Source organism: Chionomys nivalis, chromosome 21 (assembly GCF_950005125.1).
Source record: "Chionomys nivalis chromosome 21, mChiNiv1.1, whole genome shotgun sequence".
In the NCBI taxonomy this organism is placed as follows: Eukaryota; Metazoa; Chordata; class Mammalia; order Rodentia; family Cricetidae; genus Chionomys; species Chionomys nivalis.
This window is the reverse complement of record NC_080106.1, coordinates 22,713,539-22,784,859: the sequence shown is the minus strand read 5'-3', so window position 1 is coordinate 22,784,859 and position 71,321 is coordinate 22,713,539. Positions and strand designations below refer to the sequence as shown.

General features: G+C 47.6%; 1 protein-coding gene across 2 annotated transcripts; it reads right to left on the bottom strand.

The window, feature by feature from the left end:
• Nucleotides 1–11,196: 11,196 nt before the first annotated feature.
• On the bottom strand, nucleotides 11,197–56,166 carry Cdh3 (cadherin 3). Of its 2 annotated transcripts, none has more exons than XM_057753705.1 (16): nucleotides 56,108–56,166; nucleotides 55,765–55,885; nucleotides 30,655–30,737; nucleotides 29,565–29,690; nucleotides 29,245–29,400; nucleotides 29,000–29,144; nucleotides 27,167–27,342; nucleotides 26,337–26,465; nucleotides 24,656–24,841; nucleotides 23,942–24,183; nucleotides 23,574–23,719; nucleotides 22,595–22,819; nucleotides 20,117–20,323; nucleotides 16,456–16,586; nucleotides 15,956–16,102; nucleotides 11,197–12,010 (listed from the first exon to the last, which is right to left on the bottom strand). In XM_057753705.1, the coding sequence occupies exons 1-16, from the start codon at nucleotides 56,153–56,155 to the stop codon at nucleotides 11,801–11,803; spliced, it is 2,478 nt and encodes an 825-aa protein (XP_057609688.1). In that variant the 5' UTR covers nucleotides 56,156–56,166; the 3' UTR covers nucleotides 11,197–11,800. The 2 variants fall into 2 exon arrangements, with proteins under 2 accessions (XP_057609688.1, XP_057609689.1); XM_057753706.1 differs by having other exon boundaries at nucleotides 30,655–30,734.
• Nucleotides 56,167–71,321: the final 15,155 nt, after the last annotated feature.

Below are 71,321 nucleotides of genomic sequence, written 5' to 3'. Positions count from 1 at the left end.
CAGATCCAGTGAGGCCTCAGGACAAGGCCCAGCCTCTACCTCCCCCCTAAACAAGCAAAGCCCTAAGTGCAAAGCAGAGCTTTCTCCTCAAGGCAAGTAGGTCCGAGAGAAGGGCTAGAGAGAAGACAACTCTAGGTGTTGTTTAGTGACAGCTAATAGTTTAATGCCTTTGCTCATCTATCTTCTTTTCTTTCTCTCTCTCCTCTTTCTTTCTCCTTCCTTCCTTCCTTCCTTCCTTCCTTCCTTCCTTCCTTCCTTCCTTCTTTTCTTTCTAAGAATTGGTCTCTGCATAGCCCTGACTATCTTAGAAAGCACAGCAATTAAAGCCATGAGCAACCATGCTGTGCTTTTACCCATCATTTAAAGTCACCTCACAGGCTTGGTAGTGGTGGCACACGCCTGTAGTTCCAGCACTGGGGAGGTAGAGGCAGACAGACCTCTGTGAGTTCAAGGTCATCCTGTCTACATAATGAGCTCCAAGACAGTCAGAGTTACATAGTGAGACCCTGACTTGAAAAGAGAGAGAGAGAGAGAGAGAGAGAGAGAGAGAGAGGGAGAGAGAGAGAACGCAGGACTAGAGAGTTGGCTTAGCAGTTAGGAGCACTTGTTGCTATTGCAAAGGAGCTGAGTTCAGTTTCTAGCACCCTCATGGCAGCTCACAACTGTCTGTGATGCCAGTTCCAGGGGGTCTGACACCTTCTGGCCTCCATGGTGTACACACATACATGAAGGCAAAACACTCATATACATAAAAAACAAAGAAAAACAAAACAAAAAACAAATAAATCTTAAAAAATAAGGAAAGAAAGAAAAAAATGCCTCACAGAACTGGTCACTGGCCTGTCTGAGGGAGGTAACACCTCAATTGATGTTCCCTCTTTCCAGATGATATTAAATTAACAAAAAACTCACCAGCACACTAGATGTGGTGGCACGTGTCTGTAATCCCAGCCCTTGGGAACAGAGGCAGACAAGCTCTGTGAATTCAAGGCCAGCCTGGGCTATATAGCAGGTTCTAGGTCACAGGGCCACAAGGTCTAAAAGAAAAGAAATCGTAATAATAATGACGATGCAACTGAGGTAGAGAGCAATTGAGGAAGATCCGCGACAGCGACCTCTGACCTCCACATTCCCCGGCACACGTGGACACACACTCCACATCCTGGGAACACATGGACACACACTCCACATCCCCGGCACACACCACACACACACACACTAAAAGAAAGAAAAACAAAGAGGGCTATCCAAAGATGGCCTTCCTAACAAGCTGGAGGGTGCCTAAAGAAGGGAGGGGCTGGCATGCCAGGCGAAAGGCAAATACAGAGGCCTTGAGTTAAGGTGGGCTTGATTTGGAGGGAGGGAATCTTAATTGGTGTCCTGCGATGAAAGGTGTTTCGGTCATGAACCCCAAGTACCAATAGATCCCATGAGTCAGCATTGTCTTTCAGGAGTGCTGTGGTAGTCAGGTCCAGGGCTGAGACACAAGCTTTTCCTGTCCTGCCCTGATAGTCACTGAGCCTGGCTTACTAAGACAGCAGGGGGAACAGGAATGACAGGACCAAATTCCAGCATTCCTGACCCACCCATTCCCTTTCAGATGCCCACCCCATCCTGCAGGTTGCTGGGCAGAGAACTTGGTGACATTGAAGGAATGGGCAGGGCTCCTGGACCACCTTGAATTCGGAGAGAGCCTAAGAACAGATAAGAGCAGCAGGTCAGGCTCTGACACTGGGCATTCCTCAAACATCGCTTCACAGGGCTCCTTTGGGTCCTTTTGGGGAAGTCAGGCTGCAACACACACACACAGACACACACAGACACACACATGCACACACACAGACACAAAACACACACACACACACACAAGGCTGCACTTCTAACTAGGCCAGGGCTCTACTTCCCGACAGGTTCCCAGTCTGCCCTGGAGCCCTGAGAGAAGAATCTCGCTGTTCCTGTCTGCCAGGTTTGCAACTGACACAGGCCCAGGCAGGCCCTGGCTCCCCCTTGGTGACTGGGAATGGCTCCGTGAAAGGATCAGGTTTTGCTTGCTCCAGAGCCACGCTGAATCAGGACTTTTCCCAGGGTTTCCAGGTCTGGGCCTGGAGTCAGCCTCTAGCCTAGCTTTGGAGGAGGAAGATGCCCAGCACTGGACACCCTGAATCCTTCTGCTCCACCAGCCCCCCTGCATAGAGCTGGCTTTTCACTGTCTGGTCCTCATACTGAGACATGACTGTGAACTCGCCTTCTGAAGTCTTTGCTTACGTCTCAGCCAGGCCTTCTCCGGCTGCTGGACCTGAGTCCTCACGCCAGCCCTTTGCCCTTTGCCCTATCCCAGCCCTCTCTTCTCCTTAGGTTTGCCTTTTAATGCACCATAAGACCTGCACATTTTATTTTGATGACATGTGTTTTTGTAGCCACAAATTCTCTATACAGTATATAGTCAAGGCTAGCCTTGAACACTAATCCTCCTTCCACATCCAAGTGATGGGATTACAGGTACGTTGCCCTGCACCAAACCTCTCTACACATATTTTTGCCCAGAGCTCCTAACATGACAGAGTTCAAAATTTCAGCTGCTTACTGACTTCCTTTTTCTCCAGCACCAGCAATGGTACCTGGTATAGAACAAGCTGGGGTTTTGGCTTGGTTGGTTTTTGTTTTTTAAGACAGGGTTTCTTTGTGTAATAGTCCTGACTGTCCTGGAACTCACTTTGTAGATCAGGCTGGCCTCGCCTCAAACCCACTGAGATCCACCTGCCTCCCAAGTGCTGGAATTAAAGGTGTGCACCACCACTGCCTGGCCAAGTTTTTTGTTTGTTTTTGTGGTTTTTCGAGACAGGGTTTCTCTGTAGCTTTGGATCCTGTCCTGGAACTAGCTCTGTAGACCAGGCTGGTCTCGAACTCACAGAGATCAGCCTGTTTCTCTGTCTCTCAAGTGCTGGGATTAAAGCCATGCACCACCACCAACCAGCAAGTTTATTAATAAATAGTTGTTACATGAATGAATACAAAAGCCTGGGATAATGCCCACAAAACTACAAAGGCAGGGGCTGGAAGGGCTGATGTATGCATGGACTTCCACGGCTAGGCAGGCAGTTCTGCCTTAACACAGGACCAGCATACCATCTGAAGGGCATTTTGTCATGCATGTCGGCAGCTTAGTCCCAGCTGTAATATCTGGCAGAGTGGGTGTGACTTTTATATAATCTTGTGTATATTGGGCAAGAGTTCTACTTTTGAGGTATTTCCCCAGTCTTTACAGGGTTTTACTTTTTCTTTTCTTTTCTTTTTTTCTCCTTCTTTCTTTCATGTGTATGTGTGTGTGTGGGGGGGGCAGGAGGTACCTCAGTTGGATGTTGTTCTTTGGGAGATATCAATCTTGTTTGTTTGTTTGGTTTTTGAGACAGAGTCTCTCTACGTAGTCTTGGCTGTCCTGAAACTTGCTATGTAGACCAGGTTGATCTAGAACTCACAGAGATCTGCTTGCCTCTATCTTCTGGGTGCTGAGATTACATGCGTTTGCCATCATGCCCTTGTAGGATAATGCTTTCGTATACTGTAAAGATTTGTCACTCATATACTACTTTAATAAAACACTGATGGGGCCTGGTGGTGGTGGCACACGCCTTTAATACCAGCACTCAGGAGGCAGAGGCTGGAAGACCTCTGTGAGTTCGAGGCCAGCCTGGTCTAAAGAGAGAGCTTCAGGACAGGCTCTAAAACTACAGCGAGACCTGTCTCGAAAAACAAAACAAAACAAAAAAACAAAAAACAAAACAAAAAAAAGCCCAACAAGCCAAAAACCACTGATCAGCTAGTAGGCAGGTAGGACAACCAGATGAGGAGAATTCTGGGAAGAAGAAAGGCAGAGAGCCAGACACCAGTCAGATGCAGAGGAAGCAAGAATGTCTCACTGAGTAAGGTCCCAAGTCACGTGGCTAAACACAGGTAAGAATTATGGGTTAATTTAAATTGTAAGAGCTAGATAATAATAAGCCTGAGCTAATAGGCCAACCAGTTGTTTTTTTTTTTTAATTTTTAAAAATTATTTTTCCTGGGGCTGGAGAGATGGCTCAGTGGTAAAGAGCAGTGGCTGCTCTTTCAGAGGTTCTGAGTTCAATTCCCAGGAACCGCATGGTGGCTCACAGCCATCTGTAATAAGATCTGGTGCCCTCTTCTGGCCTGAGGCATACATGGAGGCAGAATATTGCATACATAATAAATAAATAAATCTAAAAAAAATTATTTTTCCTGTCTTGAAAAAAAAATTTTTTACTAGCATATATTAGTTATGCATGATACATTAGGTCCAGAAGAAACTCAGGATAAATGGCTAAGATATAAAATGGGTGCTGGACGTCCTGAGTACCTGTTCCAGAGTTCTGGTTCCACTCAGCTCTTCTCACCCCTGCCGCCTACCCTCTTCAGTTTCTGAACTTTGCTTCTCTTCTCCCGGTTCCTCTTTCCTATAAAATCCAGGCTTTCGGCATTGCAGTCTCTCCGTTCTAGTCTTATTTCTTCTCTCTCGGTCCTTGGCTCCTCTCTTCATATTTCCTCTTCCCTCTCTGTTTCCTTCCTCTCTTACTCTCCCCATCTCTCTCTCTCTCTCTCTCTCATGGCCCGGTCTAGTCTGCTTAGGCCAACCAGTTTATAATTTATATAAGCTTCTGTGTGTTTCTTTAGGACTGAACGGCTGCAGGACCAGGCGGGACAGAAACTTCTGTCTACAGTGACTGGCAGAAGTTTTATTCTTAACAATAAAAAGAGGGCTGGAGGGTACCTTAGTTAGAATGCCTGCGGGGCACTCATAAAGCCTTACATTCGGTTTATAGCACTCTATCAACAAGGCATGCACTCCTGCTATCTTGGCATTTGAGAGGCAGAGACTGAACACTCAGGGGTTGAAGGCTACATAATGAGTTCAAATTTGAGTCCAGGCCAACCTGGGATATATGAGACACCACCCTTAAAGAAAGCATAAAGTTAACTGTCTCCATCATGGTCCTTCCTCTTCCTGTCAGTCGGCTGGTCTGGAACTCTCAATTTCCCTGTCTTAGTTTTCCTTTCAAGTGCCACCACGCCCAGCACTCTTAACTTTCAATTTCCTTTTTTATTTTAGATTTATTTATTTTGCTATTTTATGTGTACACATGTTTTGCTTGCATGTATGTCTGTGCACCATGTGAACGCTGGTACCCATGTAGGTCAAAAGAAGGCTTTGAATCCCCGGAACTGCATTTATGCATGGTTTTTTTTCCCAGCACTTTATTAACCTTTAATTGCTCATGCATTCTTCACTAAATCATGTAAGTAAGGTACGTATCTTTAGTGTCACAAAGCAGACTACAAGGACAACAGAATTTGTCATTTTTTATATCTTTCTTGCATTTACTGGTCCTGTTTTACTACTGGAATCTTTCACATGTTTAAGGAAAGCTCTGTTGTGATGCTATTTGATTTTCCTCTAGGCCTCAAAGCTGAGAATGTTCTCAACACGCTTTTCACAACAGCAAATGTGGGAGCGACAGTTAAGAATAAAGACTCTGGCCGGGCGGTGGTGGCGCACGCCTTTAATCCCAGCACTTGGGAGGCAGAGGCAGGCGGATCTCTGTGAGTTCGAGACCAGCCTGGTCTACAGAGCTAGTTCCAGGACAGGCTCCAAAGCCACAGAGAAACCCTGTCTCAAAAAACCAAAAAAAAGAAAAAAAAAAAAAAAAGAATAAAGACTCTGAAGCTAATAAACCCTTTAAAAAGGAACATCTGAAACAATACAAAAGAAAAGGAACCTAAACTCTCTTCTACTTGAATATCTGACTGCTATCTTTAAATAGTGTGAAGAAGCAGCCTAAATTTACTCAGGAGAAGGTGCTGGGCTTGTCCCCGGAACAGGATTGGCCATGGAGGCAAGTGCAGCCTGGGCTCTCTCCTCTTCATCCTTCAGGGCTTCCTTATACAGAGCTGTGAAGGAGGTGGGGCTGCTCGGACCACCTTGGAGAAAAACTGCAGGACTTTCATCTTGCTGGTTTCAGCACGGGCCCTCGGGCCCCACAGGAATTCATAACATGGAGGATCACTGCCAGATACCAGCTGGTATTCCAGGTACTTTTCTGAATCCTAATCTATAGAGATGAACTTTCTGGGATTCCCACAGATGAAATCATGCTGGTCAGGTTATATACCAACCGTATTCAGCATGCCCCAGATCTTCTCAGGGGCACGGTTGTCCTCCCTGAAGATCACACCAGGGATGAGCACCAGGAGGCCTATCTTGGGGATGCCCTTATTCAGGGTTGCTGGGAATTGAACCCAGGTTCTCTGCAAGAGCAATATTTGCTCTTAACCACTGAGCCATCTCTCTGGCCCTCAATTTTCCTTTCTTTTTTAAAAGATGTGTTATTTGGAAATTTATTTATATATGTTTATTTTTATAATTTATTTAACTTTATTTTATGTGCATTGGTGTGAAGGTGTCAGATCCCCTGGAATTGGAGTTATAGACAGTTGCGAGCTGCCATGTGCTTGCTGGGCATTGAACCTCTGGGCCCTCTGGAAGAGCAGCCAGTGCTCTTAACCACTGAGCCATCTCACCAGCCCCCCCCCCCTCCATTCCTTTAAAAAAAAATCATAAACCGGGCAGAGGGGGCACATGTCTTTAATCCAAGCACTTGGGAGGCAGATGCAGGTGAATCTCAGTAAGTTCAAGGCCAGCCTGGTCTACAAAGTGAGTTTCAGGAGAGCCAGTGCTTTTAACACTGAGAAACCCTGTCTCGAACAACCAACAAATAAATAAAACGGAAGCCATAAAAAGTTCTCCAGGTGGCTGACAGGTTTGAGCGAATGTAACTGGTTCTTTGGTAAAGGTCATGGCCAATCATGGACTGCTGCGGCCCACACAGCCGCCAGCCCCAATCGAGGACTGTGGGTCTTCCACCACAGCGCTTTTTCATTCACTGACTCAAGTACTTACTGAGTACCTGTTGCGTGCAGGCAGAGCTGGCTTCACAAGCGGACTTCCATATAAGGTGCCACAGCCAGTGGCCCTGTGACGTGTGCCTCCCCACCTCCCCCCTTGTTGGCCTTACCCTGGCAAACCAGACTGGGAATGCAAGCTACAGATGTGGTTTGGTTTGGAGAATGGTGCCCTCTGCTGGGAGGTAAGGGAAGTTCCTTTGGGATAACCGCAGCAACTGATCGCTGAAGTTGTACCCAGGCTCTGGGCGGTTCCAGGAATTCTTCCAAGAGAAGGGTTTTTTGTCAATAGTCCTAGCAATCTCCCTTACACAGCCCTCCCAGGCCAGGCACCCTGCTGAGCACTTAACGGATGAAAGCTTGTTTGCTCACCCCATTTGCAAATGGGGAAAAAGGAGGCACGGAGAACCAAAGGGTTTGCCCAAGGCCTTCTCCAGAAGTGCAGGATCTGAATTTGGCCTCTGAACCAAATGCCTGCTTAGAAAAGTTGTATGTGGTGGCGCACGCCTTTAATCCCAGGACTCAGGAGGCAGAGGCAGGCGGATCTCTGTGAGTTCGAGGTCAGCCTGGTCTATAAGAGGACAGAACAGGCTCGAAAGATAGAGAAACCCTGTCTCGGGGGTGAGGATGGAGTGGTGATGGTGGTGAGGGAGTGTGTGTGAAAAATTTTCGTACCCTAATAAATCTCTCCTCCGGACGCAATAATCCAAATCAGATCAAATCAAACCAAATTAGAAAAAGCCCAGGTTTAAAGGATACTAACACTCACGGGCAGCCTTCCAGGCCCTCAGAGCGGAGATGGGGAAGGAAGACCTGGAAACCACGTCTTTCTTCTCTGGGGGGCAGTTTAAATACCCTGTAGGAGTGGTCTCGTGCATCTCTGAGGAGGGCTCTTCTTTAGGCAGGCTTTCTCAGAGGTGGAGTTCAGACTGAGGCAACTCTCAGGGGAGAGGGCTTGGATGGAACTTTCCACCCAAACATTCCAGACTTTTTGGATATATGGATGCCAGGGGCTGAGGTGAAGCCTTAACCCAAACATTCCAGACTCTTTGGGTATAAGGATGCCGAGGGCTGGGGTGATGCTTCCAACCAAACGGGGGACCCATAAAAGATTAACCAAATGTCCAGGCAGCCCTCATTAGCACGACTGACTATGAGGGGTGCGCGGGATTATTGCTCTGAGGAATAGTCAGGGATGTTGGCTCACTCTCTGGAAGTACCTGGTTTTTGTTTTTAAATATTGCATTAATTTTTTTAGTTTGTGTTCACGTGTGTGTGTGTGTATGCGTGTCTGGGGACAGCTTTAGGAAGATAGTTCTCTCCTTCCACTTGTTGGATTAATGAATTCAGGTCATCACGTTTGGCAGCATGGACCGTACCTGCTGTGCCATCCCACCCCTGGTTCTTGGCATAGAACCCCATGATCACAGGCCTAAGTCCTCCTTTTGTAGAGGGGAAGCATGTCCAAAGCAAGAGAACTGTGTGGCACACACCTCAACCACACGCCTTAACCACCTGTTCCAGGCCTGTTCTTCACCAGGTCAGTGATTCGCATTGTCAAAGGAGCCTAGATTCATTCACAGAGGCCAGGTCTGGCTGTGAAAAGCCATTTCTCCTCTGACACCCTCGGCAAGTCCCAGGGGAGACGTCGGGCCCAACAGTGGCTGTTGGGTTTTGTGACTCGCTGCAGCTGCAGATAGGATTTCCCTGCTTCATTCAGCCTCTGAGAGGAGAGCCAAAGATAAGGGGCAGCAGGTGTGACTGGCTGGGACATCCTATCCTCCCGCACCTGCTTATCAACAAGAGCAGCAGGGGGACTAGAGGCAAAGGGGCCCAAGAGCAGAGGCAGGAGCTGCCAAGGGCAGGTGAGAAACCTACAAATCCCCTGAGATACTTACTATATTAGTGTGTAAGTGCATGAATATGCAGGCCGTGGTACACGTGTGGCGGTCACAGGACAACTTGGGAAGTCTACCTCATGGGTTCCAGCAATCACACTCTTGTCAGAGCTGGTGGCAGGTACCTTTACGTGCTGCAGAGTCATCTCAATGGCCCCATAATTCCCTTCTGATTTCTTCATCAGATGACAGTTACCAGTCTCCACAGCAAACCTATGCACGCACCCAAATCAGCTGGGGTCTGTGTAGTAATGGCACCACTGGCTCCACCCCCAGCACGCCACTCATCAGGTGGCAGCTGCGGCTTCTAAGTCCAGGACTGGATTTGTTAAACTATCTGCTTGTATAAAACCTCCCCCTGCAGCTGCCAAACAAGAGACCAGGACGTGGTTTTTGCCTTTAAAAGCCCCTTGCTCTAAATGCTTGGGGCTCCATTTGGGTCCCCAATATCTGAGTGTAGTACCAGTCAGCTAGAATCAAAGGCTTTCAGTTGGCTGTAGACTACATCTGAGTGATCTTCTCTAGTGGGCTCCCCATTACATCAGCACCCACGTGGCAGCTCACTACAGGCTGTAACTCCAGTTCCAGAGGATCTAACGCCTTCTTGTGGCCTCCCTTGGTTACACACACACACACACACACACACACAAACACAAACTAAAAAAATTAACGGTGTACATACATGCAAGCAAAACATTCATATACATAAAAATAAACCTTAGAAAAGAATTAACCACTCTTAGTCAGGTATGGGGTCCCAAACCTGTAATCCCAGCATTTAGGAGGCCAGGGCAAGATGACTGTGTGAGGCCAGTGGGTTCCAGAGAGCTCGCTCCAAAAAGAAACAAAGCAAACAAAAGCCACTCTCAGGGGAAGAAATATCCATCGCGCGACACCTACAATTTCCTCAGTTTTATTCTTTTCACTCATTGAAAAGAACAATTCTGTTGATGGCCATACTTGACACACTCAGACTCTTCTGAAACTTATTTCGTGATGGCTCAGTGGAAAAGATGCTGACTTTTTTTCCTGAGGACATGGGTTCAATTCCCAGCACCCACAGGGCATCTCACAGTCCCAGGGCATCCAACACCCTCTTCTGGTGCCTCCTCGGGCAAAGGGGTTACTTAGGCACACATGGTAGAGTCATACATACAGGGAAAACACCCAGGTACATAAAATAAAACAACAACCAAAGGCCAATTTTGGACTTCACTCTGAAGTCATTCTGACTCCCCAGCAGTATCAGGAACATTGTAATTTATTATAATTTGACCAACACTCTGAGTGAATTCTCCAATTCCCCATTTTGCTTGCCTTTGGCATATCATTTAAAAACAAAACAAAGTTAAAAAAAAAAAAAACCAAAAAACCCAACTACGTTCTTCTGAAGGAGTCACTCTTTAGCGCAGGAAAGTGCCCTTGGAGGAGGACTGTGAAGCCAAGTTTAAGGAAATTAGGTGTTATGGGGCTTGGGAAGTCCTGAGTAAGTGGCAGCCTGGTTACCATGCAGCAGGTTATCAATCCATCCAACTGTTTTTTGTTTGAGACGGGGTCTTACCACAAAGCTCTGGCTGGCCTGGGAAACATTTTTGTTTTCTTTTTCTTTTCTTTCTTTTCTTTTTTTTTTTTTCTCGAGACAGGGTTTCTCTGTGGTTTTGGAGCCTGTCCTGGAACTAGCTCTTGTAGACCAGGCTGGTCTCGAACTCCCAGAGATCCACCTGCCTCTGCCTCCCGAGTGCTGGGATTAAAGGCGTGCGCCACCACAGCCCGGCTAACATTTTTGTTTTCTAAGAGCCTACCTCCAATATAAGAACTCCTGCCTCAGCCTCTGTGTGCTGGGATTACAGATACACATCACCCAAGATTCTTCTTCCCTTCTCCCTCTCCATAGCCAACAACCTCAAACTTGCTGTGTAGTTTGCAATGACCTTGAATTCCTTCCTAATGTTTTAATTACCGGCTCGGGCCACTCAGTTCCAGGGGAAGGATGCTAACTCGGGTTCTCTCTGAGCTCTGAAGCTCCAGTGGAGGGGAGGTCGGTGACTCAGGCTGTCCACAGCATTACGTCCACCTTCCTGCCCTGAGATCAGTGGGGCCCACAGGACACATAAGTGAATCTTAAGAAATCTATACCGCAAGGAGGAAATTGAGAAGTGAGGGGGCTTGCAAGAGCTTCTTTTTAAAAAGTCTAAAACCACCAAACTGAACCTTTCTCATAAACGTCCAGTTAAAGGAGAGAATTAGAATTAGATAAGGGTTTTTTGTTTTAAATTCATTCCCTTAGCACCTCTGGGAAAATTTTGTTTAATAAAAAAATCCTAGAACATATACATGATTGTCATCACTGTCCATCCACAGGACACAACAGAGAAAATAAAAAAATGCAAGACAACTTAGACATACTCAGTCAAAAAAATAATAATAAAGCAGTAATCCAGCCCAGCGTGAGGCCTCAAGGCCCAGAGATCAGACAAACCAGGACCAGTGAGCCCTGGAGGCTTCTCTTCCGGAGGGCCTGAGGGGACACTGACCCTGCCCTTCCAGCCTCTAACTTTTTAAAAACCGCATAAGAAAAAAAAGGGGGAGGGCTGCAGAAAGAGGCCTCTTTCTAAAGAGAGGGAACCGTGGGAAAGTCATGAAGAACGTCAGAGCGAGGAGGCCCTGAGAGGGCGGGCGGAGCACGGAGTGGCAGGTGGGAGACCTCTGCAAGTTCAGCCTCAGAAGCAGCCCTGCCCTGGCTGAGAGGGGATCAGTGCTGAAGTCCGTGCCACACCCTTTCATCTCAGAGGCTACAGTCCGGCCTTCATGTCAGATGCAGTGTGCCTCTCAGGTCACTTCCTGGCAAGCTCCAGAGTCCTTGCAAAGTGGAAGCTAGGTTCCCCTTGTGACGGATCTTCAGTTCTTGCTGGACAGCTTGGCAGGGCAGCCTAGTCATCCTCACCACCCCCATACATGTCAGCCAGTTTCTTGAATCGACTTCCCCATTCAGTAAGGTAGTTGTAGTCCTGGTCCTGGTCTGAGGCCGAGGAGGTGAGCGAGCTCAGGGAGCCGGCATCTGAGCCACTGCCCTCGTAGTCAAACACTAGCAGGGAGTCGTAGGGTGGGGCGGTAGGGTCTGTGTTAGCAGCCTTCAGGTTCTAGGGAAACAGAGATCAGCAGTTAGGAATGGCAGGATGGCAACCCTTGCATAGCAGCTCAGGGCAACCCAAGCTGGTGGGCAAACACCATGACTCTGAAGTCCGACAGATCAAGCCAGAGGACTATACACAGCAGTTTTGAGACTGGGCAAACCTCTCAGCTGCTCTAGGCCTGTTTCCTATCTGTAACATGGTGATGCCCCTGTGGCTTTGGAGGAATTGAGTACACACACAAGTATTGGTAGGCTACTAGCTGACACATTAGTTGGGCATCGTCTTTATATTTACAAATGTGGGGATTAAGACAGAATTTGCAAACTGTCTAGAAACCATCTAGAAACTGTCCTCTAACAAGAAGCTCAAAGCATCCTCTCTGAAACGGCTGCCCGAGCAATGTTTCCAGGTGTGAGCACCCGAGTGTCTGATGCAGTATTCTTCTAAACAAAGCTCAAGAGAGGTTTGCTGCCAGGCAGTGGTGGCACACACCTTTAATCCCAATACTTGGAGGCAGAGGCAGTTAGATCTCTATGAGCTGGAGGCCAGCCTTCTCTACAGAGCAAGTTCCAGGACAGCTAGGGCTGTTACATAAAGAAACGCTGTTTCTAAAACCCCAAAAGAGGCTTGCTGCTGGACTACTTCCAACAGGCAAGAGGGGCAATCAGGTTTGTTTCCATCTCTGCAGAAGACAGAACAGAGTGGAAGTTGGGGCTGAAGACCGTGTGTGTGTGTGTGTGTGTGTGTGTGTGTGTGTGTGTGCAGATCGGAAGACAACTCTAGGCAGTCTATAGTAGGATCACACAGACCTCCCACCTTCCTAACTTACGGTTCTACAAATAGCTTATTTGGAGAGTTAAAGCTAGATTTGGGTCACATCCAGATCAGTGGAGGCCCAGTCCTGGGAGTGTGTGTGTGTGGGGGGGTGTCAGAGGCTCCAGCAGTCTTGAAAATTCCCTGGGGGATTCCAGTGCCAGGCAAGTTTGGGGGCCTCTGTCAGTATCAATCTATCCAGTCCTTAAAGTAATCTACAATAGCTTCCACAATTCTCTCTCCATTAGAATCTTATTTATTGCCAGGTGGTAGTGGCAAGTGCCTTTAATCCCAGCATTTGGGAGGCAGAGGCAAGGGGATCTCTGAGTTCGAGGCAAGGGGATCTCTGAGTTCGAGGCCAGCCTGGTCTCCAGAGCGAGCTCCAGGACAGCCAGGGATACACAGAGAAACCCTGTCTGGAAACAAAACAAGACAAAGCAAACAAACAAGAATCTTATTTATCTATTTTGAGGCAGGGTTTCACAACCTGGCTGGGAACTCATAGCAGTCCTCCTGCCTCAGCCTTCCAAGGGATATGTATGTATATATTCCAAGGGATATATATGTATGGGCCACATCTGGCTTCATATTTTAATCTCTAGAATCCAAACCTGTTGGGAGGCAGAGGCAGTTGGATCTCTGTTAACATCTGGTGCACACTGTTAATCTCGAGGGGTGGGGGCAACAGAAAAGAAAATAAAGAGACACAAAAATCAAACTACAACAAAACAGAAAAAGGAATAAAATAGAGGAACCAGCGAGACGGCTCAGCAGGTGAAGGCACTTGCTGCCCTGAGCTGGACCCCCACACCCATGTGGTGGAAGGCAAGAACCAACTTCCAGAAGCTGTCTCTGGGGGCGGCAGGAATGGTCAGGATTACCTGCTGCCTTAGTTTGCCTTTTTTTTTTTTTTTTTTGGAGACAGGGCTTCTCTGTAGCTTTGGTGCCTGTCCTGGAACTAGTTCTTGTAGACCAGGCTGGCCTCGAACTCACAGAGATCCACCTGCCTCTGCCTCTGCCTCCCAAGTGTTGAGATTAAAGACCAAAAAAAAAAAAAAAAGGCGATCTCTGTGAGTTTGAGACCAGCCTGGTCTACAAGAGCTAGTTCCAGGACAGGCTCCAAAATCACAGAGAAACCCTGTCTCGAAAAACCAAAAAAAGCCGGGCAGGTGGTGGCGCACGCCTTTAATCCCAGCACTTGGGAGGCAGAGGCAGGTGGATCTCTGTGAGTTCGAGACCAGCCTGGTCTACAAGAGCTAGTTCCAGGACAGGCTCCAAAACCACAGAGAAACCCTGTATCAAAAACAAAACAAACAAAACAAAAAACAAAAAAAATCAAAAAAAAAAAAAATAAAGAGATTTAAGGCCTGCACCACCATGTCGGGCTCACTTTCTGCTCTTTTTGAGGACTCAAGTTCAGTGCCCAGCACTCACAACTGCCCATATGTAACTCCAGTTTCAGGGATGCTGATACCCTTTTCTGACTCCATAAACACACATATGTGGTGCACATGCATACACTTAGGCAGGCAGGCAAGCACGCACGCACGCACGCGCGCGCGCGCACACACACAAACCTAAAAAAAATAAAATGTGTTCTGCCTGCATGTATGCCTGTTAGCCAGAAGAGGGCACCAGACCTCATTACAGATGGTTGTGAGCCACCATGTGGTTGAATTGAACTCAGTTTCTCTGGAAGGGCAGCCAGTGCTCTTAACCTCTGAGCCACTCTACAGCTCCTCTAAAAAAAACTTTTTAAGCAGGCTGGAGTGATGGCTCAGACGTTAGGAGCACATATTGCCATTGCTCTTCCAGAGAAGCCAAGCTCAGATGCCAGCACCCATAATCAGTGGGTTACAACTGTCACTGGCTGTCACTCCAGCTCCTCATGTACATTTTGCTCCCTACACAGATAAACATAATTATTCTTTTAAAATTATTATTATTATTACTTTTTAAAAAAAGATAGATTCTCATTATGTACCTCTGGCTGTCCTGGAACTCTCTGTAGACCACGCTGGTCTTGAACTCAGACATCTACCTTCATCTGGGATTAAAGGTTTGCACTATTCCCAGCTTTTAGAAATTATTTTTGTTTCTAAAACATTTATTTTACGTGTGTTGGTGTTGCCTGCATGTACGTCTGTATACTATGAGTATATGGAGCCTGCAAAGGTCACAAGAGGGCATTAGATCCCCCCAGAACTGGAGTTACAGAGAGTTGTCAGCCCCCGTGTGAGTGCTGGGACTCAAACCCCAGTCCTCTAGAAGAGCAGCCAGTGGTCTTCACTGTTAAAGCCTCTCCAGCTACATACACAATCTCAAAATAAAAATTTTATTAAAAAGTTGTCCTCTGATCCTCATATATGTACCATGGCAGACAGTGCAGAAACACATAAATATATAAATAAAATGTAAAAATGCAAAATAAAACTAGAAAACCAACAGGCCAGGAATAGTATCACACTGCCTTTAATTGAAGCACTTGGGAAGCAGAGGCAGGAGACTCTCTGTGAGTTGGAGGCCAGCCTGGTCTACACCAAGAACTCCAGGACGAAACAGCGAAACACTCAAAAAACCAAATAGAAGATGAAGCAATGGCTCAGCAGCCAAGAACACTGGCTGCTCTTCCAGAGGAAAGGATTTCAATCCCCAGCACCCACATGGGGGCTCAGTTCACAAGCCTCTGCAACTCCAGGCCCAGAGGACCCAACACCCTCTTCTGGCCTCTGGGAACACTGTACAATGTGGTCTACAGCCGTGAATGTAGGCAGAACACCCATGCACACAAAATAATAAAACAAAATAGTTTAAAAACAAGCAGCAAAAATTAACACACACAGAGAGAGAGAGAGAGAGAGAGAGAGCCTTATACTCTAAAACTCCAACTCAAACCTGAGTAGTCTGGCTCCAGAATACTTTCCTAATAAAGTGTTTGAATAGTGAAACTATTCCTATAAATTTGGAGTTTATGGAGGAGGAAAGAGAAGCCACAGATACTTGAGTATCCAGAGCTCACACAGCTGGTGGGTAGAGCCAGGATTTGAACTCAGAGTCAACACAGGAAGTCCTTGTTTGTTCTCCCACGCTATTTGCACGTGACTCAGGGGTAGCGTGGGTTAGTCTGCCAGGCCTCACCTCGATGATGAAGTTGCCGATCTCATCTGGGTTGGCTGGCCGGGGACGGTACATGGGTGTGGGGATGAAGGTTGGGGCCACATCGTTGCGGAGAACCACCTCAGGCCTGGCCTCCAGCCCCCGGTGGAGCTGGGTGATGTCATAGTCCTTCATGAAAACAAATGGGGGCATTGGGTTGAGAATGTGCCCCATTTCCCACCAGCTACATCTCACCCCTCTGATGCTCGGGAAGAGGCCAGAGATCCCAGAATCCCTCATTTCTACTGCCCTCCCCCTTCTTCCAAATTAAGGGTAGACTTGGGAGTCACTCAGCTGGGGCAAAGAGAATATAGTACTAGACACCCTCCCAGGAGAGGAGCTGGTGGCCAATTCTGCATGAAGACCAATGCCTCAGCCAGGGCTGGTCAACAGAGCTAACAGAGGTTGTAGGGTAGCCCAACCATTCCATTGCGAGCCTTGGGAACACCCACATCTGCCTCCTAACCACTCCAGTGACCCACCTGGTCCTCTTCGCCACCCCCTTCTTCACCGTAATAGAAGACATTGTCACGGGTGTCGTCCTCTGGGAGCAGGAGGGGCTCTTTGACCTTTCTCTTCCTTCTCACCAACAAGAGGAGCGCCAGGAGGAGGGCTGGAAGAGTGGGGAAATATGAGAACTCCCCGAGCCATGAGGCCAGCCAGGACCGCAGTCCCTGAGAGTACAGTGCATTTATTTATTTACTTATTTATGGGTTTTTCAGAGAGGATCTCATGTAGCCTGGATTGGTCTCACTGTCTAGCTGAGACTAGTCTTGAACTTCTGATCCGTGATGGCTAGTCTTGGTTGTCAATTTGACTACATCTGGAATTAATAAAACCCAAGCAGCTGGGCACACCTGTGAGGGATTTTTGTCTTAATTAAAGCATTTGAAGTGGGAAGACCACTTTTAATCCAGACCTTTTGAGCTGGGAAGATCCACCTTTAATGTGGGCCACGCCTTCTCTGGAAGCCCATGTGAGGACGTGGAAGAAGGAAGCTTTTGCTCACTGTCTGCTTGCTCTCATTCTTGCTGAAAAGTCCATACCGTGACTGGCCTTAGAGCCCACTTCTTCAGGATTCCAGAATACTGGAGATCAGCTGAGACATCCAGCCTTGCGGGCTGAACAACACTAGATTCTTTACTTTTTTTTTATTTATCATATTTTATTTTTCTACTGGATTCTTGAACCTTCCATTAGTAGACAGCCAGTGTTGGACCACAGCCTGTAAACCACTCTAATAAATATTTTATATATATTCATTCTCTAAGTTCTATTCCTCTAGAGAACCTTGACACTCTGCCTCTAAGACCTCTCAAACGCTGGGATCACAGGAACGCACTACCATATCCAGTTCCACTTAGGTTTAGAGCCCTCCCGTCTCTGTCCTTTAGGTCTTCACTTGATGTCACCTCCTCCTGGAAGCAGCATGACTCCAATCCTCCGACCGTAGTCCTACAGCATTTACCAGATCAGACTTTCCACTCTGGTGGTATTGAGGGGGAGCCCCCGGTCGTGTTCGCCTTCCACCAGACTTAGTCACTCGATATCCGCTAAGTTATTTTATGGGCCTTGGTGTTTTGCCTACATGTATGTCTGTATGAAGGTGTCAGATCCCCTGTAACTGGGGTTACAGATGGTTGTGAGCTGCCGTGTGTGTGCTGGGATTTGAACCCAGGTCCTGGGGAAGAGCAGCGGTGCTTTTAACCACTGAGCTGTCTCTCCAGCCCCACCCATGCCCGGTTTTCTATGTGGTTCTGGGGATACAGTCAAAGGATGCATGCCTGCTAGGCAAGCATTGTCTTTTTAAAATCCATTCCACAGACTGGTACTCAATAAAGGAAACCTTGTTCAGCTAAGGCAAAGAGCTATCTTCTGCACTTCTAGGTGGCTGTCTACAATCAAACATCAATACTCATAAATTCTTGTGATGTCCGCCAGAGTTGACACTTTGTCAAGGTCCAGTTCTCTTAAAGCAGAGAGTCCTGGCTAATTTTAACTTAGTCTGAGTACCTGAACGAAGTGGGGGTGGATTGTCTTATGAAGTCTTGCTTGTCCTTACCTCTTTCTAAGATGTGACCAGCACTGGCATGATGGTTAGTCTGCATATTCAATGCAACACAATCTAGAATGCTCTAGGAAGAGAAACTCATGAAGGACTGTCTAGATCAAGTTTGCCTGCGGGCAGGACCATGGGGGATGACATCGAGGTAGAGAGAGCTGCCCCTGTGAGTTGCACCATTTGTTAGGCAGGCGATCCTGAGCTGTACATGAGTGAAGAGAATGAATGTAAGTTTGCATGCATCCAGTCTCTCTGTTCCTTTATTTTATGTGTGTGGGTGCTTGTATTATGTACACATCTGTATCGTGTATGTCTGGTGCCCACAGAGGCCAGAAGAGGGTGCTGGTTCTCTTGGAACTGGCGTTCAGATGGTTAGGAGCCACCATGTGGGTCCCCTGGAGGAGCAGCCAATGCTCTTAATTGCCGAGCCATGTTTCCAGCCCCTTTCACCCCCTTTTTGAGACAGTCTCAGTATGAAGCTCTGGCTGGCCAAGAATTTGTTATGTAGATAGACTAGGCTGGCCTCAAACTCCCAGAAGTCTACCTGTCTCTGCTTCTGGAGAGCTGGATTAAAGGAATGTGCCACCATACCTGGTTGCTTCTCCCTGTTCTTGACTGTGGGTGTGACTAGATGCTTCAGGTTCTGAACTGAAAACAAACCTTTCTCCCTTACGTTGCTTCCGTCTGGTTTTTGTTTCTGTAGCCCAGTGAGAAAACACCTTACCTGGCTTATATGACATATTTGAACATCAGGGGAATAACTGGATGGTTGTGGGGAATCTAAGGACTGAGGCCTGTCCTCAAACTCAAGAGATCCACCTGCCCCAGAGAGCTGGGATTAAAGGGGTACGCCATCACTGCCCAGTCTAGAAATATTTATTTATTATTACTATTTTTTTTTTGAGACAAGTTTTCTCTGTGTAACAGTTCTGTCTAGTCTAGAGCTCGATATTTAGACCAGGCTGGCTTTGAACTCAAAGATCCGCCTGCCTCTGCCTCCAAAGTGCTGAGATTAAAGGCTAGGTTACCACACCCAGCCATTTATTATTTACATGAGCACACAAAGTAAGGGTTTATCACATCATCTTCATACATGTGTTACGTACTTTGTTCTCATTTGTTCCTGCTCCCCTCTGCCCACCTGTGCTCTCTCTTCTCCCCACGCGCTGCCCCTCCTGCTCCCCTCCACTCTAGTTTCATGACCTGCGAATACATACTTATGATCACACACATATATGCACATGCACACACATAAACATATTTACATATAAAACCCTAAATCTGGGTACCACATGCAAGCAGAAGCATGTGGCAGTGTCTTCTTGAGTCTAGTTTACTTCATTTAGCATAATGACTTCCAGTTGTGTCATGAAAGATTTGTTTTTAACGAAATACTTCTGCTTTCTGGCCCATGATGCTTACACTGTGGCATGTTTAAAAGCACTTCATGGCTTGTTAAAACACAGGTAACTTAGGTCTCACCTCTAAGTTTCTGGATCATCAGGTCTGCAGGAGGGCAGACAAGAGAATCTGCCTGTTCTTTTAAAAGCAGGTTTATTGAGCATACTGCAAGGGACAGCCAGATGGAGTAATGAAAGGTGGCCTGAAACTGAGAGTCTGCCTTTCTAACGAATTCCTAGACTACCCAGAACCACTGCTTAGGCCTCAAAGTGATTTGACAGGAAAACATTAGCCTGGCATAATCTTCAAGCTCCAGAAACATCTAGCAATTAAATGATATTTGTAGAATTGAGAGTTTAAGAAACGAATGAGTTGGGGAGGAGACAGACAGTTCAGCAGTTTAAGAGCACTGGCTACTCTTGAAGGGGACTGGGTTTGACTCCCAGCACCCACATGGCAGCTCAGAGCTGTCTATAGCTACAGTTCTAGGCTATCTAACCCCATTACGGCTTGTATAGGTACACATGCGATACACATACATTCAGGCAAAAACACTCATAAGCATAAAACAAAAGAACCAAATGAACGAGAAATATTGGATGTACTCTTAGTTTCAGAAATTCTGAGAAAAATTAGATCTCTTGACTACCTAGTTGCACATGGAGGCTTATGGTACTCACTCAGCAGAGCCAGGACAGCACCCAGGATGGGGAGAACGAAACCACCCTTCCAGGGCTCGGGGCAGGTCACCACGTGGCCATAGCAGTCACACACTTTGGCCCTGATCATGGTTAGCTGTTCCCTGTTGCCTTGATCAGACAGAGAAAGGTGCAAATCATATGTGTCTTGCTTCAGGAACTTCTTCAGCGACAAGGCCACGGTGTCTCCTAGAGAGACAGATAATTTCTTAGTCTAGGGATGTCTAGTGGTGAGCACTGAGTACAAGATAAGGGGTGGTAAGAGCCTCAGCACCCGATGAACACGAGGCAGTCTTTGTCTGAGTGTAGCCCCATGATGGAATACCTGCTTAGCATCCGTGAGGCTCTGGGCTCAAGACCCAAACACAAAAGCAAAACAAACAAAATGTTCCCAAAACCCTGGCTAAAGTAAAATTTAACACTGCGAGAAGGAGTATTGGGTTACAAAATTTACTACATTTTTTTAGTATCTTTTTTTTTTTTTTGGTTTGTTTGTTTGATTTTTTGAGACAGGGTTTCTCTATAGCTTTGGAGCCTGTCCTGAAACTCACTTTGTAGACCAGGCTGACCTCGAACTCACAGAGATCCGCCTCTACCTCTCGAGTGCTGGGATTAAAGGTGTGTGCCTCCACTGCCCAGCTGTTGTGTTATTTTTGTTGCTGGTGTGTGTGCACACAGGCAAGCGTGTGTTATGAGGCACATGTGAAGATCAGAAGTGAGGCCTTCTGGGAGTCAGTCTCCTCCGTCCACTTCTGGGTTCTGGGAGTCAAACTCTGGTCCACCAAGTTTGTGCAACCCTTTGAGAAACCTTGCTAGCCCACAAAACCTATTTATTTATTTATTTATTTATTTATTTATTTATTTATTTATTATGTATATGGTGTTCTGTCTGCATGTATGCCTGCAAACCAGAAGAGGACACCAGATCTCATTAAAGATGGTTGTGAACCACCATGTGGGTTGCTGGGAACTGAACTCAGGGTCTCTGGAAGACAGCCATCTCTCCAGCCCTAGCCCCAAAATTAATTATTTTGCCTCTCAGCATGTCTGTACATCTGTGTACCACGTATGTGCCTGATGCTCTGGGGGTTAGAAGAGGGTGGGGCTGGATTCCCTGGAACTGTGGTTACAGACAGTTGTGAGCTGCCATGTGGGTGCTGAGAATTGAACCTGGTCCACTGGAAGAGCAGCCAGTGCTCTTAGCTGCCGAGCCACATCTCCAGCCCCAATTAATTCACTAGTTTTAAATTGATTTAATTGATTAGTTATTTTACAAGACAGAGTCTTGTATGTAGTCTGGGTTGGTGTCAAACTCATGGCAGTGCTGGGATTACAGGTGTGAGCTGCCATGCTTAGCTGTCATTTTATCAAAAACAAACAAGAACGCAGTTATAGTATTAGCAAAATGGGAGGCTCTGGAAGTCATGTGATATTGGATTAATATTCTTGCTATAATCAGCTGCTAGAGTATTCTTTGTCTCAAAAGAATACATTATATAAGCCAGGGAATGATATCATATGCCTTTAATCCCAGAACTCAGGAGGTAGAGGCAGGAGAATCTCTTTGAGTTTGAGGTGAGGCCAGACTGGTTTACTAAGTGAGTTTCAGGACAGCCAGGGTTACACAGAGAAACCCTGTCTCAAACATTATTCTAAGAAGTAACTAACTTAATTGGTTAATGTTCACATTAACTGGTTACCTATCTTTTCTGAGACAGTTCTAGAACTCACTCTGTAGACTTAGGCTAGCCTCAGACTCACAGAGTCTTCCTGAGTGCCGAGATTAGGGACATATGTCACCACTGCCCTGCCTGGTTACCCTTCTTTAAACAAATATTTATTTTATTGTATGTGTATGAGTGTTTTGCCTGCATGTATGTGCACAAGTGTGTGCTTGGTGCCCAAGGAGGTCAGAGGAGGATGCCCAACCCCTTGACACTGAAGTTACAGATGGATTGTGGGCTACCATGTGGGTGCTGAGAACTGAACCAGTGTCCTCTGGAAGGACAGCCAGTGTTCTGAACCACTGAGCCATCTCTCCAGCCCCTGAAACAGATGCTTTTAATCACTGAGAAATCTCTCCAGCTCCGGTTATCTACTTCTGTTTGTGCTTTTATTGTGGATGCTGCTGTTTGCTTGTTCTTTTGAGACAGGGTCTCATACAGCCCTAGAACTCACCAAGTAGATCAGGTTGGCCTTGAACCCACAGAAATCTGCTTGCTTTTGCCTCCTGAGTACTGGGATTAAGTGTAATCATGCCTAGTTCTATGTGTTTTGGTTCTGAAGACATCTTTTAGGGCTCCTGATATAAAGCTAAGGAAGAGCACTTGATGCCCATTTTTGAGACCATTAATTCTGTGACCCACAGGTGTGATAACAGGAATGCAGGTGTGGTAACTACTGTGGGACCGACACCCACCCAGCGGAACTGGCAGCCTCTTGCTACCACAACTGAGTTACCTTTCTCGCTGACTTCTGCTGCCCAGTAGATGTCTGAATCATGTGTTAGCTGGGCCTGGAAAGGGGAGGAGTTGGGAGACAAGTCCTTGTCCGTGATGTTCAGCACTTGAGGCACAGGGCTTTGGTTACAGATGGTGATCTGGCGGGGTTCTGGGAGTGGGCCATGGTCGTTGATGTCGGTGAGTGTTATCAGGAGGGTCCCAGTGCCAGTGGTGGGAGGGCTCCCTGTTCACAATTACACACATGATGTCTTCAGCTTCTGCTCTTACTCTTTTTTTTTTTCTTTTGCTCTTACTCTTGATGGTGAATGAACCAATGTTAAGTTCCCCTAACACCTACTTAATCCACCTACAAGTGGTTCCTTGTTACCACCCAGCTCTCCCCTCTTAAGCCCCTCCACACATTAACTTCATTATAAACTAAATTGGCAATGGAAAATCATGGCAATCACAGCATCGTTCTAATCTGTGTCCACAGCAGACAATACTAACAAATCACAGTGCAGCCGCAGCTACTGCATTCAGACAGCCATTATAATCGATCACAGAGTAAAACCCGCATGCTACCTCATGCTTGTATAATTGTCTGCTGATCAGCTTCAGGAAACCTGAAGCTTCAGAGAAACCAGCCTCAAGGCCTTGATTCACTAGTTGTTAAGCAGAGACGGTATAATACCATAGTCTCCCTGAGAATGGTGCAACACCACTAATCATTTGTGGGATGCCCAGCGGTCCCTGTCAGTCAACCATCAGTAGAAACTGACAGGTCAATTCAGAGTTCAGTGAACTAAAAACAAGCAGAAAAGTGAGTCCTTGGTACCTTGTCTATCTCTTGGGATTCAGAAAAATTAGGATCATAGCAGTCAGGACTTTAAATCCAGCCTGGTTTGTCGGTCTCCTCCCTACCAACATCTCCTACTAAGGAGGGAACAGACTGTGTCCTAGGCCTGCCCATGGAAGGACTGGCTGAAAGCTCTCACCATTGTCTGTGGCCAAAACCATGGCTTCATAGATGTTGTTCCTCACAAACCGTTCATCCTCACGATCTAAGATGCCTGCAGCCGTGACTTGACCGCTGTCTGGGTCCATGGCGAGCCAGCCAGCTGGGTCTCTCAAGATGTGGTAGCTGGACAGAAAGTTGAGAAGGGTCACAGTTAGCACATGAAGAATCCTACTGTAATCATTCAGAGCCTCCCAGACCAAGTGCGGAGCCTTCAGCCTTGAGCATGGCAGGAAGAGTTTGGTGCAAGGATGATGGCACTGGTATTGAACAAACTTGATGATGAAGGAACAAGCCACCCAAGCGTACCTATGTACTTGGCTGACCTGGTGCCCAGTCCCCAGGTACCTGATTTTCTGGTCTTCCTTGTCTGGGTCCTGGGCAGTATAGAAGCAGACCAGTTCCCCAAAAGAGATACCCTCCTGGACCTCAACGACTTTGGAAGGTGGGACAAACACAGGGGCCTCATTGACATCTTCCACGTGGACCACTACGGTGGCAGTGGCCGTCGGGAGATTCAGCACAAAGTCAGCCTCATTGGTCACTGCTATGTATAGGGTGTGTTGGTTCTGAGCCTCAAAATCCAAGCCCTAGAAGAGAAGAGGAAGCTGAGGCAGCAGTTTGTGAAGTGGCTGTGGACATCAGCAGGGTCACAGTACAGGGACCAAGACTCTGGTCAACAACCATCCTGCCCCCCTACTCCCTGTTCCCCCCATGTTTCCTAAGGGGAAATCTACTGGGGTCTCTTAGACCACCCCAAAGGCTTAGCAAGCCCTAGAAGGTTCGTTCCCAATGGGACAGTGCCGTCCTCTAGGATGGCTGAGAAGCTGTGGGCATGTTAGTCATGACTGAGTTGCCTCTGGTGACTAGCCTGGGTAGGATGCTGCATCCTACCAATGATACAAAGAACCACCTCTGTGTCTCTTGTGACTTGCAGTGTCCCCATGGTCACTCATATACTGGAGTGAGAAACCTGTTTATAATTAGAGCCAAGAACATGATGGCCCAAGGGAAGCAGCCAGGCAGGAAGTCCCTTTGTCCTAGAAGCCCAAACGGACCTACCTTCTTGGTTGTCAGGATGCCTTGGTTGGTCTCTGGGTGAGTGGTGACTGTGAAATGGTCCCCATTATCACCTCCCACGATTCGGTAGGTGGCACGCCATGCTGGTGAGCCGGGGTCATCCAGATCAGTCACGGTTAGGCTCTGTACCTCATGGCCCACTGCGTTCTCTGGCACCGAGGCCTCATACTGTGCGGGGAGAGGGACGGGATGCAGTGCAGTCAGAGCAGAGATCGGCGTCACCCGACAGGCTGTCCATCCTGCTGCCGGGAAGCCCCGCAGCCTTCTCACACGTCTGGACCACCAGCCCATAGAGATTTCAGGACACACAGACACAGAGAGACAATCCCAAGCGACAGCACAGATGTGGAGACAAGGTCACATACCCCAGACCCACCTCCCTTCTCCATGAGGGCCTGAAGCTCCGGACTCTCCCAGTCTGGGTGCCCAAGCCCCTACTGTGCACAGCCACCCACCTTAGCGCAGAGAACAGAGGCCCCAGAGAGATGGTCACAAGGACAGGCGCCTCACTGTGTCGGAGGCCTAGCCACAGTTTGGGGGAAGGTAACAAAGACTAGGAAGTCAGCTTTCTGTTAAGTTTTAGGTTTTTGTTTGTTTTCTGAGACAGGGTTTCTCTGTGCAGACCTGGCTGTCCTGGAACTCACTTTGTAGACCAGGCTGGCCTCGAACCTAGAGACCTGCCTGCCTCTGCCTTTAGAGTGCTGGGATTACAAGTGTTACAGAGTTGAAGATGACCCTGAACTACTGATTCTCCTGCTTTACCTCCCTAATATTGTAATTACAGGCATGTGACACCCTACTTAAGTCTTCAGGACAATTTGTGTGCGCACACGTGTGTGTGTTCACGCGTGCATATGTATGTGCGTGTGTGTGTGTGCACATATGCATGTGCCTGCAGGGGTGAGAGGCCAACTTCAGGTGCTGCTCCGCAGAGCTGACCACCTCATTTCCTGAGACAAGCCAGGGAGCCCCAGGAATCTTATTTCAGACCCCCCCAACAATGGTGTTACAAGTGTGGGCCACCACACCTGGCTTTTTACTCAGGTCTCCATGCTTGAACAGTAAACACTTTACAAACTGAGCCATCTCCCAAGGGCAAATTTTTAACGAGGCCTAACTAGCGTTCCGAGGCTAGAGATTTGTGTACATACAGAGGGGCATGTGTCACTTCAACTGATGTTGAGGGTTTTTTCCCTTTTAATTTTTGTATTACATTTATGTATTAGGGGTGGGGCGCAGGTGGCGTGGTGAGCTTGTGGAAATCAAAGGACAAGGCCAGTTCTCTCCTTCCTCCATGTGGGTCCTGGGCTCAAACCGGTCATTTGGGTTAGCGGAAAATATTCTTGCCCACTAAGCTACTTCTCCAGCATGGAGTTTTCTATCCTGGCAACTATGTAAGTTTATGGGGTTAGATTCGAGGTCGTAAGTTTCAAATGACATCAAGACTGGACACGATCAGATCACAACATCGAAAATTCAGAACAATTTATCAGGCACTTATCATTAACTCCACTTCACAGATTAAGAAACTGGGCACAGAGAGACCTGGTGGTTTGCCTAAGGTTACACAGCCAGTAAGTGACAGACTTGGGACTTGGTTTCGGAGAAGCAGCCAACCTCGGTCCTTTACATGACGAGGAACGTAGGAAGGAAAGGGAGTTACCTTCTGTGGCTCAAACTCGGGGGCATTGTCGTTGACATCAAGGATCTCCACTATGGCCACCGCTGTGGTCGTAGAGCCCTCTCCATCCATGTCTGTGGCCTGGATGGTCAGTGTGTACTCGGGGACTTTCTGGGGGAGAAAGAGCACAGAAGGAGCCCACTGTGAGTCCAATGTGAGGGTGCAGGGCTGGAGCCTCATCTCCCGGCAGCTCTCCTGTGGAAGCCCCAGCACTGGCCAACCCTCGCCTGCTCCACATAGGCGAAGATATTCATTAGGAAACAGAAGGTAATTCCAATATCCACGGAGCTAGTTCTCCTTTGTGGCACACAGGGGACAAATCTGGGCAACATGTAAACTAAATGAGCCGAATGGACAGGAAATGAGAATTGCTCAAAAGCCTGCACTTTACAGCTGCCTCCTCACCCCCAGGGGATCTAGCCAGCAGGTTAGGCAGCAGGTCACTGGCCCAAAGGGCTGTGGGACAGCAAAAGTAAGTGCAGGAGCAGCCAAGTCAATGCAGCCGACCTGGCTTTCCACGGCTGCCCATGCAGACGACCTGGGTCTCTGCGGCTGCCGCCCTGGTCTCCACGGCTGCCCACACAGTCGACCTGGGTCTCCATGCCTGCCCATGCACATGACCTGGGTCTCCACTGCCTGCCTATACAGATGAGCTGGGTCTCCACGGCTGCCCATGCAGCCGACCTGGGTCTCCACGGCTGCCCATGCACATGACTTGGGTCTCCACTGCCTTGCCTGGACCTTGGGGTAGCTACAGAAGCTTCCACTCTAACCAGGCTTTGGCACATAGCACCCTCCCAAAGGTCACTTACCTCCCGGTCCAGGCCACTGGAGATGACACTAATGGCCCCAGTGCTTTTGTGGATGGTGAACATGAGGTCATGTGGCTCCTTTGGTTCTTGGCTTTGGATGAAGTAAGCTATCACCCCATTGTAAGTGTGGATGGCATCGTCCTCATCTGTGGCTGTCACCTGCATCACAGACGTGCCTGCAGGGGAAGGGGCCGCTTAGCACCTTTCTCTCTCCAGTACCAGCCTTGCCTACTCTGGAGCCCTGTGATGTCTGCCAACACCAAAGGATCTCTCTCCAGCTCAGTGGCAGCCAGCTTCCTGGAACCCACTTGCCCTCATGCCCTTCTTTCCTGGGAAGTGGATTCTCAGTTTATGCTGGTCACAGTCACTGGGGACATTTTTCATATCCTTGAGCCTTCCAGCCACAGCTGTGACCATGGTACTGATTCCTGATCAATTTGGAGAAAGGTTGACTCAAGCTTATAATCTCAGAACTTTGGAGGCTGAGGCAGGAGGACTGCCCTAAAGTCTGGCCTTGACTACAAACAAATAATAAGTATGAATGCTGTTCTTCAGCCTTCTGCTAAATGTAATGGCTATGGCTCCAGCAGCCACAAGAGCTAGCCTGGGAACAGCAGAATAACAAGACAGGAAACCCCGACCTTTAACTGAAGCCCTATTGCTACCTGGATCAATTGCCTCAGAGCTTTCTCAAGATCAGAAGGGAAAAGCAAAATTTTCATCTTGTTAAGACTGTTTAGGCCAGCCTGATCTACACAACAGGCTCCAGGCAACAAAGGCTAGACAGTGAGACCATGTTCCAAACAAACCCACACTATAATAGAAGACCTTTAGAAGCTGGGCATGGTGGCACACGCCTGTAATTCCAGCACTCCGGAGGCAGAGGCAGGTGGCTTTCTGTGAGTCCAAGGCCAGCCTGGTCTACATGATGAGTTGCAGGCCAGCCAGAGCTGCACAGTGAGACCAACGTTTTTACCAGTGTTGGTGCAAGCTTGTACTCAGGAGGCTAAGGCAGGAGGGTCACAAGTTTGAGGCTAGCCTGAGCTACACGGGGAGATCTTGTCTAAAAAAAAAAAATCAAAACAAGCAAATAAAAACAACCAATTATTTTAATGGTGGGAATTTATTGGACATCTCTGATCAACTCATCTCTGAAACGCTCAGCCAGACAGCCAAGAGGTGGTCAGTCCAGACTACTCCAAAATGGGGAGATAGCTCAGCGGTAGAGCATTTGACTGCAGACTGCTTCAAAAGAAGAGGACCCTGACCTTGTCCTTGTCCCCAGTGCCTGTCACTGAGTTTAGGAGCACACATCCACTCCCTCATCTTCTATTCCTCTTCCCTAGGGATAGCAGCCTATTTTTGCTTTCCCACTGGGCCTGGCTGCTTGCCCTGCGGCTGCAGAACTTTGGCTGGGTCCTCCACAGTAAAAGCCCTTTCTGTGCGGTGCTGGTGCCCAAGGCCTCTCGTACAGTCAGCACGTGTTCCCCTGAGCTGCACCCTCAGCGGCATGGGTTGTTCCTGACCTTCACAGTATTTCAAGGCTGACACTCCCATTTGGGCTGAAAAGCAGAGATAGGTCATGAATGTACCCAAGGACACAGGCAGTAAAGAGGCAAAGTCCAGTTTAACTCTGAGCTTCTAAGTTTGGCTGAGCCCAAGCTTCTGGGAAGTCCTCAAATGGGAGTGTCTGAGCTCTGCCACACGTCAGGCTCAATCAGGGCTTCCGGGGTGGGCGGGCGGGGCGGTGTGATGAGGAAATCTGACATATAGTGACCTCCAGAAGCTGATCCCCGACTAGATCTGGACCCCGCAGCCCCTCCCCAATCTTACCCGGTGTTGCTCCCTCAATGACCCTCCCTCTGAAGGTCTCTTGAGTGAACTTGGGCTTGTTGTCATTTTGGTCTGTCACGATGATGGAGATGTTCATGGGCTCTTCCACAGAAGCACCGTTCTCAGACACTGCATGGCCATAAAGCTGTAGGCACAGAGGTCCGGGGTCAGCTGGTGCTCCCCCCTCACCAGGCCTTGGCCTACCTCAGGAAAGATATCTACACTGGATACTAAAGGCTACTCACCTCATACTTGACAATCTTCTCCCTGTCCAGTGGCATATTCAACAGCAACCAGCCTGTCTCCTTCTCTATGGTGAAGACGCCCTCAGGCGGACTGTCTGCTCCAGGCCCAGTGATGCTGTAGAAAATCTTGGTGCCTCTGTCCTTATTAGATTTGAGCTGGAAACAAAATAAAATGACAGCTGACAAAGTGACAGGTGCCTCACCTGGTGGCAAGGACCCTTCTGCAGCCCCCACCCGGCAGCAAGGAACCTTGCTCTTAGGTCTTCAGACAATAAACCCTGCAGACATCAGTGCTGCCCAAGCAGAAGGCACAGTCCTACCTGATTCAGCCTCTGAGGGAAAGGACCCTTGCCGTTCTCAGGGACGGATATCGGCGGCATCACCCATTCTCTCTTGTGTCTTCGTAAGATGCGGTTGGGCAGGGCGCTCACTGCAGACGTCCCTGCCTGCAAAGAAAGGTGTGAGTATGTTAGCTTTTACACAAAAGGAGAAAGGGGTCAGGTGTGGTTACACACACCCATAATCCAGAGCTCAGCAGGCCGAGGCAAAGATCAGGAATTAAAGGTCATTCTCAGTCACCAGCAATTTGAGGAACTGGAGGACTCCCTAAATCATGTGAGACCCTGTATCCAAAAAAAAAAAAAAAGGCCCAGTAATAACACTTATAATATTAAAAATAAGGGAAAAGAAGAGGAACAGTCTATTTTTATTTATATATACGCAAGGAATAATTGTCCTAATCATGTGTGACACGTAGAAGGAAACCAAAGCGACAGAACCTGCTCACAGTGGTTATCTCTGCCTTCTCAAGAAGGTGGGCAGGGGTATGAGCAGATGGAGACAGGGCTGTCTGTTATATGGCTTTAAATAGTTTTGTTTCGAACATTTGACTATTCAAAAATTTAAAAGGCACTAGGAAGCTGGGTGGCGGTGGCACATGCCTTTGATACAAGCACTTGGGAATCAGAAGCAGGTGGAACTCTGTGAGTTTGAGGCCAGTGTGGTCTACAGAGTGAGTTCCAGGACAGCCAGAGCCACATAGGGAAGACACCAGGAAGCAGGGCCAAGTGCCTCAGGTCTACAATCCTAGAGGTTCACAGGATTGGCAGTCCTGTGTTGAAATGACCTTTACTTGGGGTTAACATGGTAACATGGACCAAACTGGAAGGGAGGGACCTACGGAGCCTTAGTGAACAGGGTGCTGGCAGCCACGCCCCTCGTCCCACCTCATGGGCTGCCTCTCTAGTGCCTCCTACTGGGTAGCTTCAGTCACAGTCACTTCCCTGCTCTGACTAGCCTTCGATGCTCACGGATGGTAGGCAGCGCTCACAGCTATAGCAATCAGACTGGCCAGCAGTAATCTGAACACAGCATCTTCCTTTTGTCCTGAAGACAAACATGGTGTTTTACCTGGACTGTCCTACTGCTCAGCACGGTGATTTCTCCATGGTCAGCACCATGCATCTCATGTCCAGCACGTCCAGTCAGTGCTACTGTGAGGAAAAGAGAAAGAGGGAATTAGAAAGTCACCCCCTGACTAGATTAAGGACTACCAAGTGGTAGCATCCGGAGTCTCTGTCCAGCAGGTGGTTACAAGTCTCAGATGACATTTCTACACATCGTCTTACCATTATTTTAAATATTTTTTTCATTTGTATGTGTATGAGTGTATGCTGCTATATGTGAGGTGCCCCGTGAAGGACAGGAGAATCAGATGCTCTGGAGCTGGAGTTGCAGGTGTTTTGAGCGATATATGAGTGTTAGGAACTGAACTCAGGTCTTCTGGAAGAACAGTCCATGTCCTTAACCACTGAGCTACCTCTTCAGCCCCTCCATTTGGTCTTGGTGGAGGGAGGACCACCTCACCATCGGCTTGTGTGTCCAGCCCCTTTGTTCACCAGGCCAGAGGACCAAGGCTGGGAACATTCACGGCATCAGTTGCTGGTACCTTGTTGAGTTACATCTAAAGGATGATGATTTCCCAGAGACGATCTACACACAGCAGGCATTCAAGGATGTGACCCTGTGTGACACTGCTACCCACAGACACTTTCTGCAGTTTCTGGTAACTTAAGTTTGTCATACTTCTTTTCAATTCTACCTGCAAGGACCCCTCTCCTCCAAAAAAGTTTTATTTATTTTTATTTTACACATACAGGTGTTTTGCCTGCCTGTATGTCTGTGCACCAAAGAGGCCAGAAAAGGGATTTGGATTCCCCAGGTACTGAAGTTACAGGTGGTTGTGAATCACCATGTGGTTGCTGGGAATTGAACCTGGGTCCTCTGGAAGAGTGGCCAGTTCTCTTAATCATGGAATCATCTCCCCAGCAGTTGGAGTTACTGACTACAAGTCACCAGCATACATCTGAGCTAGATATTAGTCCACCCCCTTGATTTGTGTTGCTGGGGTCAAGCCCAGGGCTGAGTGAATGCTAGACAATATGGAGTCGCATTTCCAGAGGGAGGATGTGGAGAGACCAGATACCTCGCCTCGCAAGCATGGCTGGTCTGGTGGGAACGTGTACGTGAATAGCCACTGTGGAAAAGTCTGGCAGTGGGGCTGGAGAGGCGGTCACCGTTGAACACTGGCTATTCTTTCAGAGGATCTGGGTTTAACTCCCAGCACCCACATGATGGTTCATGACACCTGTGACTCTAGTTCCAGGGGATCTGACGCCCTCTTCTGGCCTCTGTGAACACCAAGCACACATGCGGTGCACAGACAGACATGTAGACAAAACATTCACACACACGAAGTAATATGATTTGAAAAAAAATTAAAATGTAGTCTCAAGGCTAGGCATGTAGCTCAGCAATAGAGTGCTGTCTCACACGCACAAAGCCCTGAGGTCAATCTCCAGCATTTTTTTTTAAACCAAAAGTGCATGTTAAGATGTCCACAGCAGCACTGCCCATCACACAGGTGCTCATCACTGCTGCAACAGGAAATGGTAGGTGTCCACGGAAGCAGGGCGGGCAGAAACAGCGCGGCATCACCACACTTTGAAATGACTCAACCGCAAGGACGTGCAGCGAGGGCGCAAGGGTGCACTCAAAAGGAGAAGCAAAGCCAGAGAGGAGGCAGGGTGCACGCCCCTGGAGAAAGAAACACCCCTCCCCCAAACAGCCGAAGCTGGCAGTCTCGGTAGTCCAGACAGACCCTGTAATAAAAGACAGAGTAAGGAGAAAAACAAGCTTATTAACGCATTCAGTATGTGTCACATGGGCGAAGCCTCCGTGCGGCTAGAACTTTACAACAATGAACAGTGCAGTTCAGAGAAGCCACAAGACAAAGGGAAGCACTTACAGAGGCAGGAAACTGATGTAAATCCAGGGAGCAAACTCATGGAGCAAGGTTTCTTTACTGATAAGAGCGGCTTTCAGAAAGGAGAATTATAGCCTGTTGGGGGAAAGGTGGGAGGGCAGAAAGGGCCTCCTCCCCTTTCTTCTCTGCCTGCTAACCACCTCTCCAGCCCCTGCATTTGCATCTGTAGCCATCCAGCCATCTTTATTCTTTGTGCTAAGTATCGAATCCAGGGCTTAAACATGATGAGTATATACCCCCTCACCTCCTTCTTTCCTTCCTTCCCTCCTTCCCTCTCTTTCTCTCTCTCTCCAAAGTCATCTTATACAGCCTTGTAGACCAGGCCGGTCTTGAACTCAGAGAGTCATCCTAGGAGAACTGAAATTAAAGGTGTGCACCAACATGCCTGCCTCTTGTGGTACTTTTTAATTGCCTTTTGCTCAAAAACATTTATATCCACCAGGCATCTTCTGGGGCAACACATTTTGGTTTCCTGTAGCAAGATTTCACTGCATGAAGCTGGGAAGCTGGCAGAGCTTATGGAGGCGGGTGAAGTCAGTCAAAGGGGCCCCAGGGCTTAACTACCATAATAAGCCACGGGCAGCCCCCAGGAGTCCAGGGCCGGCTTTCAGGAGCCTCAGAACCCCAAAGCTCCAGAGCACACACAGCTAGGCAGGATCCTCCTGGAAAGCTGGAATGTGCAAGTAGGAAAGCGAAGACTGCTTAGAGACAACCTTGCCTCCTTGACGATATCCTCTCTGAGGAGTCCTGGGCTAACACACTTGGCTGGGGCGGGGGGGGGGGGGGGGGGGAGAAAGGGACCCGGGCTTGATTCTATTCCAGAGGGTGCCAGGAGCCATGAGAACCATGGAGTGGCCCTGGCTTTTATTCTACGGCACATGTCTGCAGGCTCACCCCGGGAATTTTGCTTCTCCTTAATCCTAGAAAGATGTAAGATAAAGACTAGCCAGGCAGTGGTGGTGCTCACCTTTAATCCCAGCACCTGGGAGGCACAGGCAGGTGGTTCTCTGTGGAGCTCGAGACCAGCTTGGTCTACAAAGCGGGTTCTAGGACAGCCAAGATTGTTAAACAGAGAAACCAGAGAAACCTTGTCATGAAAAATGAAAAAAAAAAAAAAAAAGATAAAGACTAACTTAAATATAAGCGTGTGCCATCATGTCTAGCTAATAGGTTTAACATGTTCATTAAAGTCACATAGCTAGGCAATGAAAATGCTAAAAGTAGTTCCCAGACCTATCTGAAACCTGTCATTTCCATAACCACCTCAGTCACGTGGTCTTTTTCATCTTCCCAAGAGCTTCCTCCACTTCCCATTATTCCTCATCGACAGAAATAACAGAGATCATTTTTAAAGCCAGCTCTTTGTTGTTTTTCACTGTGGGCATACGGCAGCTTTGCCTGCACGTACGCCAGTACAGCACTCAAGTGCAGTGCCTGAGCAGGCCAGAAGAGGGCATCAGACCCCCTGGAAATGGAACTCTAGGGGGCTGTGAGCTGCCCAATCCGTGGGTGCTGGGAACCAAACATGGGTCTTTGGCAAGAACAGTCTATGCTCTTAACTACTACCGCGCCATCTCTGTAGCCCCTATATTTTTATTTTTAAAGCCTGTTAGTTCTGAGCATCAATGTTTGAATTCAGAAATCCACCAGCCTCTGTCTCCTGAAGTGCTGGGATTAAAGGCATGCACCACCACCATTTGGCATGAACACCGATTTCTTGATGCAGAACAAGGATTAATTTATTAAAAGCTTAGATTTGGAAGACCACCATTTGACTTACAGAACCATCACGAGGACCACACAAATCAGAGCACAAAACACGACTCTGTCAACCACACACAGCATCTTCTAGCATCCTCACCAAGAGGAAGCTCCAAGGTCAGATGACTTGCCTAAACCCATACGGCTTAAGAGTAGATTTAGAAGCAGAACTCAGCAGAGGCTAAGGTCAGATTCTTCAGCAAGGCATTCATTCAAACCCGTGCACCCGTGACATTTGCCTAGAAACCACGCTAAAAGTGCTTGTCCGCACGCATCTCCAAATTCCTACAGGGCGCTCTGAAGCCACTTTTTCTTAGCCGTCTACACCATCCGTCAACTTAATCAACAATTCCCGCTGACACAGCAGAGGTGCAGAGACAATTTAAATGTGCATCAGTGAGGGATTGACTTTGGTTACATCATCATCCATGCAATGAAACATCAACCGGACATTACAGGAAGCTACGAACAGGGCAGAGGAGCTAGCTCAGTGGTGAACACTCACCTAGCATGCGGCCTTGGATTTGATTCTCCAGCACCCAAAAAATAAACAAGCTATAAGAGATGGACATCCTTATTCTGTAGCCTATGAGAAGATCCTAGGGCATACTGCTAATAAATCTTACCGTCTTAATAGTAGAAAGTGATCTCTTTCCCTGCTAATATGCTCCTTTGCACTTCATTATTTATTAGATTGTGTGTGTGTGTGTGTGTGTGACAATGGTGTATTGACCAGGACCTTACACATACCAGGCAAAAACTGTGTCACTGAGCTACAACCCTAGTCCACATGTGTCCTCTTAAACCTGCATTTGAGAGCTGGAGAAATGCCTCAGTGGTTACAAGCACTTCCTCATCAATCACAAGGAATGGAGCTCAGATGCTGGCAGCTATGTCAGGAGGTTCACAGACTCTGCAGCTCCAGCTCCTTATGGGAGCTGATGCCTTCCCCTGGACTGTGTCCATCCCCCCATAAATAAAATGGAAAACACCAACAACAAAAATTGAAAAGTATCTCTGAAAAGCAATCCAAAAGAAATAGGCTTCTGGACAGAGAACCCTGTAGCTGGGACAAAGATGAGGCGATTATTTATTGCAGATTGTTCTGGAGTCCCATTGTTACTACCGTATTCTTTTTTTTTTTTTTTTGAGGTTTATTTATTTATTATCTTTACAGTGTTCTTCCTGCATGTATGCCTGCAGACAAGAAGAGGGCACCAGATCTTATTACAGATGGTTGTGAACCACCATGTGGTTGCTGGGAACTGAACTCAGGACCTTTGGAAGAACAGCTAGTGCTCTTAACTGCTGAGCCATCTCTCCAGCCCTCATACAGCTATTCAAAACACTGACTTAACATTTGCCAGGAGTGGTATTGTATGCTTATAATCCCAGCCCGTAGGAGGTGGAAGTAGGAGAATCAGGAGTTCACTGTGCTTGTCAGCTGGAGTTTGAAGCCATCCTTGGCTGTTTGAGAGCCTATCTCAAAACAACAATAAACATAAAAAACGTAATAGTTACTTTACTTTCAATAGGGACTCCAGCAGCTCCCTATTCTATCCTTCCAGGTTACCCAGCAGGACACCTAACGACATCCCCAATACTCATAAGCCTTAAGCCTCCCAAATTCTAAAATATGCTATATCCACAGTAAGCCAGAAAAATCTCCTCTTATTATCTACACATTCTACTCCCAAGGAATGCCAGCACACCCTGTTGCTGTCTCCTGGAACTTCCCACTACTACATGGTGCTGGACGTTAAGATCTCAGTATCTAGGGTGTCCATCTGTTCTCAGAGGGGACAGTGCCAGCAATCAAGCAGCCAGCAGTCATGTATTAATGGGTGTCTTGGCCTCCCCCGCAGGCTACATAATCCAGACACATCAGCTTGAACCCACATTCAACAGGAAGCAGAATACAACCAAGGGGCAGGAGTTCAGGCAGGCAGGGACATGCTTCAAACACCCACTCTGCTGGAGACACTCAGCTAAGTGTTTTCTTTCCCAGTCCTGGGAAACAATATCACCTGCAAGGTAGGTATTACACTTCTAACCCGGCAACTCAGCAAGTAAGAGGCTGTAGGGGCAAAGGGATAGAGGGTGCCTTGAACTGCCCCAGGGACAGCTTCAGAGAGAAAGTCCCAACAGCTAAAAGGTCGTAGGACTTCAAATCTTGAAGGCAAGTCAGTGAAGAGCACAGAGGTCCAGCACACTTGGCTGTCAACTGTATGCCTACAAAATGGTGTGAGCATCAGGAAATTCAACCTACTCATCTGAAAAGTGAGAATAATAATAATGTGTGCCTGCCTGGTCCAGGATAAGACTTTAGTAAAAGGTACTGTCACTCTATGTAAGCACAGTTAGCCAACACGTCTAGATGCAAGTCTTGGCTTCCATCAGCTCCCTTTGTATGCTGTGTATACGTGTGTCATATGCGTGTATAGCACATACACGTGAGTGTGTACATAAACACACATGCGGAGGTCAGATCAATGTATCAGGTGTCTATCTCAGTCTACCTTATTGCCTTGAAAAGTCTCTTATTGAATGGGAAGTGGCCCCCACGATGTCCCCCTCCCGGGACCCCCTCCCTCAGCTGAGCTGACTGGACAGCAAGCCCTCTCAGGACCACTACCCCGTCTCCACCCCCAATGATGCTGGCTGGGGTTACAGGCACACATAACCAAGCCAGACTTTCATGTGGGGCTTTGAACTCGGGTCCTCACGCTTGCAGGGTAAGCGCTCGTATCAGCTGAGCCAACTTCCTGGTTCCCTCACTCTTTTGAGGTAAGGCTTGCTATGCAGCTTAGGCTGGCCTTGGACTTACTACGTAGGCTAGGCTGGCCTCAAACTTACAGTAATTTCCCTGCCTTTTGGCCTTCCATGTACTAAGATAACAGGTGTGTGCCACCACACCCAGCTGGCCCTTTTTATTTTTAAAAATATTTAAAATTGGGGCTGGAGAGATGGCTCAGAAGTTAAGAGCACTGGCTGCTCTTCCAGAGGTCCTGAGTTCAATTCCCAGCAACCACATGGTGGCTCCCAACCATCTGTACTGAAATCTGGTGCCCTCCTCTGGCGTGCGGGAATGCATTGAGGCAGAATGTTGTATACATAATAAATAAATCTTTAAAAAAAAAAAGAAAAAAATATCTAAAATTTTTTTATGTGTACTTTTAAATTTTTTTGAGTGTTTTGTCCGAAATATGCATGCAATACCAGCAGCAGCCAGAGAGGGCACGAGAGTCCCTGAAACAGCAGTTACAGGTATCTGTGAGGGGTCACATGGGCGGCCCAGAACTGAACTTGAAGCTTCTGTAAGAGCAGCCAGTGCTCATAACCCCTGGACCATCTCCCCAGTACCCACCCTCCCCCTCCTCTAGCTAGTCCTTTCTAGACCACAGAAAAAAAAATCTCCCCATCTGCAAAAAGGTTAGCTGTGATTGTTAGACTTGAAGACCCAAGAGAGTGGATGCTCAGTGCCCAAGAACACAGAAGAAAACTCGCTCGGTCTGCTTGTGGAAGGGCTGTCTGCAGCGTGTGTGTGTGTGTGTGTGTGTGTGTGTCCCCTCTGTGGCTCACCGGGGGAGGCAGAGGACAGAGCTGAGCTCTCACAGACACACGGACCTCTCTAGGGAAACTTGCTGGGTATCTGTGAGAACATGAGTCATTTTCTCTGTAAGTCAGGCATCACAGAGAAACTGCTGAGAGGTTAAGCCCCGGGGCAGACCATTACAGCTTCCTCCTGGACGCTTCCTGGAATCTGTGGCTTTCTGCCACTGTCTCAGACTAAAGCTGAGCCCCAAGCCCGGTCTCATCATCACTCATCCTGCGTTGGCCTCGCCTTCCTCAGAGAGAGAAGATACTTGTTCCTGGCTGTGAAGCTCTCAAGGCCTCACATCCTGGCTAACTCACGGGGGCATGAATGGGCTTGTGTCGTGCTCTTTCTGAGGTGAGCTGATGAGCACCAATGAATACATGACGCAATGGTTCAAACTTTAAGGTTGGAAAACAAAGGCCTAGACAGTTCTGACTTCCACACCCACCCAAGGCCTCAAAGTCGTTTGAATGCTGCAGCTCGCTTCCCCCACAGGGGTTTGGACAGGGGAACAAACTCAAGGAAGAAGTGCCTGCTGGATCCTGGGAAACACAGCTTTCAGATGAGACTGTTTCTATAGAAATGGACAAGAACGACAACAAAAAAAGATCGGAGCCTCGTGTTTCTGCCCTAGATAGGAGACACTTGGTAGAACCTGGAGTCCCTGGCATCGGTTCAAAACTCCTCTCTAAAAGGCCTCCCGTGAAGGCTGGCCTCAGATCTTAGACTGACACCACTATAAACCTCAGGTCCTGGAGCTGTGGAAGAAAGGAAGCGTTTTAAGCAGATTTATGCAAACTGATGGGCATTGTGCTGAGGATATCTGCTTGACTTTAGGTTAGAAATGCCCAGACTCCTTCCTTCCCACGCCCAAGGAAACAGCCTTGAAAGTGGGCACTGGACTTCTCAGTCACAATACGAAGGTGCTACATAGCTCCAATGTCCAAATATGTTAGACGCTCTGGCAAAAGAAAATGACCCATCTGAGAACCAAAGACCCATCAGAGTGATCAATCAGTCCTGGCCTATTTCCTGCTGATATCGGGTGTTAGACTAGAGGAAAAGGGAAGTATCTACCTGATCAACAGTTGTAAGAGTGGCAGGAGACACTGCCTTCAAAGTCTCAGTTCTACTTTGTCTGGGGACATATCTGCCTCACAGAGCAAACAAGATTCTGAAGAGTGTTAGGATGAGAGGCACAGAGGAAAAGCATGTAGAACTGACTGGAAAGATGTTGGGGTTTTCCAAAGTAAAGCTGTGTGTACACACACACACACACACATACACACACACACACACTGAAAAATACTAATTGAAAGGCCATTGCTAAGTTGGGTGGTAGTGGCGCACGCCTTTAATCCTAGCACTTGGGAGGCAGAGGCAGGCGGATCTCTGAGTTGGAGGCCAGCCTGGTCTACAAGAGCTAGTTCCAGGACAGGCTCCAAAGCTACAGAGAAACTCTGTCTTGAAAAACCAAAACAAACAAACAGACAACAAAAAACCCATAAATAACCCCTTTGACCTGAGTACGGTGCCAGAAATTATCCCAGATATGGCAAAAATAGACCTACGAGGATCCTTAAATCTGTTGCTTACATAGAAGAGAAAGAAAGGACACAATAACCTTCCAATGGAATGCTTGACTAGGCTGTATTACAGGTGCTCGAATATCTACACTATAGCCTCAAATACTATAAAAGAAATCCTCCCAAGGAAAAACAGTGCTCTACAAAGCAGGGAAAAGATCACAAAGAGCCATTTATAGTACACGTCCAACAATTATATATTATTAATAGTTTCACACCGCACAAATGAGGAGGGATGGAGCCGAGCCCTGTCTTTGAACCCTGTCCATGAGGCATCGTTTAAACAAGGGGATACCAAGATGGACAGCTGTGGTGGCATGTGCTCATATACAGCAACAGCAAAGGCTGAGGCACAAAAAGATGGCAGTGGGAAACAATGTTGAATAGGACTAGAACTGAGCAGACCAATGGGGAGAGGCCGCAGGGTAGAGAAGCATGCGGGGAATGTATCCACTATGCAGGCTGAGAGCCCCTGTGCTTCTGGCTGAACTGTCCCAGGGCATGCTGGAGGGTCCATCCCCACGCTAGCTTCACTGAAGTTAATCTCCAGCACGCTTGGGGGTCCAGTGCTTCTCCAGAGTGCCAACAGTGGCCAGGCTGAAACCCCACCACGAGGTTCTGGAGACGCACCCTGAATCTACTGTCTTCTGGAGGGCTAAAGGATGGGATTCTTGTTTGAAACTCATCAATAATGTGGCACTGATCCTAGGATGAATGAGTGGGGTGCCCCTGTAACACGGAACTCAGGAGGGTCACAGGACCAGACGAAGCTCATGTGTTCAAGGGACTACAGAACACAGTCCACGTCCAACCGCATCTACCTAAGACTCTGCTTTCAGAAAACAGAAACAAAAGGGCTAGAGAGATGGCTCAGAGGTTAAGAGCATTTACTGCTCCTGCAGAGGACCCTTGCTTAGTCCTCAGCACCCAGACTGGGTGGCTTGCAGCTGCCTGTAACTGGTTCCAGGAGTTTCTGATGTTCTCTTTTGGCTTCTACCAGCACTAGCATGTACGTGGTGCACACAAACTCATGTAGGTACATATAGATACGATAGCAGCCCATCAGAGAGAAAGTCATTCCATCCTGCAGGGGAGCTCCTTGAGACGGAAGGTAAACAACTCAAGATAGCTCAGGAAGTACCTGAAACTGACCAGATTCACTAACACCCCCATCCTCCCCCCTCCCCCCAGCCAGAGCAGTTGAGCTGCCAAGAAGACTGAGACCAGACCAGCTTCCTGGAGAAAGCAAAAGCCAGCTGGGTTGTCTGGAAGAGGTCTAGACCAGAGTTCCCTGGAAAGGACAGTCTCCAACCAAACGAGCTATCGGCAAGCAGTGCAGTGCGCTCCAGGTGCCCAGCTTTTCTGAGCTGTCACGCATGCTGGGGTGGGCTTTGGTGATGCTTTTGAGTCATTTCTGCCCCTCACTCATATCCCTCTAAGTAGCCCCATTAAAAATAAGCAGTCTTTGGTGGTTTCTGTGCTTTGGTCTATTTATTATGGGTTCCCAATCTGGGTGTTTCATCTCCCCAGAAACTTTTTTTTTTTGTCAAACAACACATACATATACATTAAAAAACAAATCTTTAAAACAAACAAAACCCCTCAAAAACATTAATATGCAATCCTTACCTCCACTTTCCAGCCACATCCTAGCCCTTCTTTTCTAACCCCTCATCTTCAACTTCACTTTGCTTATTAGTAGTAGTAACTTTCTCTAAGACAGGCTTTTATATAGCCCTGTCTGGCCTGAACTTCCTACTAGACCACAGTGGGCTTGAATTCATGGAGATCCACCTGCTTCTGCCTCCCAAATAGTGGAATTAAAGGCAAGAGTCAGGACCAGATGTGGTGGTGCATGAAGGGATTCTAGCCAGCCTGGATTCGGCAACCATGACTCTGGCAGGCCTTGCTCTTCTCCCCCAATCCCTCTGCCTTGCTAAAAACCACTAGATGACATAGATTACATCCCTAAAGCTGGCCACCAAGGTCTGTTCCCTTATTTAGCTACTTCCTCCTCCTGAGGCTCACAACTAAAGTCCAGCTACCAAACTATCAGGTCTAGCAATCAAGAGCCCCATTTGGCTACCCTACATGCCCAGTTAAAACTAAACACCTCATCCTAACACAGGGTTGCCCTCCCCTTTTCTTTATAAACCGCCATTTTCCTGCGTGCCGCCTCCGTTTCCTCTCCATCTCCTCCAACCAGTGGCAGTCTTTGTTCCCCTCCAGGAAGAATATCCCTTTCCCTTGTTCCCTTCACCTTCTCCTCATCCTCTACTTCCTGCCTTTGTCTCTCATTCCCTGCCCTCTGTCCCTCTGGGGCAAATGACTCTCCTTGTCCTGAGCTGATACCAATCTCTTACAGTGCATCAGCACCGGAGGTAGAAACAGGGATCTCTGTGAGTTCCAGATCAGCCAGGCTACACAGCAAGATTCCCCCCGACCTGAAAGGCATGCATTACCATGCCTAATTATTATCATTTTTTGTTTGTTTTCAAAACAGGACCTCATTATATGGTTTTGGCTGTCCTGGAACTCACTACATAGATCAGGCTGGCCTTGAACTCACGGAGATCAGTCTGCCCCTGTCTGTGTTAGGATTAAAAGTGTGCATGACTGCAGCCAGCTAATTATTATTTTTTGAGACAGAATTTCATGTAGCCCAGACTGCACTCAAATCCATATGTACCCAAGGCTTGCCCTGAACTCCTGATCCTCCTTCCTCTACTTCTCATCGTGCCCAGCTAATATCTTTATTTTCAAAATGCATTTAAATTTGTTTTTGGTTTTATTCTGTGTGTATGAACGCTTTACCTGTACGTATATATGTGCATCACATGCGTGACTGGTGCCCACGGAGGTCAGAAGAGGCGCTGGATCCTCTGTAACTGTGTTAAGAACAGTTATGAGCCATCATGTGGGTATCGGAACTTGAACTTGGGTCTCCTGCAAGAACAGTCAGTGTTCCTAACCACTGAGCTATCTCCAGTCCCTAACACCTCTATTTCACAGATGAGAAACTAAGGTGCAGTGCTTGGAAAAACAGTCTGACCTGGGAGCTGCAGCTAATAAGTGAACAGACCCAGCCCAAGCACCCTACACGTCACACTACTGATAAACTTTTACAAACTTCAACTACAGAAGTGTGAAATGAGGGGCTGGAGAGATGGCTTAGCAGGTAAGAACACTGGCTGCTCTTGCAGAGCAGTTCCCAACATCCACATGGCAGCTCACAGCTGTCTGTAACTCCAGTTCCAGGGGATCCGACACCCTCACACAGGCACACATGCAGGCAAAACACCAGTGCACATGAAATAAAAATAAATCATTACAAAGAAAATACAAGTTTGAAATGATTCCACAAACAAAGCCCCCCCTTCGTGTGCAAAGTTTAAAGACACACAAATCCGGCCAGGCGGTGGTGGCACATGCCCTTAGTCCCAGCACTTGGGAGGCAGAGGCAGGCGGATCTCTGTGCATTTGAGGCCAGCCTGGTCTACAAGAGCTAGTTCCAGGACAGGCTCCAAAGCCACAGAGAAACTGTCTCAAAAAACAAAACAAAACAAAAGACACACAAATCCCTGTTTTGGGGGCTGGAGCGATGGCTCAGAGGTGAAGAGTTCCGGCTGCTCCTCTAGAGAACCTTGGTTCGGTTCCCAGCACCGACATAGTGGCTTACAACTGTCTGTAACTCCAGTTCCTGGGGATCTGATGCCTTCTTTTGACTTTCCTGGGCACACATATGATGCACTTATATACATGCAGGCAGAGCATCATAGAAAATAAATCTTTAAAACAACAACAACAAAACCTAAATCCCAAATATCTTGTATTAAAAATAACTGTAGAAAGTCACACAGCTGTTAGGCTGCAGAGGCGGTGGGGCTGTAAACTCCCGTCTGGCGGGGCCATGCACACACATTTGTTCACATGCAAACATACGTCTCAAATCATGGGTGTTATGAATTATTTGAGGCTTTCCGGAATGTACCCTTTACATCAATGCAACTGGGCCCTGCCCAAGACTGTCTCCCACGGCACTATCTGGGATTAAGAAAGAATTTATATATCTCTTTCAGTGGGAAAATAAGATCAGAAACCATCTTTTAGGGAGTAAAAGACTTGCTAGCAGAATCTGAAGTCTAAAGAAAACTCTGAGGGGAGAAAAATGCGTTTTTCTTTTCTTGTTCTGTCTGAACCGCTTTCAAGCTCTGAGTGGTTGAGAAAAATGTCAGTGTGAATACATTTGGCAGTTCACGTCTAAGTCTTTAAACTTTCAACTGTCTTGGTTTTGGGTGGTTTCAGATGCTTTGGAAACATTCACATTATGGAGTCATAAAAAATGTTACTGTGAAAACTAATGATTTTTAAATAGTGCAGATGCCTTATCTTGGGCTTGCAGCACAGCCCGGCCATAAAAGCTCAGTTCGCCTGCACGGGGCTAAGGCGCACAGCCCACTCCATCACTTCTTAGCTGCTGTCTTTCCTAATAAGGCGGCTCCTGATAGATTTCGAAAAATCCAAACACTTCACAATTTTTATGCTAGCTCCTCCCCACCACCACATCTGTAAAAGATAAAAACAGAGGGCTGGCTCAAATAAATCATGTCCTGTCTACCACTGGAAGACTCCGGAGTGGTCAAAATCAAGATAGATGTGCGTTTCACAATCTGGAACGATGCCTGCATCTTTTAGCAAGCCAGGCAAGCTGTATAGTAACATGTATGCATGACACAGTCCAGTTGTTAAAAATTCTTGTGTGTGTGTTCATGTTTTCGTATAGCCGTTGAATTAGCTTGCCGCCAAGACTGATATCCCAAGCTCAACTCCTGGTGTCCACACTGCAGAAAGAGAAAACCTGACTCCAAACTGTCTACATACACAAATAATGTTTTAAGAAATTAAAGAATCTACAAAATAGGAATATATTAAGCCACTAACTGTGCTTGCTCATAGGGAGTAGAATCTGGAAAAAGAACTACCTTGTATGTATTTAAGATTTGCTGCTACTGACGAGGAGTTAGTCTGCTAAGTCCAAATTCTATGTCTGCTACGCTCAGTGTGACCTGGGGGCGGGGGGTTACTTAACTCATGTCAGTTCCCTCACCTGTAAAACTGGGTGACGGTACCTCCTTTAAACAATGCTTGAGACTTTAATGAGCCAGTACATATCGAGAGCTTAGAATCACGCCTGTCACATAGAAAGGGCCACACATTTTACTGTAAAAGTGTTTACATCTATAGGGAGCATATGTGCATGGTTTAATTAAAACCTCAGGGGTTGGAGAGACGGAAGCAGTCAAGAGCACACACCACTCTCACAAAAGATAAACTTGCAAACTATTGGCTCACAGGCCAAAGGTAGGGATGAACCCAGTGGGAGTAGGGTTCAGTCCAAACTGGGGAATGCAGGGAAACTCCGGAATGGAATAAAGACCATAAAGGATAAGGATAAAAAGGTCTGGGAGGCTGTTGGGAAGCTGGGCTGAGGGACTCCATAGGAAGAGGGCTGGGTGTGGGGCTCGTGTCTTGTTCTGGCTTGTACGTGGGGAACCCACAAGCAGCTCTTTACCCTATGCCTAAAGATACAAGACAGGGCTTGTCCCATGAAGGCAGCTCAGCCAACAGTTAGCCTGAAGCAGGACACCCAGGATGTGCCAAGAGGCACGGAACCCTTAGCAGACCCTCCAACTGTCTCTCCAAATAGCCTGAGCAGAACCCTCCTCGTAGCCCCAGGGCACTGGGGCACTCAAGAGCGTCCAGGTGGAGCTTAGAGGAACTAGCCTCGGGTCACACAGTTTGGGGTAAGCATCAAGATAGAAATTTCCCCTTTCTCCTGAGTTCAATTCCCGGCAACCACATGGTGGCTCACAACCATCTGGAACGAGGTCTGGTGCCCTCTTCTGGCCTGCAGACATACACACAGACAGAATATTGTATACATAACAAATAAATAAATATTTAAAAAAAAAGAAATTTCCCCTTTCCTTTAAGTACATAGGTCTGTCTCTTCTGGCCGTTTTAACCAGAGTCTAAAGGGATCTGGGGGATGGGGACATGATCTTTCCATACAGCCCAGGTTAGCATTACTCATGGTCCTCCCACCTCAGTTTCCTGAGCACTAGGATTACAGACCTGTGCTACATGCTCAGTTTAGATGGTGGTTCTCATTTCTCTATAAAATGACCAACAACCGTGAGATGGGTCAGTGAGTAGAGGTGCCTGCCACCAAGCCCGACGGCCTGAGTTTGATCTTCAGGACCCACACAGTAGAAGGAGAGAACCAACTCCTACAAGCTGTCCTCTGACCTTTAAGTGTCTGCTATTGCACACACACACACACACACACACACACACACACACACAACTATAACAAGAGACAGATCAGGAAAGGTCCTATGGTCCTCAAGTTTGAGAAAGGAAGCCAGGCCTGGCAGAACATGGATGTAATTCTACCACCTAGGAGGCTGCAGCAGGAAGGTCTCCAGTTCCAGGATAGCCTGTGTCTCAAGAGTTAAGAGATTCTTTTAGAAATATGAACATGCACTCCCGTGAACGTAATTCTAGGGATCAAAGACTTGCTAATCATGCGCTCTACCACCGAGCTAGCTATACCTCCAGTCCTCTGAGGCAGTCTATTTATGTATTTATCAAGACAGGCTGCTCTGCTCCACAGTTTCTGCCCCAGACTCTTGAGTCCTAGAATTACAGGCATGCACCATCACGCCCAGCTTTCAGGCGCCTTCAATTCTCCTGCCTCCACCTTCCAAGTCCTAGGATCCCTGGCATGTCCCACAATGCCTGGCCCTTAGGCACTCTCCAATGAGCCAAGATGGGATCCTGAGGTTAAAGGGAGAGGAAGGTCTGGGATTACAGCTCCTCAGCCCAGAGCTCTCCCTTCAGGCCACGAGGGGAAGCAGGGGAAGCGGTCCACCATCTGTACTCATCAAGTCAGGTTCCCCCACACACCTGGCTGTGTGGCTCTGAGCCATCTTCTCTGTTGCTAAATCAGGGACAAAGGCGAAGCAGGAGTTTAAAGAGGTTTGCTTTCCTAGGATGAGGTATTTCTGAGCGAGAACAGGGCAGCTGCAGCCTGCACCCTACGTAGCTAGTGGAGTTTCTAGGCCACTGTTGCTAAAGCTCCCAGGAACCCAGAAGGGTGAGGTTTGGAATCTGGCAGTGGTTAGGAAGTCTTTCAAGCTCCACTATCCAAGGTCAGGGGTGGGAGGTGTGGGTCAAGCCGAGGCAGAGGATGAACAGCCAGTGGCAGTGTCTGCTAAGAACGTCAGCCTGAGCCCTGCCAGGCCTGGTATCTGAACCCCACCCCCATCCTAAAGGAGATGCCACAGCGGTCGGACGGAAGTGTTCAGTCTCACCACTCCAGTTCATGGTGATTAACAGAGTCCAGGGGAGGGAACAGGAATTCAAGGCTCCTGAGTCAGAGGTTAACTATTTCCAATCTTCCCCTGGCTTGTCTGGGGCCAGAGGACTAGCAATAGCTCTCCCTCAACCACCTGATTCCCACATGGTTAGTACTGTACGCTTAGGGGGGCTCAAAGCCCGATTCCATAGCTTTCTAGTAGATGACACTAGGCAAGTCACAAAATTACTAACGTAGGTTTCCAATCCAGCTAACTGGGGCCAATTCCACCCGTCCCGTGGGGCCTTTTAGGAGGATTAAAGGGGCTTAGTACATAAAGGACAAAGTGTGATTCTGGAATGCGTAAGCTCTCAAGAAGTGGCACTCAGGGGCTGGTGAGATGAGTCAGTGGATAAAGGTGCTTGCCACCAAGCCTGGCAACCACGTTTGATCGCCTGGATCCCACATGGCAGAAGGAGAGAGGCGACTCTTGGGAGCTGTCCTCTGACCTTCTCCACTCACGGATCCATGCACACATGAACACACAATAAATAAATATAATAAAAATAAAAGAGATCGCATTTAGACTGACGGCTTTTGGACCTTTTCTTGCTAGTTCCTCTGCCCAAATAAACGAAGTGAGGGATAAGGGTCAATGCACAAAACATCGTCTGGGCTGAGGAAAGCCAGGGAGGAGAGGCAAGGGTGGGGGACACAGCGTGGGGGTTCAGCATCCTGGTTTCAGCAAGGCTAGGGCAGGGCCTAGGCATCTGGCCTGCCTTTCCCGAACATTACCTCGCTGCCTTTGCTGAGGCTCAGACAGTCCTAAACAGTTCTCACTTCCCCTCTCCACTTTACACTCTGTGGTCCAGCCATATGAACTGGATTCAGTCCTGGAATCCATGCCAATCATCTGCAGGAGCATTCCCTGCCATATCTCATGTCCAGCTCTCTAGCCTGGTTCCTTCCCAGTCTCTAGGACATCATTTCCTATAGGTGCAGTCCTAGTATTCCCTTCTAATGTCAATCTCAACTCCTACCCACCCCAATACTTATTTTGCCTGTCTCTCCACTTTTCAAAGCAGCCTTTGAAGCTTAGGGGTTTTGTACATTTGTTCACTAATGGATCCCCAGCACCTAGAACGGAACCAGGTACACGCTGTAATCCCAGCACTAAGGAGGCTGAGAAGACAGGATCAGGACGATGTGCGCTACATAGTGTGAGCCTGTCTGAAGTAGGGTGAGGCATGGGGTGGTGTTGAATTGAGGATTAGCAATTACAGTTGCCTGAAGACTGACCCTGTGTGTATTTCTAATTGAGAGCTCACAACAAGCTATGGGTCTTGCTCAACTCTGAATATCTCACAGCAAGTACATGCCCAGGCATTTGTGGGCTGAATGACCACTTCAGCTTGGCTTTAGATCTCAGATACTTCACTGCTTCTATAATGAGGGGTGAACTGGATTTGACCATGGGACAGAATGAGAAAGCTGCTTCCCGCCCTTGCCCTGGCCAGGACGAAAATCTCTGCCTAGAAAGCTACAGCCCTTGTCAGGCTTTGTGCTGGTTTGAAGAGAATGGCTCCCGTAGGCTCATATTTGAGTGTCTGGTTCCCAGCTGGTGGACTGTTTAGGAAGGATTAGGAGGTGTGGTCTTGTTGGAGGAGGGTGTCACTGGGGGTGGGTCACACCAGGCCCAGTCTCTCTCTGCCTCCTGTTTGTGGATCAGCTGTAAGCTCTCAGCTACTGCTCTAGTCCATGCCTGTGTGCCCTCACACTTCCCACCATGACGGTCATGAACTAACCCTCTGAGATCATAAGAAAGACCCTAATTAAATGTTTTCTTTTAGAAACTGCCTTGGTAATGGTATCTCTTTACAGAAATAGAACAGTGACTAAGACAGGTTTCCTTCCTATCTTGGAGAAAAGGAACAACCTTTAACTTAACAGCAAACAGGATGAGAGTCTCCCCAAGGTAAAGGACCAAATGCACACTAAAAACCTGCTCTGTCCTTAGCACTTGGCCATATGGGAAACCAGTCTAGGAGGTAACAGCAACCAAAAGACAGCATCTATCTTAGGACAGAGGACAGCTATCAGCTTGATCTAATACCATATAGTACTGGGCTACACAGGAGACCCAGGGTTAACCCAGCAAATGTGTTCAGAAAGGGACACAGGTTCAGAAGAAGATGAGAATAAAAATCTTCATGGGCTGGGCATGGGACACATCTTTATTCCCAGCACTTGGGAGGCTAAGGTAGGTAAATTTCCAAGAGTTCAAAGTCAGCTCAGTCTATGTGAGTTCCATGCATGCCAGGGCAACATTATGAGAACCTGTCTCAAAAAGATAAAAGGATGTTCATGAGGGAAGACGGGAGTGTAGCTTAGTGGCAAAGAACCTGTGTAGCATGTACTTTAGAGTCCCTGTAGGAAGCGGGGGACTGTGTGTGTGTGTGTGTGTGTGTGTGTGTGTGTACAGAGTACTGTTACTAATAGCCAAAACTACTCAAATGGCCATTGACAGCCTTGCGGAACCACAGACGGGTCACACAGTGAGATAAAACAGTGAGACTCAAACTGCCCTCACACCCAGAATCACGATGAAGATCTCAACATGAGCAACGAAAGAAGCCAGGCCCAAGAGCATATAGTTCATTTCATATCTTTCTTTCCTTTAACACAAGGTCTTACAATGTAGCCCATGCTAGCCTTGAACTCAAGACTCTCCTGCTGTCTTTCCCTTCTGTGCTGGAATTACAGTCATGCATCACCACCATTCCCAGTTTATATGATCTTTCCTGTCTGTTTCTTATTAGCTTTTTATTTAGTTTGTGTGTGTGTGTGTGAGAGAGAGAGAGAGAGAGAGAGAGAGACAGAGAGACAGAGAGACAGAGAGACAGAGAGAGAGACAGAGAGAGAGAGAGAGAAAGAGCATCACAGCACATGCACCCACATGCAGGAAGGAGAACAACTTTCAAGAATCAATTCTTGCTCTCCACCATGTAGGTTCCAGGAACTGAACTCAGGTTTGGCAGTAGGTGTCTATCTGCTGAGCCATCTCATTGGCCCATTTGTTTTTTTGAGACAAGTTCTTAAATATCCCAGGCTGAGGGTGATCTAGAATTTCTGATCTTTCTGCCATTAGTTCCTAGGTGCTGGGGTTGCTGGGAGAGTAGTACACGACTATTCATAACATTCTAATGCAGGCAAGTTAATCTAGGGTATCAGAAGTCAGAATCATAGTTATCTTGAGAGAAGGGTAGCTGGAAGGCAAGGGGCATCTGAGTTACTAGTGATGCCATTTCTTGATCTGTGTGCTAGGTACATGGGCATTTTAAGCTGGTGATGCCAATAAGCTAATTAATTTGGCACTTATCTCAACATATTTATTCTTTTCTTAAAATTACATTTATTTGCCAGGTGCTGGTGATGCATGCTCTAAATCCCAGCACTTGGGAGGCAAAGGCGGGTGGATCTCTCTGAGTTCGAAGCCAGCCTGGTCTACAGTGTGAATTCCAGGACAGCCAGGACTACACAGAGAAACTTTGTCTCGAAAACCAAAAAATAAATGATAAATAAATTACGTTTATTTAGTTAGCTATGTCAAGGGAAGGAGAGAAAGCCAATTTACCTGGTATGCATATGGAGGTCAAAGGACAACCTGCACGAATGGCTACATCTCTTTCCACCACGTGGGTCCTAGAGATCAAATTCGGGTCAATGGGCTTGGAGACAAGTGCCCCAATGTGCTGCCATCTTTCCGGCCCTCAACAGAAGTTACTTTTCAACATCAGTCTTCTAACAGAGACTGTCTGGCATCAGGACAGAAGCCTCCCTGATCTTGGCAGGCACCTTCTCTCCTCCTCTCACCCCCTGACCCACGTGTCTCACAGAACTTCAGCTTCTGACCCTAGCTGCTCACCGTCCTTCAAAAGTGACACCTTCCTCCTGATGCAGTAGGGAGGTGAGAACACTTGTTCTGGGTAACCTAGGAACACAGTGCTAGGAGAGGAGGTGACTAGAGGTTTGAGACCTGCTCCCCTGACACAATGGAAGGTGACAGAGGGCAGTTTTCAGCAACCAGCCCTCCCCCCTTCCTAGCGAGGAAGGCAGCTGGCTGGGCTCCAAACCCCAGTTCCCTACCCTTCATTCCTCGGAGGCAGATTTATGGGGCACTACAGAATCCCCTTGGGCTATGGAAGCAACCAACTAGGACTTACATTCTGGACTCTCTGCTGATTCTGCCCCAGTGACTCCATTTTACATCTAAGGGGAAGGTACTATCACCTGCTTTGCCAGGCAACCATAGCACTAAAGAATAGCTCACACCAGACTGTAAGCTTCCTAAAGGCAGGGACTTACATTCATTCATCGTTAGATAAACTTCTAAAACAGACCCTGAAACATTCAGATCTTGGTTACATGTATGTAAAAAGGATGGCCTATAACTGAAAACTAAAGGCGGGGTTTTTATACTGATGGCTGAGCTAAACACAATCATCCTGAAACTAACCCAAGCTCAGTCACGGTCATTAGTGAAAGCTTCCATGGTTAGCTTCCAGTCTTACCCAAAGGCTTCCTAAGAATTGGTCAATACTGCTGAGGGGGTCCCAATTAGGGCCTGAGTGTCCCTGATCAATGTCATGAAGCTGTTTCTCTCAGCTGCTCAACATCAAGGATGGGTAGGTGGCCGTGGCTCCTCACCTCTGACTACTACACTACACTCCTACCTCACGAGTTCCCTCCTCTTTCCTCTCCTTTGTCTCCGCTCTCGGATCGCACAGGCCCCATTAGGATGGGCTGGAAGAGGGCAACATCCCTGTTCTCTTCACTTCCAAATTAACTTCTCTAGTCAAGCTCCTAATACTAGGACCCCGAGAGACTGAATCCTGCGGAGAAGTGTTTCTGGAAAACCCTACAATAAGAAAATCTGACTATCTGGGCATGGTGGCATATGCCTTTAATCCCAGCACTCGGGAGGCAGAGGTAGAGCGGGTGGTCTCTGTGAGTTGGAGGCCAGCCTGGTCTAAATAGTGAATTCCAGGCCAGCGAGGGTTACATAGTGAGATCCTGTCTTAAAAAACAAAACAAACAAACAAACAAAAAAATGAACAAACAGGGCTGAAGAGAAGGCTCAGACATTAAAGGCTAGGCTCACGGCCAAAACAACAACAAACCAACCAAACAAGCAAAAGACTACGAACTCACGGAAGTAGGGTCTGTGACTGGTGGCTGTGAGATTCGAGATCCAGCATTCATTCTGATTATGCCTCCCACACAACAGGGAGTCAGAAAATTCTTCAAGTTCTAGCTGGGGGCTGCGACAATGACCGTGGTAAAATCACAACCACTAGAATTCCTGTTGTAAAATGGGTTGGCCAGCCGGGTACGGCAGAGGCAAGACAATCTCTCCGAGTCCAAAGTCAGCCTGATCTACACAGTTCCAGGCTAGCCAGAACTACATAATGAGACCCTAATCTTTAAAAATGGGATGGGGGGCAAAAAATAGACTGACCTTCACAAAGATTGTCTTGATTTCTTCCAGTGGACCTCCTGGGCCTTGGATGGGTAACAGGAAGTAAAGTTTTGTCTGGGAGCCTCAAAGATGTTTCTGAACTGTCGAACAAATTAAACCAAGGAAGCCGCCCCTTTGTCTCTCCACCTTTAAACCTCTGGCAGGGTCTGGCTATGGGTTTTCTCAAGTCCCAGCTCTGAGATTAAGACCTCAAAGTATTTAATATTCACCTTCCCTGCTTCAAGGGAATGTTAGGAGGGTAAAGCAAGCTCGGAGCTGTGCAAGGGCTTTGAAGAGGAAGGTAGACACACAAACAAGGTGCTAATTATACCAGACCTTTCTTTTGAGCTTGACTTCACAGCCGCTTATAATATCCATAACCCAGGGGCAAAGAGGGATTATAATATGGAAAGTATTGTTTGCCTGGCCAAACTTGAGGGTTCGTATGTACCCGCAGGATAACCCCTTCAACCTTGTCAGATCCAAGGGCGTTGATGTTTTAAGAAGGGGGACTAGGGTGGCATTACTGAAGCAGAAGCTTCTCAGCAGGTGAAGACCATGAGGAAATATACTGGGGAATAAGGCATCTATTTTTGGTGTTGTTTGGGAGTTTCATTTATTTAAAATTTTAAAATTTAGTTTTGCAGGGGCTGGAGAGAGAGAGAGATCAGTGGTTGAGAGCACTGGCTCCTCTTCCAGAGGATCCAGATTCAATTCCCAGCACCCACAAGGCAGCTCACGCTGTCTGCAACAGTTCCAGGGGATCTGAGATCCTCATACTAATGCACATAAAATAAAGCTAAATAAACTTTAAAAAATTAGTTTTGCAGTGTTAAGGATCAAACTCAAGGCCTCATCTGCCACTGAGCTATAACCCACAATTCTTTTTATTTACCTTCTTTAAGAGATGGAATCTTGGGCTGGAGAGATGGCCTAGTGGTTCAGACCGGTAGTCGCTCCTGGAGAGGACTTGGGTTCAGTTCCTAGCACTCACATCGGGTGGCATACCTTCAGTTCCAGAGGACTGGTGCCCTCTCCTGGCCTCTGTGGGCACACACGTGGTGCACAAACATTCATGTAGATGAGTGCACACACACCTAGATAGGATACTCATTTGACTCAGCAGGTGAAAAAGCTTGCTGAGCACGTCTGAAAACTTGAGTTTAATCTTGAAAAAACCACGGAGGAAGGAGAGAATAGACTCCTGAATGCACCCTGGTCACAAATAATAAATATTGTTTTGTTTTTTGAGATAGGGTCTTAACTGTGTTGCCTTGGCTGTCCTGGAACTGGCTCTGTAGACCAGGTTGGACTCTAACTCAGAGATCACCTGCCTCTGCGTCCTGAGTGATGAGATTAAAGGCGTGTACGACCACACAAAACTATATTTTTTAAGACAGAGGATTTTGCTACCTTTTCTGTGTTGGCCGTGAATTCCCGGGGCCAAGGGATCCTGTCCCAGCTTCTGGGGTAGCCGGGACTACAAGCATGCCATCCAGCTTGAAGAGTCTCAACTTCCTAGCACCATATGGGCCCAGGAGCTTTTTCTTACTTTTAACCCAGAGTGGCTTCCCATTTCCAGGGAAGTCAAGGTGTGCTAAGCACATTAGCCCACTTTTTGTTTTATAAACCAGGTGCATTCTTGGCACAAACCTACCATTTTCACGACCATAAACCAGACATTCGAGAAAGCAGAATTTCCTTAGGAAAAAAAAGTTTTAAAATTCGTGACATCGCCGGCAAGCACTGGCCAACTCAATCACAAAATCAAAAACCTGATCAGCACTTGTCCACAACCTGGAGCCAAGTAAAGTGACAGCTAATCTGATATATATTTTTTTGCTTTGGTAAGGAAGATAAGACACTAACAACTCAAAGCCATACCTGCTCTGGGAATACAGCAGAGAATGCGATGGTGGGGGCGGGGAGGTGGATTTGGCAGAGGTCTGGTTAGCCAGAGTGCTTCCTCGGGGAGCCGGAATTGGATTTGGGGCCCTGTCCAAGTTAACATTTTTACAGGTTGGCTCAGTTGCAGTTTCTTAGCCCGCCAGTAATAAAGCCATGTGCAAGAATTTAAAGTTTATGAGGCATGGCCTCTTAATGCCTGGTCTCCCGCTCCCTACAGCCAAGCCTTTAAGGAACCTTGCCTAGCCTGGGTGTTAATTATTTTGTCAATCTGCAGAGTTATTTGAGCAAAGTTTTTTTGTTTGTTTAAGAAGTTCTATAGACTCAAGGGCCTCACTTTTTGTGGAGAAACAAAGGAGAGTCATTCTGCCCTTAAGCTGTGACACCCCCATATTCAGGCTGTGGACATGTGTACGGAGGGTGAGCATCTGACAGAAGCACTAAAAAATGCTAGGTGGTAAATGTTCTGAAAGTCGTTTAAACTATATATCCCCTCCCCAGAAAAAAACGCATGCAAAAGTCCTCTGGAACTTCACTCAAGGATCCCGAGTTACTCCTGGTTTAACAACGTCGGTTTGATCTACAGAGAAAAGCCCATTGTCCTCTCTAGTTAGGAGCCTCCACCAGCTGGTAGATGCTCGGGTCTCATGCATGGCACACGGGTTCTCAGCACCAAAATGACCCTCCACTTTCAAGTTTTTTTTTTTTTTTTTAATTTGAATGGAGAAAAGCGCAACTGAAAGATCAAAATGTGCTTTGATCAGTTTACTCAGACTCCTCCGGCTTGGGACACAGATGCGCCCTCCCCCACCCCTCCCACCCTGTGACTCAAGTGATCTAACATCCTACTACCAAGATGCTTGGAGTGCGGGACCTAGTGTGTCCCCTGTGCGTGATGGCCTCTGCCCAGGTGTGCCAGGCCATTCGCAGGCAGACTGCAGGGGCTCAGGCCCTCCGGGAAGGGCAGGGTTAAGAGTGCATTCCAGCCCGGGAAGAAGGGGGGTGGGGAGGGCAGCCCAGAGAAGAGAAACAGACCCGGTCTGTCTGTCGGAGACACAAAGCACGGTTCACAAAGGGGGCCCGAGTAGGGCGAAGGGGGCTGCCCGGGGCACCGCTCATCCCCACACCTGCGCGGGGGTTTTGGGAGGAATGTGCACTGCGCATTCCTCGGCTGTGGCCGGCGCGGGAGATGTTTTCCACGTCGGGGCTGGGTGAGGGGCTCAGTCACCAGGCACTAGGAGGTCAAGACAAGCAAGCAGCGGCTGCTGCGCAAGGAGGAGCTGGACTCGGGTGGGTGCACCGTTGCTCAGCCTTCTCGAGCCCATCCCAGCCCGGGAACCACTTTCTGTGCCTTCCCAGGATGTGAGGTGGCTCCAGACATCCCCAGCTCTGGTCCAGATACCCCATCGGAGGGTCACAGCAAAGCCGACCAAGTGTGATCTTCCGCTGGCTCCAGGAGGGTCTTACCTTTCCCCAGCGTTTGGCTGGGCTCCAGATCAATTCCTCCCGCCTCCAAGGTCACTTCAGCCTCCCCGAAGTGCACCGGGTAGGGTTCGGAGGCCACGCTTGGTAGCCAGCAAACCTGCGTCTGAGAGCAGAAGGGTTAAGAGGGAGGTTGAGTCACAGGCGTCCCCGGTTCTGCACACTCATCCCTGAGAGTCCTCGGTGGGCCCCCGTAACATCCTTGGCGCCAAGGAACACAGCCTTAAGGTCCGTGCCCCCCGCCCCCGCCCGACGCCCTCAGCGTGAGAACCCCGCCCGCTCTCCAGGGAGCAATCTGGGTTAGGACTAGTGCAAGGCACTGTGGTACCTGAAGCAGGAGGAGCAGGGAGGCGAGAGACCCACTAAGGAGTCCCATGACTGGAGGGAAGTGAAAAGGCTGCCGCGACGGTAGGACTAAAGTGCCTGGTACAGTTTTGAGCACCGCGGCTCACTAGAGCCCGCGGGAGGAGGCCAGGTGCGCTCAGGTAGCCGCTGATTGGTCCAACGTCACAAAGTCACGCCCCCTCGCAGGTGGAGCCGAGGCTAGCCTGCGGGAGGCACTCGCGAAGCCCCTGTGGACCCGCCCTGGTTCCCTCCTGCGACCTCCCTGCTCTTTTGGAATTACTCCTGAAAGGTATCCCGTTGCTCTTGCAGGGTTCTGGTTTCTCTGGAAAATAGTATAACAAAACAAAACCCCCAATCGACTCCACCTCAGCCCCTGTAGCACGAGAAGACAAATATTCCATTGCTGGCAACTACAACGGAAAAAAAGTGGAGACGCATCTGAAACCCGACAAAAAACAGAGGCTTCCCATTCATGCTGCCGGAGGCGTTGTGTTCAAAGCTTTGATGGAGGCAAGGCGTGTCTTCACACCAGCTACTGCGGGGTCTGCCCTCTGCCACTTTCTCCACCTCCCACGCGAGCCCTCTGGGAGCGTTGGGGATTTGAAACTGGCATCGAGGTCTCAAAGGACCGTGGTACACGATCTGATATACGTTTGAGAGAATAGTTACTTCCGTTTGCAGCTGAACAAATGGTAGGAAGCAAGTAGAGAAAGCCCCAGAGTTTGGAAGCCATAGTAACTTCAAAGGGCTTGAGGTAGGGAGAAGGTTATGAATTATTAGCCCTGTTATTTCCAGCACCCCAATAAAAATGCCTTCTTCCCCCTTGAATGTTTCCTCAATTTTATGTTAAATACAAATAATGGAGATTTTATTTTATCTATTATTGTTACATGTGTCTATGGGCCCACTGCACACATGCGTAGGTCAGAGGAGGACCTTGTGGGAGTCGGTTCTCTCCTTAGGTCTGGAGTTTGAACTTCCTGGTTTAGTTGATAAGGAAATTGAACCCAAGGTTTCACGCATGCCAGACAGTTTATCAGCTGAACTACAGCCCCAGTCCCAATAATGGCAAATTTATTTGTTTGTTTATGTGTTTACTGATTGATTGGTTTTTCGAGACAGGGTTTCTCTGTGTAACAGCCCTAGCTGTCCTAGAATTAGCTCTTGTAGACCAGACAGAGATCCGCCTGCCTCAGCCTCTGGAGTGCTGGGATTAAAGACGTGCGCAACCACCACCTGGCCCAGTAATGGCAATTTTTTTTTTCAAATTTATTTATTTATTATGTGTACAACATTCTGCCTCCATGTATGCCCACATGCCAGAGGAGGGCACCAGATCTCATTACAGATGGCTGTGAGTCACCATGTGGTTGCTGGGAATTGAACTCAGAACCTCAGGAAGAGCAACCAGTGCTCTTAACCACTGAGCCATCTCTCCAGCCCAGTAATGGCAATTTTAAATGTACCTCTTATTAGTCTGAAATCCTGTATATAATCTGAAAACTACATGGTGTGTAATGCTTGTCCCTTAGAAGACAGCTTCCCTGGTTGCTCTACGTTGCTCTTTCTACTATACTGGACAAGAATGGCTGTCCTTGAGGCACACTGGGGCACACAAGTCCCTGGGCAGGCATAGGTTCCAACTGCTCTTCTCCCTTGTCCTCTCCCTATAGAGTCAGCTCATCCTGCCGTGCCCCTCTGCCTGTGCCGTGCCAGAGACTAAACACAAGGCCTTGCACACACCCAGCAAGTGCTCCACCACTGAGCTGCAGCCTCCACTCTGGAGCTGAGCAGTCAGACCAAACTTTTTTTTTCTCTGAGCTCTCTCCACCCCCCCCACCACCACCCATTGCTCTCCAGAGAACCCCAGGATGATGCCTGAATCTACCTGCCCTTCTTACCACAAGTCTCTGACTGAGCAATGGAACTTGCGACACAATGAGGCAAGCGCTGGCGCTACTTGCTCCACCGGGTGGGATTCAGGCTTGGATCCCACCTCTTACTGAGACGGAACCCTTACCTGTCCATTGTTGTATGGAACTATTTTGACAACCTACCCTCTAAAGTATTGTACTAGAGCCGGGAGTGGTGGTATATGCCTTTAATCCCAACACAGGATGGGGGACAAGATTACTGCAAGTTCAAAGACAGCCTGCACTACATAGTTAGCCTGTGCTTCAAAAACAGGTGGGTAGAACAGAGAAGACGGGGGGGGGGGGCTGGAGAGATGGCTCAGAAGTTAAGAGCATTGCCTGCTCTTCGAAAGGTCCTGAGTTCAATTCCCAGGAACCATATGGTGGCTCACAACCATCTGTAATGAGGTCTGGTGATCTCTTCTGGCCTGCGGGCATACACGCAGACGGATTACTGTATACATAATAATAATAAAAAAGAATAGAGAAGATGGCTCAGTGGGTAATGTGCTTTGGTAAAGTCCTATGTTCAAATCCCCAGGACCTATGTAATATGGAAAACAGTAGCTCATCTGTAATCTCCTATTGAGGGCTGGGAGGAGGATGGGAAGCTATCAGGCTAGCTAGCTCGGTTTATGGCGTCAAACAACAGAAAACCTGTCTCAAACAAGGTGGAGGATAGACTGCTACCTCGAAGGTTGTCCTGCGGCCATGCACATTGACCTCTACTCACATACATGAACACACCCCACCCCACCCCCACCCCACACACATACTGTACTCGGCTGTATTAGGATTAAGTGAATATGTTCACATGAGGATTGAACAGATTAATGTGTTAAAAACGTTGAACTCGGTAGTTGGCACAGAGCAAGGATCCAGTGTTGTCGTTATTAGGGATGCGGACCATTTGGCTTTCCTGCCAGCCGTTCCTCTCCTAGCCAGCACCCCCAGTGTCGGAATCCTTCAATTTCACGGCTGAGGGTACCTGGCATCTGCCATCTCTGGGATCTTCAGTGATCCGCGCAGTCCCAGCAGCTGTGGTGGGTGGTGGCAACTTGCAGGGAAAGCCCAAGGCAGCTAGCTAGTGGCCTAGCGCTCCTGCTGGGGACGCTTGCTGAGTCCTAGGTGCTTGCACGAGTTGCTCAACGACTCTGGCTCAGAGGGGACAGGGCGGCCCGACCTATTCTCGCCCCCAAAGTTTCCCGCGCCGGTGCGGAGCCAGACGAAGCCATTAGGCGGACAGTTAAACACAAACGAGCCTCGGGATACAGGCCCTAATTAAGTAAACACTCGGCTGGAGAGTTGTGGAGCGGGCTCATTTCCGCCGCCTTCCCGGGCACTCAGCATTCCAGCGGGGGCTGCGAGCAGAGTGGAGCAAACGGTACTCAGCTCCTCTGCGTGCTTGGATCACGACGCAGCCTTCTGCGCAGCTTCCCCAGCTGGCCATTCATCAATTCAATCGTTTAACTGAATGAATTTCGGTCTTGAGTTTCGGTTAAATTTACTGATAGCCTGGTCAGCTCAGCATGGGCTATATAACAAGCTCTTGTCTCAGAAAAACAAAACAGATGTCCAGAATTCGCTTCCTCCACCCACAACCAATGATTACCTGGCGTAGCTGACAGCCCGATATCCTCCCAGATAGACAAATCCTAAGATGTAATTGCACCATCGCGCTCCCCCGAAGGTTAGGCTGCTGCTACTCTCTAAGGGACTAGGGCTGTATTCACATCACCTCTTGCCCTTCTGTCTTGCTCCTCCCACTAGGTTACCAGTTCCTCCTGGGAGCACTTCGTGTGTCAGGTAGGCAATGTGAATCCTTTTTTTTTTTTTTTTTTTTTTCGAGACAGGGTTTCTCTGTGGCTTTGGAGCCTGTCCTGGAACTAGCTCTTGTAGACCAGGCTGGTCTCGAACTCACAGAGATCCACCTGCCTCTGCCTCCCGAGTGCTGGGATTAAAGGCGTGCGCCACCACCGCCCGGCGCAATGTGAATCCTTATCTCAAGATTGGGTTCCTGGCCGGGCAGTGGTAGCGCACGCCTTTAATCCCAGCACTTGGGAGTCAGAGGCAGGCGGATCTCTGTGAGTTCGAGGCCAGCCTGGTCTACAAGAGCTAGTTCCAGTGCAGGCTCCAAAACCACAGAGAAACCCTGTCTCGAAAAGGCAAACAAACAAAAAAACAAAACGAAAAAAAAAAAAAAGAAAATACCCACAACGTGCAACCTAGAAAGAGAAAGGTTTGTTTGGGGCTCTCAGTTTTGGAGGCTCCGGGCCACAGCTGAAAGTCCCCAAAGTTTTGGGCTTGTGCTAAAGCAGCATATCATGGCAGAGGTATAAAGGAATACGAAACCCACTTACCTCCTGGCCAGGAAAGAAAGGAAGGAAGAGGGATGGACCTAATGGGACAGGGAGACAGTTTTCTTCTGTGGGGTAGCCACTGGGAAGTTCTGGTAAGTCAACTTCCACTTAAGTTCATGCAAAAAACACCACCTGCACTCAGACACACGGAAAACGGGGTGCACTAGGCAGGAAGAAGGGAACTGGTAGGGGGAAGAGGAAGTCGGGAGAAGGTAACAGAGGATAAATGTGTCCAAAATATATTTTACACATGCATACGATTGTCCAAAAAAATTAACTTTAGGAGACAGAAGTCAAGAGGCTAGTGAGACGGCTCAGCAGTTATGAGCACTGCTGCTCCTGCAGAGAACCCACAGGATGGCTCTTAACCGTTTGTAACTCCGGTTCTAGGAGTTTTCACACCCGCTCTTGGCCTCCTCAGGCACCAGGAACACACATGGTGTACATGCATGCAGGCAAGCATACACACAAACAAATTTTTTAAAAATTAAAAGCCGAAATTAATTTGGGGCTAGGGAGATGGATCAGTGTTGAGGAATACTCTGTTTTTGCAGAGAAACTGGGTTTGTCTCCTAGCACCCACATGGCTGCCTCCCGCCATCCCTAACTCCAGTTCCAGAGAATCTGAAGCTCACTTCTGGCCTCTCTGAGCACCATGCATTCACAAAATGTATGTGCAAATGACAAAATACTCATACACATAAAATGAATAAAAATAAAAACCCGAAATTCAAATCTGTAGCATTAACAAATCAAATATTAAACAACAAAATATGAGCATGTCTTCCTGGTAATCTAAAGAACTCTAGATCTGTGTGTGTGTGTGTGTGTGTGTGTGTGTGTGGTTTTCTTTGAAAGAGGGTTGGTTTCACTGTGTAGTCTGTATTGTCCTGGAACTCACTTTATTTTTTTATTTTTTTTTTTGGTTTTTCGAGACAGGGTTTCTCTGTGGCTTTGGAGCCTGTCCTGGAACTAGCTCTGTAGACCAGGCTGGTCTCGAACTCACAGAGATCCGCCTGCCTCTGCCTCCTGAGTGCTGGGATTAAAGGTGTGCACCACCATCGCCCGGCTGGAACTCACTTTATATACCAAGTTGGCCCCAGTCTCCCAAGTGCTGGGATTAAAGGAATGTACCATCACACCTATCCCCAGGCCCCAGCTCTTAAATATTCTACCATTTCCCACTAGTGGACCTTGGAGATCAATCCTTTAATACATGGGACTTTGGAGACGTGTGTGTGTGTGTGTGTGTGTGGTGCTGCAGATAAAACTAACAGCTTTGTGTATGCCAGGCACTGTACCACTGAGTTGTTTCCCCAGCCCCCTTTGGGAGGCAAAGATCTGAACTATAATACCATCTCCAACGGGGATAGCCTGCTGTCCATCCTCCGGCTACATCGGGCTTGAAGTCTTCCATTCTTTCTCCTTTTCCAGAGAATCACCCCTTCCCGGTGTTTCTTGGTTGCATTTTATTTTTAAACACTTGCCGTTTACTGTGCTGTGCAGCCTCTGGTACCACTGCTTCCCTCTAAGTGTCTCTGCTGCTTTACTCTCTGCTACCTTTCTCCCTCTTTCCTCCCACCTAAAACCTTCTTGGAGATGGAGGCTAAGGCTGTCGGAATCAAACAACTCCAGACTTCCCCACAGCACCCACACAGGAAAATATGCATGAGATTAAAGGTGCGATCCACAGACAGCCTGCTTCCCTTTTCCTCGTGTGTGTGTGTGTGTTCCCAGTGTGAGGGCACATGTAGTGGGCATGCACGAAACACAAACACATGCATGTGGAGGCTTGGGGTTGTTTGTCAGTCAGGAATCTTTCTATGGTTTTTCTACCATATCCTTTGAGGCAGGACTTCTCATCAAACCCAGAGTTTCCCAAAGCAGCTATACTTTTGACAAACTAGGTTCCTTTGGGGATCCCATGTCTTTGCCTTCCTAGGCTGAAATGTTTGTGCATGTGAGAGCCTGCTGCCCATGGAGGTCAGAGAAGGCCCCAGATCCCTGAAACTGGAGTTACAGGTGGTTGTGAGCTGCCATACGGGCGCTCTGGGAGAGAAATAGTGCTCCTACCTGACTCTTTCCTAGCCCTAATCAACATCTTTTAATTACTGTTTGTTTGTTTGTGTGTGTGTGTTTGTGTGTAGTGTATGTATGCGTGCATATTTATGTGTGTGTGTGTGTGTGTGTGTACATTTGTGCATGTGCTTGTGCTGGCACACTTGTGTGTGGAGTCCACCACAGAAGACTGGACAGGACTGTAAGCCAATAGAAAGTCATTATTAGCAAGCTGGGGACCACACTGGATGTTTGGGATCCCAGTGTAACCCCAAGCCTTTTAAAAACCATACACTGGGTTGACATATTTCAGAAGCTAAAAAGCAAGGTTAGTAGGCTTAGAGACTTTTCCGGAACTATGGACTTTGATCGGTTACATTTTTTGCTTTCAGTTTTGGCAGATGGTGCTGTCTGCACCCTGAGGTTTACGGCCTAGGTGGTACTTCCATCATGGAGTCAGTTGTGCTAAGCTCCGGAACCTGTTTCACGCCTGCCTGTGCCTGTGACTACACAGGTCCGTGTGTTGAGTGTCTTCCCCACTGGTTTTCCACTTCATTGTTTTGTTTTTTTTCTTGAGACAGTCTCTCAGTGAGCCCAGACCTGGCTAGTCAGCAAGCACTGGGGACTCACCTCTCTGCCTGCAGTGTTAAGGTTACAGACACATGACTTTTAAGTAGGTGTCGGGGATCCAATCTCAGATCCTCATGTTTGGACATGGGAGATCTACTGAGCCATTGCTCCAACCCCAGGCAGGAATTTTTGTCTTCTTTGTCTACGGCTAGATTCCCAGTGCAGAAAACAGCCTGGCATCAAATGCTCAAACACTCAAATATTTATTGAATGAGTGAAACCAACACAACAGTAACTGTTAGCATCCGGCGGGGTGCTAAATGCACAAGAGAAGCAAAATCAATGTTGCTTCCCTGGCTGACCGCACACAACAGCGCTGCAGTGCATCACGCAAGGGGAAGGGTCTTTGCAAAGTGCACACAAATCAAGCGCATCATAGGAAAATGAACGGCCGCAGTTCCGCATTGCTCACTGCATGGCAGACCTGCAGCCATGGACTTCCATGTGTGAGCTTATTCCAATCCATACAATTCTCTGAGTAGTTCACGTGATTTATATTTCTTTCTTTTTTTTTTTTTTTTTCTTCTCTTTTTGAGACAGGGCTTCTCTGTATAGCTCTAGTTGTCCTGGTCAAATTTCTTAATAGTTAGAAGTTTTGACCCCTGCCCACAGCCAGATAGCCAGGACAGAGGCAAAATCATAGTCTATCTACCCCAGTTCTGCTCTCCAAAATTTGCTGCCTGACTCCATTACCAACCTGCTATTGAGAAGCATTTTCTGGAATGAACTTGGAGAATATGTTTTGTACCTGAGAGAGAATCTTTAAATATTGGAGACTTTTCTGTTTTGCTGAAGACTGAACCCAGGGCCTTGCATACGGCAGGCCAAATAAGCTCCATTTCCAAAGAACAATCCTTTTTCTCAACTCGGAAAATAAACATATTTGACCTTGGTTCAAGGTTAAACTCTCGGTCTTCCGAGAAATATTTAGATAGAGACTTTCTTCCCATTTTTGGTAGTAAAATTCCTAAACTTCACTCCCCCGGATCTCACTGATGGGGATGTCTCAAAGACCAGGAGATGTTTCCCAGTCATCCAGGAAGTGGCCTTAAAACTGGGTGAAGCCATTTCTGGGCATGCCCCACCCAGCCCTGTCACAAACTGTTTCACACAGTCTTGCTTCTTTGAGTCTATCCCTGAATTCCCTGGGAGCCTCCTTTTTGCCGTGTGACGTCACTAGCCAGTACTTCCCATCTGTGTCTCAGGTCCTCAGAGGTGCTGAGACAACAACCTCTTTACGTTTGTTGAGAAATCCCTTTGCTTTGCTTCCCTTCCCTGAATCTTGGGTGAGGCAGTGCTGACTTCAGGGTTTACTGAGTGCCTGCCAAGGCCTGAACAATTACCTTGCAGAGACCAGAAGCCAAGCAGGCATCTCTACACACAGAGGGCAAAGGATCAATAAGGCACTTAGAAAGCCTCAGATTTCACTGGCAGGCTGAGCTCCCAAAACTCAGAATTCTAACCCCCACCCCCCCACACCTTAAAGAAAACAATAACAATAGAATATTAACAGCTGCTCTCAGGATCATTCTTCAGTTCCCTCTGCAAGGCAGGGTTACCCCTGCCGGTTATCTCCCAGTTCCCTTCAGAAATTACTTCCTTCAACCAGCAGGAGACACTGTTGGGGGCATGAGGGCAGGCCAGAGGAAAAGCCTGTGACTTCATTTTATTTAATCTGAGTTTCATTTCTGTCCCCTGCTTGGCTTTTCAGGCTCTCCATTACTATGTTTAAATTCTTCTCAGTTAAATACTTGACCGGATTCTGGCTAAAAGAAAGGCTAAGATGGGCTGGAGAGATGGCTCAGCCATTAAGAGTGGGAATGAGCTTGCAAGGGACATGATTTAGGTTCCGGTCATCCACACAGGGCAGATTACAACCACCTGTGACCCTAGCTGTAGGGGAAATTCTATCGCCCTCTTCTGGCATTCATATGCAACTACACTCAGGAGCACATACCACCCATATAGACACAGACAGTATACTTTGGTCAGTCGTTGGTGCCCATCTAGGGGTGAATCATTTGTTTGTGTTTTGTGGAGGCCTGAAAATGTGAGTCTAATTTCCATCTTGTCTCTGATGGTGAGAAAGTTTGAAGGTCACTCAAAATGGTTGACAAGCTAGTGTGTGTCCCCACTCAGGATGTGAGTGCTTGGTTCTTTTGACATTGATTGATTGACATTCAATCCTGACAGATGGTCAGGATATGCATACATACTTTTGCTCCTTCCTTTATAACTATGAGGCCACCTGGGGAGGGATGGCTTTCAGGATTTGTGACCTAGAGCAATTCCACTGCCTAAACAACAGAATGCTCAGAGTGATAAAGCCATTGACTGGTTAAGTTGTCCAAGTATCATGTTAATAAAGTCTTTTGTTCTCCCCCATTTACTTTGGGTGTAAAAGCTGTGGAAAAATAAACGTGGGTGATTTTAGGATTTCAGCAATCACTGGAAGGCCCTCCAGGTATTATTCTATGGTTTCTGTCTTATGGTTTTTTTTTTTTTTTTTTGGTTTTTCGAGACAGGGTTTCTCTGTGGTTTTTTGGAATTAGCTCTTGTAGACCAGGCTGGTCTCGAACTCACAGAGATCCGCCTGCCTCTGCCTCCCGAGTGCTGGGATTAAAGGCGTGCGCCACCACCGCCCGGCTGTCTTATGATTTTTATGCATCTTCATATTCTTTACTTATATTTCTAAAATTCCCATGCCCCACCCTGGCAATAGGTGGTTTTGTGGAGGCCGGTCCTCGACAGTGTTTACCTCAGGAAAAGTTAACCAAGGATGCTAGAAACTAGACCCAGGGCTAACTGAACCACCTAGCATCTCCATCTTGATGTTACCTCCTTGGAGTATCTATTAAAAATGGGTTGCCTGAGGGCCTCTTTTATTTAAAACAATTTAAAATTATCTCAGTCCGTTTTCTATTGCTATAACAGAATACCACAGACTTGGTAGTTTATAAAGAAAAATTTGAGACTCATCTCCAGCTCAAGCACATTCCAAAGCTCAGTTGGTAGAGTGAGAAGCAAGTACACGACCCTGGGTTTGGTCCTTGTGCCTTATAAACCAGGCCTGGTGCTACAGTCCCATACCCCAGCACTGGGAAGTGGAGGAAGGAGGATCTCAAGGTCGCCCTCCACTTCCTAGTGACTCTGGAGCCAGCCCGGACTACAGGAGGCCTGAGATGCTGTCTCAAAAAGGGAAGGAAAGTTTGGTTAGCTCACAGTTTTGGGGAGTCCAAGGGCATAGAAGAGGCACCTACATACAGAAGGGAGTACAAAGGTGGACTTGCCTTTTTTTTTTTTTTTAACTTTCTTTTTTTGAGACACAGTCTTACTGTGTAGCCCAAGTTGGCTCTGAACCCCCAGTCTCTCTGCCACAGTCTGAGTGGGGAGATTACAGGTGTGTACCATCACACTGGCTTGGATTTGCCATTTTTTATTTTATTTAATTCTTTTTTTTATTTTTTATTTTTAAATATGTATGTATATATGTATGTATGTATGTATGTATTTATTTATTATGTACGCAGTATTCTGTCTGTGTGTATGCCTGCAGGCCAGAAGAGGGCACCAGACCTCATTACAGATGGTTGTGAGGCACCATGTGGTTGCTGGGAATTGAACTCAGGACCTCTGGAAGAGCAGCCAGTCTTAACCTCTGAGCCATCTCTCAAGCCCTTTATTTAATTCTTAATTGTGTGTGTATGCATGTGCTCATGCACACATACTCACGAATGCAGTGTTTTTGAAAACCAAAGACAACACTGGATACCTTGGATCTGGAATTACTAGTGGTTGTGAGCCACTGGACTTGGGTGCTAGAAACCAACTTCCTGTCTCTTCTTCTTCTTTGGCTTTTGGAGTGCTGGGATTAAAGGTGTGTGCCACCACTGCCCAGCAAATTTTCGAGGTTTATTTATTTTTATGTGTAGGTGTGTTTTGGCTGCGTCTGTGTCTGTGTACCATGTGTATGCAGTGCCCATGGAGGCCAGAAGATGGTTCAGATGCTCTTGGAACTGTAGTTACAGAGGGTGGATAGCAGCCGTGTGGGTTATGGAAATCAAACCAGGGACCTTTGGAAGAACAGCCAGTGTTCTTAACTGCTGAGCCATCTCTCCACCTCGACCCAACCCTCTTCTAGAACAGCACAAGCTCTTAGCTACTGAGCTACCTTACCAGCTGCAGGTTTGAAGCGCCCCACTCTCCCTATACCTAAAAGGGTGATAATTCCTGAAGGCTCTATCCTCACGACCTGACCACCCTTCATTAACTCCCAACACCACAACAACGGCAATCCAGCTTTTAACACATCAGCTCGGGAGATGTATTCAAACCACAGCAAAGCCCAAACATTATGAAAAACTTCAAACACACGAAAGAATGAGAAGAACATGTTCTGCTCTGCTCCTTCTGGTGCTGAGAGAACAGTTAGCTGTCCAGGTCTTTCTATTCCCGGAAGATCCCCGAGCCCGCTTATCTGCAGGCAGAGCCTCCGCTCTCCAGCAGCAGCTTCAGCAGCAATGCAGGTGCACTTGGGCCTCCACCTTCTGATTTGTCTCCTTGTTGGTTTAGAACTCGGCTTTCTAATATGGGTGTTGGGCACCATCAAACATCCCAACTGGAACATTCTCCTTAAAGAATTACACTAAGGCAGGTTCTTGCAGGTGTTACAGAAGGGCCACATCAATGACACATGGGGAGAGGCCGTCTCACACACTACCACCGTGGAAGTGTTTGTTTTTATGAGAAGATGTACACAGTGTGCTGCTGAATACAAAGAGAAAGGTGCCGGTGGCTGGCTAGAGTGTGAGTAATTAGCCAGATATGTGATAAAGCAAACATACGAAAGTGTCGCTCGGGGAAGCCAGGTGATGCTTCTGGTACAATTCTTTCATTCTTTTGTGTATTTTAATTCCTGTGTGTGTGTGTGTGCGCGCGTGTGAACGTGTGTGTGTCCTGAGTGTGCAGATGCCCCCCTAGTGTTAAAGACTACAAGGATGCACCATCACACCTATTTTTTTTTTTTTTTTTGGTTTTTTGAGACAGGGTTTCTCTGTGGCTTTGGAGCCTGTCCTGGAACTAGCTCTTGTAGACCAGGCTGGTCTCGAACTCACAGAGATTTACCTGCCTCTGTCTCCCAAGTGCTGGGATTAAAGGCGTGCGCCACCCCCGCCCAGCATCACATCTATTTTTTTATAAAGATTTATTCATTTATTATGTATATAACATTCCTTCCATGTATGTTTGCATGCCAAAAGAGGGCACCAGATCTCATTACAGATGGCTGTGAGCCACCATGTGGGTGCTGGGAATTGAACTCAGGACCTCTGGAAGAGCAGCCAGTGCTCTTAACCTCTGAGCCATCTCTCCAGCCCCACACTTATTTTTTTTTTAAACAAGGGTTCTAGGATCAAACTTAGGTCCTCATACTGGCAAGGCTTGCACTTTACTGACTGATATGTCTTCTTTAGCATGTATTATATATGTATGTGAGTGTGGTGTAGGTGTGTATGGTGTGTACACACATGCAGGTGTGTGCATGGTCGGAGGAGGATAACAGGTGTTGGCTCTATTGCTCTTTGCTCTGTTCACTTGACACATGGTATCTCACTGAACCTGGAGCCAGGCTGGCTGCTGGTGACCAGCAAGCCCCAGTAATCCTCATGTCTCCATCCCCAACAGTGCTGGGGTTACAGGTGTGTGCACAGCCACCCCTAGCTTTTAATGTATAGGTGGAATCTGAACTCAGGTTCTCATTCTTGGACAGCAATGTTCTTATCCTCCAGGCTATCTCCTCAGCTTTTCAGAATAATTTGTAATATAATATTTGGACCCAAATATTCTGTTGGATGTGGTATTTTGTACTCAACACTTGGGAGGCAGAAGCAGGAGAATGGTGAGTTTGAGGTCACCCTGGGCTACACAGCTAGGCTCTGTCTCAAAAATGTAAATAAATAAATAAACAAATAATTAAAAATAATATCTAAGACCAGGTATTGTGGTTTGTGCCTAGAATACCAACACTAGGGAGCAGAGGCAGGCTCACATTCAAGGTCAACCGAGCAACAGAGGAAGACTATCTCAAAGCAGAAACCCTCATGATATTCTAGATGGGTTTCAGAGCTGGAGAGGTGACTGAGCAGCTGGCGTAAGTTATTGTGAGACTCTTGAGTTTGGTTCTCAGCATCCACATGAAGACTCTCAACTAGATACCCGCAGCTCCAGTTCCTTCTTCTGGCCTCCAAAGGCACATACGTGGTGCACAGAAATACAATCCAAGTAAAACACTCATACACATACAATAAATAAAACAAAGTAGAACAACTTAAAAAATTATCAGACCCTGATTGCATGATCCTATAAAGCTAGTTCCTTGGGAGGCTATATTAGGAGAACTGAATGTTTAAGGCCTGCTGAGGCTACATCCAGAATCTGAGTCCAGCCTGGCAATTTGGTGAAATCTTGTGTCAAAATAACAACAGCAATAATAATAAGCCAGTACTCTAGAGGCTAAGACAGGAAGATCAGGAGTTCAAGGACAGCCTCAGCTAAGTAGATTGTTTTAAGCCATTGTGGGCTACATGTGACCCTGTCTCAAAAACTCTAAACATGCAGGGCACAGAGCCACACTCCTACAATCCTAGCACTTGGGAACGAGAGGCAAGAGGCTCAAGAGTTCCAAATGTGGAGCTGGAGAGATGGCTCAGTTGTTAAGAGTACTGACCATCCTCCAGAGGACCTGGGTTCAGTTCCCAGCGTCCATATGGTATCTCACCGCCTTCTGTAACTTCAGTTCCAAGGGATCTGATGGCCTCTCTGGCTTCCACAGGTACCAGACATTTACTTGATACATGTACATCTGTGTAGGCAAAGAAGAACTCATACACATAAAAAAGAAATATGTTTAATATTAAAAAGTAGGGTGGAGAGATGGCTCGGCCATTAAAAGCCCTGACTGCTCTTTCAGAGGACCTGGGTTCAGCTCTCAGTCCCACATGGTAGCTCACACTGTCAGTAACTCCAGTTCTAAGAAATCTAACACCATCTTCTGGCCTCTGCAGGTACCAGGCACACACACAGTACACAGACATACATGCAGGCAAAAAAAGAAAAGAAAAAAAATAAAATAACTTGAAAAATGAAACCGAAGAAGAAGTAGTAGCAGCTAGGCTTGGTGGAGCACACCTTTGATCCAAGCTCTTAGGAGGCAGAGGCAGGCGGGTCTCTGAGTTCCAGATCAGCCTGGGCTATAGAAACCCTGTCTGGAAAAAAATCAAAAAACCCACCACCAACAACAACAATAAAAAAGAAAGATCTATTGGACTGAGCCTGTCGTTCTCACTGTTGAAGCTGGCGTTTCTCTGTGTGCTTGATGCTCTGCATTCATTGGGAACGCCACGAAGAGTCTTTGTTCCCTGTAGGCGTGATGGCAAACGACAAGGTGTGTAGCAGTTACCGAATGAACTAATGACAAGATACAGAGCCCTGTTCCCTTTTCTTTCAGGACAGCATCTTGCTGCAAGATCCTTCCTTCCTTCCTCCCTCCCTCCCTCAATCCCCCCTCCCTCCCTCCTTCCTTTCTTTTTTTGGTTTCCGAGACAGGGTTCCTTTGTGTAGCCATGGCTATCCTGGAACTTGCTCTGGAGATCAGGTCAGTCTTGAATCAGAGACTGGCCTGCCTCTGCCTTCTGAGTGCTGGGATTAAAGGTGTGCACCACCACTGCCCGGCTCCAAGTGATTACAAACTCTCTGTCTAGCTCATACCATACTTGATGTCTCCATCCTTCTGCTTCAGTATCATCTTCTGCTGGATACCTCATGCCTTTCTTTTCTTGTTTTCCAGGCAGTGTTTCTCTGTGTAGCCCTGGCTGGTCTTGAACACCAAGATCTGCTTGCTTCCACTTCCCAAGTGTTGGGATTAAAGGGGTGCGCCATGCCTGCTCAGCTGGAAATCATATTTCTCTCTCTTTCTCTCTCTCTTTTTAAAATCTTTATGTATTTGTTTATTTTTATTTCATGTACATTGGTGTTTAGCCTGCATATATGCCTGTGTGAACATGTCAAATCCCTTGGAATTGGAATTACAAGACAGGTGTGAGGTGCCCATATAGGTACTTGAAATTGAATCTGGGCCTTCTGAAAGAGAAGTCAGTGAATAGCAAAATTATTAGTAATTGTGTCTTCCTCTCTCATTTTCCTTTTATCACATTTGTATATTTTTCTTTCTTTTTTTTTT

Bases quoted from the DNA above. Each gene is read 5' to 3' on its own strand.
- Cdh3 (XM_057753705.1), bottom strand. From the start codon at position 56,155: ATGGGACTCCTTAGTGGGTCTCTCGCCTCCCTGCTCCTCCTGCTTCAG. The intron at 55,886-56,107 runs GTACCACAGTGC...TTCTGCTCTCAG, and splicing joins CCCTGCTCCTCCTGCTTCAG to ACGCAGGTTTGCTGGCTACC. The intron at 27,343-28,999 runs GTAAGATTGGGG...CTTCCCCTGCAG, and splicing joins CATTGAGGGAGCAACACCGG to GCACGTCTGTGATGCAGGTG.